The sequence below is a fragment of the Artemia sp. Qi Xiang Cuo genome, chromosome 18 (genome assembly GCF_049724085.1).
Source record: "Artemia sp. Qi Xiang Cuo chromosome 18, ASM4972408v1, whole genome shotgun sequence".
Classification (NCBI taxonomy): Eukaryota; Metazoa; Arthropoda; class Branchiopoda; order Anostraca; family Artemiidae; genus Artemia; species Artemia sp. Qi Xiang Cuo.
In genome coordinates this window covers 29,404,996-29,473,393 of record NC_142811.1, presented here as the reverse complement: position 1 = coordinate 29,473,393, position 68,398 = coordinate 29,404,996, and the positions used below count along the sequence as shown (strand labels likewise).

At 34.0% G+C, this 68,398-nt stretch overlaps 2 protein-coding genes and 1 pseudogene across 2 annotated transcripts; 2 read left to right on the top strand and 1 right to left on the bottom strand.

Annotated features, from left to right (window-relative positions):
• Positions 1–15,340: 15,340 nt before the first annotated feature.
• LOC148941398 (zinc finger and BTB domain-containing protein 41-like) lies at positions 15,341–15,727 on the top strand. The gene has a single exon (XM_089104162.1). It carries the CDS (start codon positions 15,341–15,343, stop codon positions 15,725–15,727), a length of 387 nt encoding a protein of 128 aa, XP_088960288.1.
• Positions 15,728–21,480: 5,753 nt separating this feature from the next.
• On the bottom strand, positions 21,481–23,415 carry LOC148941397 (uncharacterized). Its single transcript, XM_089104161.1, has 2 exons — positions 23,360–23,415; positions 21,481–22,303 (listed from the first exon to the last, which is right to left on the bottom strand). Exons 1-2 carry the CDS (start codon positions 23,413–23,415, stop codon positions 21,481–21,483), a joined length of 879 nt encoding a protein of 292 aa, XP_088960287.1.
• A 656-nt stretch (positions 23,416–24,071) lies between these two features.
• Positions 24,072–24,860, top strand: LOC148941396 (uncharacterized; annotated as a pseudogene).
• Positions 24,861–68,398: the final 43,538 nt, after the last annotated feature.

Below are 68,398 nucleotides of genomic sequence, written 5' to 3'. Positions count from 1 at the left end.
CAAGCTAGAAAAATACCTTAAAATGTTAAAATTAGTTTTATTTTTTTACAATAAAGAACGATCTCTTGCCTATACCACATTTTATACGCCACTTGATCCGGGTTGCAGCGGTAGCTAACAACCTAGTAAGAGACGATCACGTCCAATGTTAAGAAATACAAAAACCCATAGTTCCTTAAAAAAGGAGTCAGATAAAAACAAAAAGTACACCATTAGAACCGCCTTGTCCGAAAACCCTGTATAGGAAACTTTCTGTCCCTTGGCTTGAAGGGCAAGGGAAATATATTGGCTTGAAAATCAAGAAAAGTGGCAGCTACTACAACATTCTGTCTAAACGGGATATTTTTTTCTTTCTTGTTTTCAAAAGATAGCTTGCACTGGAACATCGTAGAAAGTTGTTCAATGGGTTATTTTAAAGTAAATTAATTGGGTTAAAATCCGGGTTGCAGCGGTATCCGGGTTGCAGCGGTAGCTAGCAACCTAGTAAGAGACGATCACCTCCAATGTCAAGAAATATAAAACCCCCCAACTCCTAAAAAAAGAGTCAGATCAAAACAAAAAGTACACCATTAGAACCGCCTTTTCCGAATCCTCTATAAAGGAAACTTACCGCCCTTTGGCTTGAATAACAAAGAAAATATATTGGCTTGAAAATCAAGAAAATTGACTTTTACCACGTTATTCTCCACAAACGGGATATTTTTTTCTTTCCGCTTTTTCTTTCTGCTCAGCTAGCTGGGCACTGGAAAATCATAGAGAGCTGTATAATAGCTCATTTTAAAGGAAATTGCAACATCTAGTCACTTTTGTATTTAAAAATAAAATACTTTTTAAAGTAGAATCAATTTTGTCAAAAAAATTGCATTTTTGATGTATTTTCATACTGCAGTCTTTTCAAAGATATTTGAATTTTGAAGCAATAAAACAGTCCATGTAATGAACTCTATAGTAAAATAATAGCTACTTGTCTCAATAGTAACCGAAACTCCTGGAACCAAAATTTTCTTTTTTGGCTTAATCGCTAAAATTATTATGTAAACTGCAAAAATATTTATGATGCCTAATCAGTAATAGTAATTTTTTAATTTAAACAACAAAAATACATGAAAATTCTAAAATTAGTTTTGCTTTTTGTCTCCTGGAAGAAATTTTTTTTTCATCTCAGTTCAAATTTATTATTGTATCCTGTAACCCGTAAAGTACATATCTCCATATTATTGTCTCATAATTGCAATTATTTTAGTTTTCAGTCCAGAATCACTAAACTTATTATTTAAACTGCAAAAATATTTATGGTGTCTAACCAATAATACTAATTTTGTAATTCAAACAAGATAAATACCTGAAAATTTTAAAATTAGTTTTGTTTTATGCTAGGTTTTAGATACTCGACACGGGATTTTGTGTGCTTAATAATTTTAAATCTTGAAAAAATATGGTCTCACGCGAGTGGAAAAAAAGAAAGAATAACCAAAAACAATATCAAAATAGAACAATCCAAATTTCTACTAATAGAAAACTTTACTACACAAAAAATAAAGCTAACATCCTGAAATATAAGAAAAGTTTATTTAAAAGAGATAAAAATGCCACCAAACGCAATAAAGCTCGAGCACGCGTAAGGATTGCTACTAAGATGTCTTGTGATCCAGGATTTAAGAAAATGAAATATGACAGAGCAAAACAGAGGTATCTTACGGATCAGGGGTATTACATTAAAGAACGACCTCATGCCTATAATAAATTTTATACGCCACTGAATAATAGTATAGGTTAGTAATTCCACAGATAGCTTGGCACTAGAACATCATAGAACGTTGTTCAATGGCTCATTTTTATAATAAAGATCGAACTCTTCCCTATACTAACTTTTATACGCAACTTCACTATAGTTAAGATTACAGTATTTATATTTTTTTACATTAAAAGACGATCACTGAAATAACAAACCATTCCATACATTGGACTTAGTTAGCTACTTGATTGTTTGAGTTTCGTCTCTTACTATTTAAAAGAAGAAAAAGCCGTAGGCTTTTTCCTGTTTGTATTTATAGTTAAAAAACGAACTCAAGTCCAAAGAAACTGAACACTGTGGTTCATTAATATTATCTTCATTATTTTAGCTAGAATGTAAATAAACAAGTTTCTTTTTTAAATTTTAAATTGAAAAGATAGTGCTTTTAATTCAACATATTAAAAGTTCTCCCCGACGGGGAATCGAACCCCCTTCTCCCAGATAACAAGTAGACATACTTACCATTAGACTATCAAAGACTTATGAAATAAAAGTTACATATAAGATATGATAATAATTTTTTAATCCGGGTTACATAAAGGCTCGATCATCGAATTTTTACATTAAAGAACGAACTTTAGTCCATAGTTTATATTAAAGGACGATCATTAGAAAAGCACACCATTGCATATATTGGACTGAGTTAGTTTTTATAATAAAGATCGAACTCTTCCCTATACTAACTTGCATAGGCAACTTCACTATAGTGAAGATTACAGTATTTATATTATTGATCATTATAAATTATAAAAAGTTCGAATGTTCGTCACAGTAAAGAACGACTTTCCTTTGGCTTGAACAGCAAGGAAAATATATTGGCTTGAAAATCAAGAAAAGTGGCAGCTACTACAGCATTCTGCCTAACGGCATCTTTTTTTCTTTTTTTTTCTTTTCTACAGACAGCTTGACACTGAAACATCGTAGAGAGTTGTTTAATGGCTCATTTTAAAGTAAAGTAATGGGGTTTAAAACCTTTTGTAACTTAAACAAATTATCTTTAAAACCATAATAAAGAACGACCTCTTGCCTATACTAAATTTATAGGCCACTTAATAATAGTATAGGTTAGTAAAGTTTTATTGTAAAGAACGAACTTTTGGCCAAATGTTTGCACTAAAAGTCGATCATTGGAATATCAAGCCATTAATTACATCCGGATTGCAGCGGTAGCTAGCAACCTAGTAAGAGACTTACATTCAAGAACGAACTGTAGTCCATAGTAACTGATCTGGGTTGTAGTAGTAGCTTGCAACCTAGTGGGAGATCCGGGTTGCAGCGGTAGCTAGCACCTAGTAAGAGATGATCCTGTCCCATATTAGTTAAAAACTAAAGTAAACCATAGCTCCTAAAAATAGAGTCAGATCAAAACAAAGAGTACAATATCCGGGTTGCAGCGGTAGCTAGCAACCTAGTAAGAGACGATCACGTCCAATGTTAAGAAATATAAAAACCCCTAACTCCTAAAGTCAGATCAAAACAAAAAGTACACCATTAGAACCGCCTTGTCCGAAACCCCTGTATAGTAAAATTTCTGTCCCTTGACTTGAACAGCAAGGGAAATATTTTGGCTTGAAAATCAAGAAAAGTGGCAGCTACTACAACATTCTGCCTAAACGGGATATTTTTTTCTCTTTTCTTTGTTTCCAGAGATAGCTTGGCACTGGAACATCGTAGAGGGTTGTTCAATAGCTCATTTTAAAGGAAATTAATTGGGTTAAAAACTTTTTGTAACTAAAATAAATTGTTTCTAAAAGAGAATAAATTTTTCCACCAAAAACTGCATTTTTGATGTCTTTTCACACTGCAGTCTTTCAAACATAATCGTATACCAGCGGTAAGATTTGAACCCACGCCTCCGAAGAGACTGGTGGCTAACACCAGTGCCTTGGACCACTCGGCCAGGTTGCCTCTCATAAATAACTATATATGTGAATCTGGGTTGCAGCAGTAGCTAGCAATCTAGTAAGAGACAATCAGTCCAATGCTAAGAAATATAACAAAACTCCTAAAAATAATTAAAATTTATAGTAAAGAACGACATCTAGCCCATGTTAACTGAAAAGTAAATAGGGATTATATAATTTTCATCAGTATCATGGCTGCAGAGATGATTGAAACCTACTAAAGAACAAACCATGGCAAACATTAGACTTAGTTACCTGCCTGACTCTTCGAAGTTCGTCTCTTATGATTCCAAATAAGAAAAAGCCATAGGATTTTTCCTGTTTGTGATTTTATTATAAAGAACGACACCTAGCCTATGTTATCTGAAACATAAATAGGGATTATGTAATTTCCATCAGTGTCATGGCTGTAGAGATGGCTGAATCCTAGTAAAGAACAATACATAAAATATCAATGTCAGTCAAGAGGATGTAAAGTAGTTTATAGTAAAGAACGACGGTATCAACTGACATAATCTATTGACAAGATGACTTGAAGCAAATTTCTTTTAAAAGTTGCTTCTCTACGGTATGGCATACATCCGGGTTGCAGCGGTAGCTAGCAACCTAGTAAGAGACGATCACGTCCAATGTTAAGAAATATAAAAACCCATAGTTCTTAAAAAAAGAGTCAGATCAAAACAAAAAGTACACCATTAGAACCGCCTTGTCCGAAACCCCTGCATAGTAAAATTTCTGTCCCTTGGCTTGAACAGCAAGGGAAATATATTGGCTTGAAAATCAAGAAAAGTGGCAGCTACTACAACATTCTGCCTAAACGGGATATTTTTTTCTTTTTTTCTTTTTTTTTCTTTTTTTGTATCCAGAGATAGCTTGGCACTGGAACATCGTAGAGGGTTGTTCAATAGCTCATTTTAAAGGAAATTAATTGGGTTAATAATCTATAGTAACTAAAATAAATTATTTCTGAAAGAGAATAAATTTTTCCACCAAAAACTGCATTTTGATGTCTTTTCACACTGCAGTCTATCAAATATAATCGTATACCAGCGGTAAGAATTGAACCCACGCCTCTGAAGAGACTGGTGGCTAACACCAGTGCCTTGGACCACTCGGCCAGGCTGCCTCTCATAAATAAATATATATGTGAATTTGGGTTGCAGCAGTAGCTAGCAACCTAGTAAGAGACGATCAGTCCAATGCTAAGAAATATAAAAACCCAAAACTCCTAAAAATAGAGTCAGATCAAAACAAAAGTACATCATTAGAAATACCTTGTCTGAAACCCTACTAGATAAATAATGAACGTCATCATAGTTTTATATTAGAGCTATGACGTGACTAGAGTGACGTCATAATTAGTAGATAAGGAAAGTCAAAACTGAAAATTCTCTCATTCTTGATTAGAATAATGGTTAGATCAAAGCAGGCTATACGCAAGTTGAAGAAAGAGTACTACACAAACAACAGAGATAGTAACTTGAAAAGAAAAAAGCAAAGGTATTCAACCGACCAGGTGTATCGAGAAGTAATAATTGAGAGAGCAAAACAAAGGTATTCAACCGACCAGGCGTATCGAGAAGTAATAATTGAGAGAGCAAAAGAAAACAGCAAGATGTGTTATCACAATGATGAAGATTATAGACATGCAAAAATTGAGACAGCCAAACAAAAGATCAAGGAACGGTATGGTAATGATGAACATTACAGAGAAGCAAGAATTGAGCAGGCTAAACAAAAGATCAAGGAGCGTTATCACAATGATAAACTTTATAGAGAAGCAACAATTGAGCAGGCTAGACAAAAGAGCAGGGAACGTTATCACAATGATGAAGATTATAGACATGCAAAAATTGAGACAGCCAAACAAAAGATCAAGGCACGGTATGGTAATGATGAACATTACAGAGAAGCAAGAATTGAGCAGGCTAGACAAAAGAGCAGGGAACGGTATGATAATGATGAAGATTACCGAAACAAACATAAGAAAAAAGTTGCTACCAGAATAATGGGTAGATACTGGGGTGACAAAAGCTATAATGAAAAAATTAAATTCTCTGCGAGGTTGTACCGAAGAACGCATAAGGACAAAGGGAAAAATTACATTCAGAAATACAAGAAGATGGCAAAAATGCAGGCTGATCTTCGTAAATTGAGAAACATTTTACGCATGTTTTACCAGGATCACGAAAAGTATTCAAAATTACAGATTAAAATTCTCTTTGAAAGAGCGGGTGCTGTTGAAAAGTCGGCTAGAAATTCCTTGGCAAAGCTTCATAGTAATATCCAAAAGAAATGTTGTCAGTTTAATGAAAAGCTTCCAAGGTATGGATTGGCAACTGCGGAACAGTTTACAGATGCAATGGAAAATGTTCGACAACACAGTGAATATACGGAGGCGTACTTCTTTGAAAATTCGTATATTAATTTTGGAAGGAGCAATTGCAGTTTATGTAGCAGCAATAAAAACATATATACAAGCATACCTATCAACAGCGAAGGAAAAGCAATGTTTTTCAATTATGGCGAAAACGAGCCTGTTAGGGTTATATAATAAAGAACGAATATTTTACCGATTATCTACTAATAACCATATATGACGTAATAAGTGACATGACGTAATATCTTAAACCTATTGTGTACTAATAACCATATATGACTTAATGAGCGACGTGACGTAAAAATTGGAAAAATTAATTTTTATTTTATTTTCGTTTTTAGTTCAGAATCGCTAAAGTTATAAACTGTAAAAGTATTTATGGTGTCTGAATAACAGTTTTAATCTTTTAATTTAGACTAGAAAAATAACTGAAAATTTAAAATTCAGTTTAATTTTTTGTTAGGTTCTTGATACTTGATACGGGACATAAAAATTTTACAGTAAAGAAAGATCTCTTACCCATAGTAACTGATATATGATGGTTCAAAGGGTAGTTACATAGAGGACCAATATAGCTCATCATAAATGGTGTTTGTAAATTATTACATTAAAAGAGGATAATTGGAATAAAAAATTATTACATTCATTAGACCTAGGTAGCTACTTGATCGTTTGAGGTTTTCCGGGTTGCAGCGGTAGCTAGCAACCTAGTAAGAGACGATCACGTCCAATGTTAAGAAATATAAAAACCCCTAACTCCTAACAAAGGAGTCAGATCAAAACAAAAAGTACACCATTAGAACCGCCTTGTCCGAAACCCCTGTGTAGTAAAATTTCTGTCCCTTGACTTGAACAGCAAGGGAAATATATTGGCTTGAAAATCAAGAAAAGTGGCAGCTATTACAACATTCTGCCTAAACAGGATATTTTTTTTTCTTTTTTCTTTGTTTCCAGAGATAGCTTGGCACTGGAACATCATAGAGAGTTGTTCAATGGCTCATTTTAAAGGAAATTAACTGGAAAAAACTGCATTTTTGATGTCTTTTCACACTGCAGTGTTTCAAACATAATCGTATACCAGCGGTCCGGGTTGCAGCGGTAGCTAGCAACCTAGTAAGAGACGATCACGTCCAATGTTAAGAAATATAAAAACCCATAGGTCTTAAAAAAAGAGTCAGATCAAAACAAAAAGTACACCATTAGAACCGCCTTGTCCGAAACCCCTGCATAGTAAAATTTCTGTCCCTTGGCTTGAACAGCACGGGAAATATATTGGCTTGAAAATCAAGAAAAGTGGCAGCTACTACAACATTCTGCCTAAACGGGATATTTTTTTCTTTTTTTCTTTTTTTTTTTCTTTTGTATCCAGAGATAGCTTGGCACTGGAACATCGTAGAGGGTTGTTCAATAGCTCATTTTAAAGGAAATTAATTGGGTTAAAAATCTATAGTAACTAAAATAAATTATTTCTAAAAGAGAATAAATTTTTCCACCAAAAACTGCATTTTGATGTCTTTTCACACTGCAGTCTTTCAAACATAATCGTATACCAGCGGTAAGAATTGAACCCACGCCTCTGAAGAGACTGGTGGCTAACACCAGTGCCTTGGACCACTCGGCCAGGCTGCCTCTCATAAATAAATATATATGTGAATTTGGGTTGCAGCAGTAGCTAGCAACCTAGTAAGAGACGATCAGTCCAATGCTAAGAAATATAAAAACCCAAAACTCCTAAAAATAGAGTCAGATCAAAACAAAAGTACATCATTTTAAATACCTTGTCTGAAACCCTACTAGATAAATAATGAACGTCATCATAGTTTTATATTAGAGTTATGACGTGAATAGAGTGACGTCATAATTAGTATATAAGGGAAGTCAAAACTGAAAATTCTCTCATTCTTGATTAGAATAATGGTTAGATCAAAGCAGGCTATACGCAAGTTGAAGAAAGAGTACTACACAAACAACAGAGATAGTAACTTGAAAAGAAAAAAGCAAAGGTATTCAACCGACCAGGCGTATCGAGAAGTAATAATTGAGAGAGCAAAAGAAAACAGCAAGATGTGTTATCACAATGATGAAGATTATAGACATGCAAAAATTGAGACAGCCAAACAAAAGATCAAGGAACGGTATGGTAATGATGAACATTACAGAGAAGCAAGAATTGAGCAGGCTAAACAAAAGATCAAGGAGCGTTATCACAATGATAAACTTTATAGAGAAGCAACAATTGAGCAGGCTAGACAAAAGAGCAGGGAACGTTATCACAATGATGAAGATTATAGACATGCAAAAATTGAGACAGCCAAACAAAAGATCAAGGAACGGTATGGTAATGATGAACATTACAGAGAAGCAAGAATTGAGCAGGCTAGACAAAAGAGCAGGGAACGGTATGATAATGATGAAGATTACCGAAACAAACATAAGAAAAAAGTTGCTACCAGAATAATGGGTAGATACTGGGGTGACAAAAGCTATAATGAAAAAATTAAATTCTCTGCGAGGTTGTACCGAAGAACGCATAAGGACAAAGGGAAAAATTACATTCAGAAATACAAGAATTTGGCAAAAATGCAGGCTGATCTTCGTAAATTGAGAAACATTTTACGCATGTTTTACCAGGATCACGAAAAGTATTCAAAATTACAGATTAAAATTCTCTTTGAAAGAGCGGATGCTGTTGAATTATAATAAATACGCAACTTCACTATACTTAAGATTACAGTATTTATATTATACATCATTATAAATTATAAAAGGTTCAAATGTTCGAAGATACATGAAAATTCTAAAATTAGTTTTGCTTTTTGTCTCCTGGAAGAAAATTTTTTTCATCTCAGTTCAAATTTATTATTGTATCCTGGAACCAAACTTTTTTTGGTTTGTAACCCGTAAAGTACATATCTCCATATTATTGTCTCATAAATGCAATTATTTTAGTTTTCAGTCCAGAATCGCTAAACTTATTATGTAAACTGCAAAAATATTTATGGTGTCTAACCAATAATACTAATTTTGTAATTCAAACAAGATAAATACCTGAAAATTTTAAAATTAGTTTTGTTTTATGCTAGGGCCGGGTTGCAGCGGTAGCTAGCAACCTAGTAAGAGACGATCACGTCCAATGTTAAGAAATATAATAACCCATAGTTCTTAAAAAAAGAGTCAGATCAAAACAAAAAGTACACCATTAGAACCGCCTTGTCCGAAACCCCTGCATAGTGAAATTTCTGTCCCTTGGCTTGAACAGCAAGGGAAATATATTGGCTTGAAAATCAAGAAAAGTGGCAGCTACTACAACATTCTGCCTAAACGGGATATTTTTTTCGTTTTTTCTTTTTTTTTTTTTTTGTATCCAGAGATAGCTTGGCACTGGAACATCTTAGAGGGTTGTTAAATAGCTAATTTTAATGGAAATTAATTGGGTTAAAAATCTATATTAACTAAAATAAATTATTTCTAAAAGAGAATAAATTTTTCCACCAAAAACTGCATTTTGATGTCTTTTCACACTGCAGTCTTTCAAACATAATCGTATACCAGCGGTAAGAATTGAACCCACGCCTCTGAAGAGACTGGTGGCTAACACCAGTGCCTTGGACCACTCGGCCAGGCTGCCTCTCATAAATAAATATATATGTGAATTTGGGTTGCAGCAGTAGCTAGCAACCTAGTAAGAGACGATCAGTCCAATGCTAAATCATTAGAAATACCTTGTCTGAAACCCTACTAGATAAATAATGAACGTCATCATAGTTTTATATTAGAGTTATGACGTGAATAGAGTGACGTCATAATTAGTATATAAGGAAAGTCAAAACTGAAAATTCTCTCATTCTTGATTAGAATAATGGTTAGATCAAAGCAGGCTATACGCAAGTTGAAGAAAGAGTACTACACAAACAACAGAGATAGTAACTTGAAAAGAAAAAAACAAAGGTATTCAACCGACCAGGCGTATCGAGAAGTAATAATTGAGAGAGCAAAAGAAAACAGCAAGATGTGTTATCACAATGATGAAGATTATAGATATGCAAAAATTGAGACAGCCAAACAAAAGATCAAGGAACGGTATGGTAATGATTAACATTACAGAGAAGAAAGAATTGAGCAGGCTAAACAAAAGATCAAGGAGCGTTATCACAATGATAAACTTTATAGAGAAGCAACAATTGAGCAGGCTAGACAAAAGAGCAGGGAACGTTATCACAATGATGAAGATTATAGACATGCAAAAATTGAGACAGCCAAACAAAAGATCAAGGAACGGTATGGTAATGATGAACATTACAGAGAAGCAAGAATTGAGCAGGCTAGACAAAAGAGCAGGGAACGGTATGATAATGATGAAGATTACCGAAACAAACATAAGAAAAAAGTTGCTACCAGAATAATGGGTAGATACTGGGGTGACAAAAGCTATAATGAAAAAATTAAATTCTCTGCGAGGTTGTACCGAAGAACGCATAAGGACAAAGGGAAAAATTACATTCAGAAATACAAGAAGATGGCAAAAATGCAGGCTGATCTTCGTAAATTGAGAAACATTTTACGCATGTTTTACCAGGATCACGAAAAGTATTCAAAATTACAGATTAAAATTCTCTTTGAAAGAGCGGATGCTGTTGAAAAGTCGGCTAGAAATTCCTTGGCAAAGCTTCATAGTAATATCCAAAAGAAATGTTGTCAGTTTAATGAAAAGCTTCCAAGGTATGGATTGGCAACTGCGGAACAGTTTACAGATGCAATGGAAAATGTTCGACAACACAGTGAATATACGGAGGCGTACTTCTTTGAAAATTCGTATATTAATTTTGGAAGGAGCAATTGCAGTTTATGTAGCAGCAATAAAAACATATACACAAGCATACCTATCAACAGCGAAGGAAAAGTAATGTTTTTCAATTATGGCGAAAACGAGCCTGTTAGGGTTATTAGTAAATGTGTTTGTAAGACTAATGATTTAGAACAAATTCCTGGAGCACCGACTCAAGAAAAAAGCATTTCTAACTGTGTTTTAAACAGTTCTTTTAGTTCTACTGAATATTTGGCAAAAAATTCTCTGTGTAGTAGAACAAACTGTCCTGAAAAGTACGAGACAACTATTGAAGAATGCTCTGAATCTAGATCTGACAAGGAAATTATGATGGCTGAAGTCACCTATAACAATCTGAGTAAACATTCAAAACCAAAAATTGGGCAGCAGGTTACTTGGCAATGTCACCCTGATATCTGCAAGCTCTATCCGACGGATATTGAATTATGTCAAATTCTTTTTGATATCCTTGAAAATAATATAGCATTAAAATTTTCAACTGACAAAGTGGTTAATTTCTACCTTGGCGGCTTGGATTATTGTGAAATCAATTACAGGGACACAAGAAAGCATGGGCATTCGTTATACTGTAGCCCAAATGAGGGATGTCAGAGCTATTTGCGTTCTCTAAGGGCACTAGCTCCACATTTTCCTGTCTTGAACTGTTTCATTAATAGCGTATATAAGGCAGTATCAAAATGTAAGATTATACAACATATTAATCTACTAAAAGTCGAGGGCTCGTACAAGGAACTAAGTCATTACATAGAAGAAGTGTCAAGTAGATACAGTAAAGAACGAACTCTTGCGTATACTAACTTGCATAGGCAACCTGGTTGCAGTGGTAACTAGCAACCTAAGAAGAGACGATCACGTCTAATGTTAAGAAATATAAAATTACATTAAAGAATGAATTTTACCCCATAGTAACCAAAGGATTAAAATAATAGTTAGTATTATAAGGAACAAACCGTTGCCTATACTAACTTGTATATGCCACTTAACATTACATTAAAAGACGATCATTGGAATAAAAAAATTATTGCATAAAATTGACTTAGTTAGCTACTTGATCGTTTGAGGTTCGTCTCTTGCTATTTAAAAGAAGAAAAAGCCATAGGCTTTTTCCTGTATGTAATACGGGTTGCAGCGGTAGCTAGCAATATAGTAAGAGACGATCACGTCCAATGTTAAGAAATATAAAAACCCATAACTCCTAAAAAAATTACATTAAAGGACGAACTATCACCCATAGTAACTGGAATCCGGGTTGCGACGGTATTATAAATAAAGCGGATCAACTTGGTTGAATCCACTGCTGCCACTGTTGTGGCGTTACTTCTTTTACAACTGGAAAGCCTAAAATATAGTTACTCGTTCTTTTAAATCAATTAGGTTTTCAGAATTTGATTAATTACAAATTCATCTTCTTCGGCGTGAAGTCGTAGTTTTGTGCCCTAAAATAGCAAGAAAACAAGATTTTTCTCTTGTCCAATCTGTATGGTCGCTTAAAAAAGAGCTTTAAATTCACGTTTGAATGATCTCCCTCCCAATTATTTTGGACCTTCAGTTTGATTATCCGGGTTGCAGCGGTAGCTAGCAACCTAGTAAGAGACGATCACGTCCAATGTTAAGAAATATAAAAACCCATAGCTCCTAAAAAAGGAGTCAGATCAAAACAAAAAGTACACCATTAGAACCGCCTTGTCCGAAACCCCTGTATAGGAAACTTTCTGTCCCTTGGCTTGAACAGCAATGGAAATATATTGGCTTTAAAATCAAGAAAATTGACTTTAACCACGTTATTCTCGTCACAAGGGATATTTTTTTCTTTTTTTTTTGTATCCAGAGATAGCTTGGCACTGGAACATCGTAGAGGGTTGTTCAGTAGCTCATTTTAAAGGAAATTAATTGGGTTAAAAATCTATAGTAACTAAAATAAATTATTTCTAAAAGAGAATAAATTTTTCCAATAAAAACTGTATTTTTGATGCAGTGACGTCATAATTACTATATAAGATCATCATAGTTTTATATTAGAGCTATGACGTGAATAGAGTGACGTCATAATTAGTATATAAGGAAAGTCAAAACTGAAAATTCTCTCATTCTTGATTAGAATAATGGTTAGATCAAAGCAGGCTATACGCAAGTTGAAGAAAGAGTACTACACAAACAACAGAGATAGTAACTTGAAAAGAAAAAAGCAAAGGTATTCAACCGACCAGGTGTATCGAGAAGTAATAATTGAGAGAGCAAAAAAAGGTATTCAACCGACCAGGCGTATCGAGAAGTAATAATTGAGAGAGCAAAAGAACGGTATGGTAATGATGAACATTACAGAGAATATAATAAAGAACGACCTCTTACCTATACTAAATTTTATACGCCACTTAATTATAGTATAGGTTAGTAATTCAACAGATAGCATGGCACTGGAACATTGTAGAGAGTTGTTCAATGGCTCATTATCCGGGTTGCAGCGGTAGCTAGCAACCTAGTAAGAGACGATTATAATAAAGAACGAATATTGTGTACTAATAACCATATATGACTTAATTAGCGACGTGACGTAAAAATTGAAAAAATTAATTTTTATTTTATTTTCGTTTTTAGTTCAGAATCGCTAAAGTTATAAACTGAAAAAATATTTATGGTGTCTGAACAATAGTTTTAATCTTTTAATTTAGACTAGAAAAATACCTGAAATTACAATAAGGAACGAACTTTAACCCATAGTAACTTAAGTATTAAATCAAACGGTTCGTTGTCATAGTAAAGAGCTGTGTAATGGCTCATTTTAAAGGAAACTGCTGTATATAGAAACCTTTTGTAATTAACAAAATTAATTATTATTATAAAACAAATTATTACGATGTGGTAAAGAACTAACTCTAGGCGATAGCAACTAATTTAATTTTGAAAACAAGAATTACAGCAGAAACCTAAATGATAGTATAAGTAAGCTACATTTAATAACGACCGTCCACCAGGATTTGAACTCGAATCGCAGGATTCAAAGTCTTAAGTGCTAACCACTACACCAAGAAATGTTCATATAACAAAGAATTTTAACAGTATATGATAACTTAAAGACCAAACTCTATCCATCAGTATTGTCTATCAGATCGTTTTAACGAACTTTATAGCAATTTTATACATTAAAAGACGATCATTGGAATAAGAAATTATTGCATACATTGGACTTAGTTAGCTACTTGATCGTTTGAGGTTCGTCTCTTATTATAATAAAGAACGACCTCTTGCCTATACTAAATTTTACACGCCACTTAATTGTAGTATAGGTTAGTAATTCAACAGATAGCATGGTACTGGAACATCGTGGAGAGTTGTTCAATGGCTCATTTTAAAGGAAATTAATGGGGTTAAAAATCTTTTGTAATTAAGATTAATCAAATTATTTTTATTATATTAAGAAATTTTAATTATGTTCCTTAAGAAATCATCATAAGTAAAAATTTTATAATAAAGAACGAACTCTCGCTAATAGTAACTCAAATCTTTAATATATTCCGGGTTGCAATGGTAGTTACATTAAAAGACAATCGTTGGAATACCAAACCATTGCATACATTGGACTTAGTTAGCTGCCTGATTCTTTGAGAGTTGTCTCTTACTGCTCCAGAGAAGAAAAAGCCGTAGGCATTTTCCTGTTTGTAATCAGCGTTTACATAATCTGATCTGTCAATCCGGGTTGCAGCGGTAGCTAGCAACCTAGTAAGATTGCATTAAAGAACGAACTTTAGTCCATAGTTACAGCAAGGAACGAGCTTCAGCCCATAGTAACTAAGATTATAATTTAAGACTCAAACAATTTATTTGTTTGCTTTGGTCACAGTAAAGAACGATCTCTCGCCCATAGTAACTGATATATGTTTACAGTATAGAACGATCTCTCGCCCATAGTAACTGATATACGGTGGTTCCAGGGTTAGCTACAAGCTATCCAGAATCTAGCAGTATCCGGGTTGCAGCAGCAGCTGTCACCCAGAATCTCTTTGCTTAACAACAAAGAAATCATGTCGGCTTGTTATTAAACCAGAACCTAACAAAAAATAAAACTAACAAGTGACAATCTTTTCTTACTTGGCAGTTGTTTTTTTAATTATTCTTCAATTTTTAGTTACTAAGGACCGGGGCATGTCCTTTTCTAAGCAGAAAGTACGGCTGCGACCACGGTTTCTATTTCAGTTTGTTATATCCGCATAGTCTTAGTTTTTAGAAATCTAGTTTCCGAGTGTTTAAAAAAAGAGCAAAAATATTCATTTGATTATATCAGAGTTATGGAAAGAGATTTAACCTGTAATATTTTTAAGAAATTCGTCAAGGTTAAGTTAAAAGTACGGATCATTTTATTCTAATTGCAGCTCTGTCTTGTTAACTAGATAATATTACCTATTGAATAATATTTTACTATGTACGAATGCTCTGTTTGTAAGAAAATGCTAACAAGGCCAGGGGGTCTTGTTGATCACTTTAGACTTCATACTAACGAAAAACCGTTTAAGTGTGTACATTGTTCTGTCTATTTTCGAACAAAGCATGCAAGACGTCGGCATGAACTTTCCCATTTAAAAGATGAGGATAGGTACCGACTTTGTGAATTATGCGGAAAAACATTCAGCAGAGAATACCTGAGTACACATATAAAGGATCACACTGGTCACAATTGCACTATATGTGGATGTCACTTTAGTAGTATAGGCATGCTGAAAAAACATCGAAAAGAGCACTTAAAATCAAAAGAGAATGCAAAAACCGATGTTACGGTGCCTTCTCAGAAATCCGGGTTGCAGCGGTAGCTAGCAACCTAGTAAGAGACGATCACGTCCAATGTTAAGAAATATAAAAAACCATAGCTCCTAAAAAAGGAGTCAGATCAAAACAAAAAGTACACCATTAGAACCGCCTTGTCCGAAACCCCTGTATAGTTACAATAAAGAACGAACTCTTGCCTATACTAGCTTACATAGGCAACTTAACTATATTATAGGCTGGTAAAGTTTTATTTAACGTTAACAAGTGGAGTGATTGTAGTATCATGGTTGCAGCTCTAGCTGTAATCTAATTTATAAATCTAATCCGGGTTGCATTTGTAGCTAGCAACCTAGTAAGAAACGATCAGTCCAATGTTAAGAAATATAAAAACCCATAACTCCTAAGAAAAGAGTAAAATCAAAACAAAAAGTACACCATTAGAACCGCTTTGTTCAAAATACCTGTATAGGAAACTTTCTGCCCCTTGGCTTAAACATCAAGGGAAATATATTGCCTTGAAAATCAAGAAAAGTGGCAGCTACTACAGCATTCTGTCTAAACGGCATCTTTTTTTTCTTTTTTTTTCTTTTCCACAGATAACTTGGCACTGGAACATAGTTGAGAGTTGTTCAATGGCTCATTTTAAAGGAAATAATGGGGTTAAAAACCTTTTGTAACTTAAACAAATTATTTTTAAAACAATCCGGGTTGCAGCGGTAGCTAGCAACCTAGTAAGAGACGATCACCTCCAATGTTTACAGTAAAGAATGATCTCTCTCCCATACTAACTGATATATGGTGGTTACAGGTGTAGTTATCCGGGTTGCAGCGGTAGCTAGCAACCTAGTAAGAGACGATCACGTCTAATGTTAAGAAATATAAAAACCCATAGTTCCTAACAAAGGAGTCACATCAAAACAAAAAGTACACCATTAGAACCGCCTTGTCCGAAACCCCTGTATAGGAAACTTTGTGTCCCTTGGCTTGAACAGCAAGGGAAATATATTGGCTTGAAAATCAAGAAAATTGACTTCAACCACGTTATTCTCCCCAAACGGGATATTTTTTTCTCTTTTCTTTTTTTTTGTATCCAGAGATAGCTTGGCACTGGAACATCGTAGAGGGTTGTTCAATAGCTCAATTTAAAGGAAATTAATTGGGTTAAATTACATTAAGGAATGAACAGTAGCCCATAGTACCTTATACAATATTCAGGAACAACTAAGCCAATAGCTCTAGCTACAATAAGGCAAACAGTTGACGACAAACGCTACAAGCAACTAATCCAACCGCTGAAGATACAATATAGCAAGCAGCTGTAGACAATTAGCCCAACAGTTAAAGGAATAACAAAACCAACAGGTGCAAGTGCAATAAAGCCAACAGCTACAGACAACTAAGACAACAGCTTCAGTTGCAGTAGAGCATTACATTAAAAAGCGATCGTTGGAATAACAAACCATTGCATACATTGAAATTAGTTTTCTACTTGATTCTTTGAGGTTCGTCTCTTACTATTTCAATGAAGAAAAAGCGGTAGGTTTTTTCCTGTTTGTAATCATATATCATATAAAAAACTCCTGCTGCAACTGACGTCAATGCATAAAAGCTTGATTGAGTTCATTAAAACGTGGGATTATATAAGTACCATCAATGTCATGGTTGTAGAGATTGCTGAAACCTAGGGAAGAACAAACCTGAGCATAGTAACTAAAAACTTTACAAAGGGCTGTGGTTATATAAAGGACCGATATAGTTCATCATAAATGGTTTTTGTCAATTATTCCAGGTTTTAGAGTAAAGAACGAACTCTAGCCCAAAGTAACTAAAACATAAAAATAAATCATCACAAGCATGATGTTGCAACACACTTATCTTTTGACAGGATAATGCAACACACGTATCGTGAAAAGTTGCTTCTCTTGGGTATGGTGCCAGATTCACAATTAATAATAACTGATATATATATATATATATATATATATATATATATATATATATATATATATATATATATATATATATATATATATTATATATATATATATATATATATATATGCAAAAACCCTGCTCCTGATATATATATATATATATATATATATATATATATATATATATATATATATATATATATATATGCATAAAACCCTGCTCCTGATTACCAGGTTTTCTCGTTTTACAACTTAATTATTACCTATTTAAGGCCTTTCTATCTATTGTACCCGGCGGAGTGTAGCTCAAATGGGCGCCTTCGACCGCCACTGATGTCAAAAATTACATTAACGAACAAACTGCAGCCCATAGTAACTGAAGTAATAAAAGGGATCATTATATAGATGATTATTTTAACTATATTCGTTAAGAATTTACAGTAATATCAGAAAGGCCCAATGCATGTCCCACGCTATTTTGCTCTCAGCTTGGAGAGGATCGTCAGGGGTAATATATAAATTCTAGAAACGCGGATTCAGGTATGTGGCTATTTTAACGAGTGTGATCTCAGCAAAGCCTATAAGCCTAGGAGGTATTTTATCTAGCCAAGCTTTTGGAGGTTTTCACCAACATTTGAGAGCCAAACCTCACTGAACGTTATTTCAGAAAGGGCTATCCTTTCTGTGGATATAGCTATGCATGATGTGTATCTTCATGTACGAGTCAGTATATTGAATAGATTGTTTTTCTTCCCTACCATTTGCAAAACAATTTTCTATATTGGATCTCTTCTGCTGGATGTTCACCGGTAGATACCAGAAAAGGCCGAAATAATATAGTTTTCGGTATCAATATTTATGTTTCGATGTTCGATATCGATATTTGGTGCAATATATCGATATCCAATGTCACCCAACACTAATGACGATTCAAATGGTGCAGGTTCCCTTCAATCTGACACATTTTTTTGGACTATCAGGCTAGTTTTCAAAAAATTTGCAAATTTGTTTTGGCAAGAAGCTGCTGCTATAAAGTTAAACAAAATAATAGTTACCATTCCTAAATCCCCTTCAAATGGCAGTTTAGACTCAATTTTTTCAAGTATGTTATTAGACTATCGGTTACTATGGGCCAGAGTATGTTCTTTACTTTGTTGAAACTAGCGCTGCAACCACTTTAACAAATTATTTGCAGCATAAAAGACATTTGTTTAGAATATCATGCTTGCTTCAAATTTAAAGGTCAATCTGTCAATACACAATTTAATTTTTTTGTGTCAATAATCGTTTATTGCAATAATTACATAATTTACATTAATCTTATACTAAAGAACGAACTTTGAATTTTGTCTTCGAGGATGAAACCCCTCTCCCCCAAATCCCTCAGGGCAAGGGTCATAAGTATGCCCTAGGGGCAATAAATGTTTTTACATAAAGAGCTATCTTACAAACTTCGGAGGAGTCACTTTGATTGGTAATCAGAAGTTTCAATGTACTTTTTAATAATCAGAATTTCTATTGTTCTTTTTAAGAGTCAAAGTGATCGAACGGCAGCTATCCCCCCTCCCCCCCCCCCCACACACACACATTGTGTTTTCCAAAAATGAGTCCAATAGAAATTTTGAGATAACGAATTTATTCAAAATAGTCCAGGGACCATATATCAATGCTCATGGGGTTAATACAAGCCACAAGGGACTGGGGGTAACGGTTCCCTTTTAAGAGTTAAAATTCAAGGAGGGCAACTAGCCCCCCCCCCCCCCTCCAACTACTCTTCTTTTAACCACACACATTTTACTGAAATTCTGAAATAGCCATTTGGTTCAAAATAGTCCAAAGAACACATGACAATGCCTACAGGGTCGAAACAGCCCCCAGAGCCCAAGGGCAAAGGTTATAAGTTATGTCCTGGGGGCGTATAATGTTTCTATGGAATGTCTGGTCATATAAAATTCAGATTAGGCTCATTTGATTTGAAATGGGAAATTATAGTGCCCTTTTTAAGAGTCAAAAGTGATTTGAGAGCAGCCAGCCCTCCCCGCTCATCATTTCCCCAAGAATATCCAATCAAAATTTTGAGATAGTAACCTTTTCAACATAGTTGAAAGGTCTGCAAATTATGCCTTTGAGCAAGACACCCCCCCCCCCCCCCCCGCAGCCCTCGGGGCAGGGGTTGTAAGTTCTGCACTGGGGGCTCATAAGGTTCTTATAGAAAGGGTGGTCGAATATACTTCGGAGGGGGCTCATTAGATTCGTAATCAGAATTTTTACTGTTCTTTTTAAGAGTCAAAGTGATCGAACGGCAGCTAACCCCCTCCCCCCCCACACACACACACACACACACACACACACACACACACACACACACACACACACACACACACACACACACACACACACACACACACACACACACACACACACACACACATGCGTTGTGTTTTCCCAAAATGTGTCCAATAGAAATTTGGAGATAATGATTTTAGTCAAATTAAACTCAGAGACGAAATAAAATAACAAAACGAAAAATAAAATCAAAAAAGGTGAAAAAACTAGAATTTTTCCAGCCAGTGGAAAACCATGAAGAAGAAGAAATAAGCAAATATTTGGACAAGGACCTCCGCCAAGTCGTCCACAGTGCCCACCAAAAAAAAAAAAAAAAAAAACGAAAATCTAACCTTTCGAAGTTTACCTGACAAACACAAAACAGACACACACACGTGAGTGTCTGTTCTGTCTTTGTCAGGTAAACTTCGAAAGGTTAGATTTTCATTTTTTTTCTTTTTTTTTTGGCACTGTGGACGACTTGGCGGAAGTCCTTGTCGACATATTTGATTATTTCTTCTTCTTTATTGCTTTCCACAGGCTGACAAAATGCTGGTTTTCCACCTTTTTTGATTTTATTTTCATTTTGTTATTTTATTTCCTCTCTGAGTTTCATTTGTCATGTATAGCCAGTGTGGTCTAAGAATGTATTTGGTTTTATTCAAAATGGTCCAGAGATCATATATGAATGCTTATGGGTTTAATACAAGCCACCAGATCCTGGGGGCGACAGTTTCCTTTTAAGAGTTAAAAGTGAATGAGGGCAACTAGCCCCCCCCCCCACTAATCTTCTTTTTACCACATTTATTTTGTTGAAATTATCAAATAGCCATTTGGTTCAAAATAGTTCAAAGAACACATGAAATGCATACAGGGTTGAAACAACCCCCAGAGCCCTGGGGTAAGGGCTGTAGGTAAAAACCTTATATGCCCTGGAGACATATAAGGTTTTTATGGAATAGGAGGTCGCATTACTTTAGATGGGGCTTATTTGATTTGAAATAGAAGGTTATAGTGCCCTGTTTAAGAGTCGAAAGGGATTTGAGAGCAACAATCCCCCCCACCCATCATTTCCCGAGATGAACATTCAAAAAAAGCTTTGGCACAATTTTTTCAGCATTGTTGAAAGGTCAATAATTATACGTGTGGGGATTTCAACCCCCCTCCCCCCAGGTTTCCAGGTAGGGGCCGTAAGTTAGGCAATTGGTTCATTGTTTACATATAGTATATGTTATTCAGAAAAGATATGCATGTTCGACTCCTACTTTCCCAAGATACGACGGGCATTAAGTGGAGTCTTTTGGGGAGCGTGGAAGGGAGTGTTAAACTAAACCAAACCACGTCATTTGGTGCATATGGGTTGTCAAAGGAGCGTGGCGAAGGAATGAATGAGTTCCTACCAGGGTAATAAAGAGTGATTCGAGCGATTGGGTCTAATTGAGCCCCTCGTTTGGAAGGGCCCCACATGTAGTTGAATCTTTCTCGTGAAAAAATTTTAACGAAAATGATTTTGTTGCTTACATCCCATGTTCTCAAGGATCAAATAACAATTCTAGCCATTTCGCCGAATGTCTTATTGTAGCTATTAATATTTAATTCATTAAAAATAGGAATATCTTTATAAAATGTATCCAAATAGTTTCTATGATTAATCAATAAATGGATACAGTCTTGTTCTTTCCAGTCTTTCCAGTAAATAGTATATAGTTCATGAGCCAAATTGTGAACACCAAATTTTAGCTTCACTCTGTTCACTAGCCCAGGGTTTTTGTATAGTACTTTGACAGTAGGGCGTTCACCACCATTATAATACCACAGACCAGGTTTATACGTCTTATATGTCTCCAGGTAAAGTTTTAAAAATTGAGCTTTTGCATGGGCAATTTGCACTTGATTTCCCAGGAATTGCCCTTCATCCCATCCCAGAGTCATTTCATATTTTAGATATTTATTTAATGACTTCACCACAAACACATCATTGTCCAAATATATACCTCCGTATTTCTGAAGTATTTGATTTCGAGCAACGTCAGAGCCATAATAAAGTCTCCATGGTACACTCAATTTCTGGCCATAAATTTCACTAGATATTTCTAAATATTTAATAGCGACTTTTCTTTCAAATTTCTCATCTTTTAGTAGCTTTTCCCAATATTCGCCATTGAAGTTCATTTGATTTGCATGAAAATAAATAAAATCAGGATTATGATTTAAGTAAGCACTACGAATACATACATAGTCAACAAAAGTAAAAGTGGTTTTGTTAAACCTTATAAAATGTATAATATTGGGAACTATATCACTGTTACCCTGTGTAGTATTGTTAATTGAAGTGGATCTGAGACTTACACCTTCTGGTTTACTTGAAAAATATAATAGCACTGTAGTGACCAAGAGGCCGCAAAATATTATTATAAGAAAAAAAAAATTCTTATGTAAAATTTATTTTTGTTGACAGACATTTCGTAACTAGAGAGGAATGACTTGGATTAAATACTAAACAAAAACCGTATTCATTGTGAAAAAAGTGAACCTTACATAATTCAATTCAGTTGGCAGAGATGGCTTGCTTTGTCTTAGCATCCAAACAAATTAGGAAATTCTTTTGCAATTTTGTGTTTTTCTTTATTCAGAAGATTTGAATAAAAATTAAGACATTATTTTTAATAACCGATACATTAGCTTTCATGACCAATTGGGAATTGTTCCCTCTGCAGCTGGCGGGGCGCTGAGCCTTCATAGAGAGCCGTTTAGGAGCTCATTTTAAAGTAGTGGCTATATCTACTCGCTTTTGTAATTAATTTAACACAATATTTAAAAATAAATCACTTTTTTGACAAAAAAAAACGGTATTTTCGTAAACACTATTACGAACGACGTCACAAGTAAATAGCGAACTTTAGACTTTATTAACTGAAATATTAATTTAAAATAAAGGTTTTTACAGAATCTAAACCATCATAAGCATGATTTTGCAACACATATGAATTTGACAAGATATTGTAACACTGGTATCTTTTGGAAAGTTCCTTCTCTAGGGTAAGGTGTCATATTATTTTGTAAACCGTTAATAAAAATATTAGTTACTATAGCTGAGGTGGAGATAACAAAATTCTATAATGTGGCCATATAATAATTCAACAGATGGCAATCATCTGAGGATCTCCGCTTAAATTCAGAGTCGCTTAGTAAAATACAGACAAAAGATTTTTTTAACCACCCATTCTGATGTTAGAATTCAAATAACACATGTCTTGCTTGAGGCCTCTGGTCAGGACAAATTACATATAGGAAAGAGGCTTGGGCTTTTTCTTGGGCTGTGGCTATGGCTTTCTCCTGTATTGAATAAAATAAATAAACATGAAAAGACGAACCACTAGCAATCTGGCAGTGAAGCCAATCAAATATGACACCTTACCCTAGAGAAGGAACTTTCCAAAAGATACCAGTGTTACAATATCTTGTCAAATTCATATGTGTTGCAAAATCATGCTTATGATGGTTTAGATTCTGTAAAAACCTTTATTTTAAATTAATATTTCAGTTACTAAAGTCTAAAGTTCGCTCTTTACTTGTGACGTCGTTCGTCATAGTGTTTACGAAAATACCGTTTTTTTTTTGTCAAAAAAGTGATTTCTTTTTAAATATTGTGTTAAATTAATTACAAAAGCGAGTAGATATAGCCACTACTTTAAAATAAGCTCCTAAACGGCTCTCTATGAAGGCTCAGCGCCCCGCCAGCTGCAGAGGGAACAATTCCCAATTGGTCATGAAAGCTAATGTATCGGTTATTAAAAATAATGTCTTAATTTTTATTCAAATCTTCTGAATAAAGAAAAACACAAAATTGCAAAAGAATTTCCTAATTTGTTTGGATGCTAAGACAAAGCAAGCCATCTCTGCCAACTGAATTGAATTATGTAAGGTTCACTTTTTTCACAATGAATACGGTTTTTGTTTAGTATTTAATCCAAGTCATTCCTCTCTAGTTACGAAATGTCTGTCAACAAAAATAAATTTTACATAAGAATTTTTTTTTTCTTATAATCATATGTTGCGGCCTCTTGGTCACTACAGTGCTATTATATTTTTCAAGTAAACCAGAAGGTGTAAGTCTCAGATCCACTTCAATGAACAATACTACACAGGGTAACAGTGATATAGTTCCCAATATTATACATTTTATAAGGTTTAACAAAACCACTTTTACTTTTGTTGACTATGTATGTATTCGTAGTGCTTACTTAAATCATAATCCTGAATTTATTTATTTTCATGCAAATCAAATCAACTTCAATGGCGAATATTAGGAAAAGCTGCTAAAAGATGAGAAATTTGAAAGGAAAGTCGCTATTAAATATTTAGAAATACCTAGTGAAATTTATGGCCAGAAATTGAGTGTACCATGGAGACTTTACCATGGCTCTGACGTTGCTCGAAATCAAATACTTCAGAAATACGGAGGTATATATTTGGACAATGATGTGTTTGTAGTGAAGTCTTTAAATAAATATATAAAATACGAAATGACTCTGGGATGGGATGAAGGGCAATTCCTGGGAAATCAAGTGCAAATTGCCCATGCAAAAGCTCAATTTTTAAAACTTTACCTGGAGACATATAAGACGTATAAACCTGGTCTGTGGTATTATAATGGTGGTGAACGCCCTACTGTCGAAGTACTATACAAAAACCCTGGGCTAGTGAACAGAGTGAAGTTAAAATTTGGCGTTCACAATTTGGCTCATGAACTATATACTATTTACTGGAAAGATTGGAAAGAACAAGACTGTATCCATTTATTGATTAATCATAGAAACTATTTGGATACATTTTATAAAGATATTCCTATTTTTAATGAATTAAATATTAATAGCTACAATAAGACATTCGGCGAAATGGCTAGAATTGTTATTTGATCCTTGAGAACATGGGATGTAAGCAACAAAATCATTTTCGTTACAATTTTTTCACGAGAAAGATTCAACTACATGTGGGGCCCTTCCAAACAAGGGGCTCAATTAGACCCAATCGCTCGAATCACTCTTTATTACCCTGGTAGGAACTCATTCATTCCTTCGCCACGCTCCTTTGACAACCCATATGCACCAAATGACGTGGTTTGGTTTAGTTTAACACTCCCTTCCACGCTCCCCGAAAGACTTCACTTAATGCCCGTCGTATCTTGGGAAAGTAGGAGTCGAACATGTATATCTTTTCTGAATAACATATACTATATGTAAACAATGAACCAATTGCCTAACTTACGGCCCCTACCTGGAAACCTCGGGGGAGGGGGGTTGACATCCCCACACGTATAATTATTGACCTTTCAACAATGCTGAAAAAATTGTGCCAAAGCTTTTTTTGAATGTTCATCTCGGGAAATGATGGGTGGGGGGGATTGTTGCTCTCAAATCCCTTTCGACTCTTAAACAGGGCACTATAACCTTCTATTTCAAATCAAATAAGCCCCATCTAAAGTAATGCGACCTCCTATTCCATAAAAACCTTATATGTCTCCAGGGCATATAAGGTTTTTACCTACAGCCCTTACCCCAGGGCTCTGGGGGTTGTTTCAACCCTGTATGCATTTCATGTGTTCTTTGAACTATTTTGAACCAAATGGCTATTTGATAATTTCAACAAAATAAATGTGGTAAAAAGAAGATTAGTTGGGGGGGGGGCTAGTTGCCCTCATTCACTTTTAACTCTTAAAAGGAAACTGTCGCCCCCAGGATCTGGTGGCTTGTATTAAACCCATAAGCATTTATATATGATCTCTGGACCATTTTGAATAAAACCAAATACATTCTTAGACCACACTGGCTATACATGACAAATGAAACTCAGAGAGGAAATAAAATAACAAAATGAAAATAAAATCAAAAAAGGTGGAAAACGAGCATTTTTTCAGCCTGTGGAAAGCCATAAAGAAGAAGAAATAATCAAATATGTCGACACGGACTTCCGCCCAGTTGTCCTCAGTGCCAAACAAAAAAGAAAAAAAATGAAAATCTAACCTTTCGAAGTTTACCTGACAAAGACAGAACAGACACTCAAGTGTGTGTGTCTGTTTTGTCTTTGTCAGGTAAACTTCGAAAGGTTAGATTTTCGTTTTTTTTTTCTTTTTCTTTTGGTGGGCCCTGAGGACGACGTGGCGGAGGTCCTTGTCCAAATATTTGCTTATTTGTTCTTCTTTATGGTTTTCCACTGGCTGGAAAAATTCTAGTTTTTTCACCTTTTTTGATTTTATTTTTCGTTTTGTTATTTTATTTTGTCTCTGAGTTTAATTTGACTAAAATCATTATCTCCAAATTTCTATTGGACACATTTTGGGAAATCACAACGCATGTGTGTGTGTGTGTGTGTGTGTGTGTGTGTGTGTGTGTGTGTGTGTGTGTGTGTGTGTGTGTGTGTGTGTGTGCGTGTGTGTGTGTGGGGGGGAGGGGGTTAGCTGCCGTTCGGTCACTTTGACTCTTAAAAAGAACAGTAAAAATTCTGATTACGAATCTAATGAGCCCCCTCCGAAGTATATTCGACCACCCTTTCTATAAGAACCTTATGAGCCCCCAGTGCAGAACTTACAACCCCTGCCCCGAGGGCTGCGGGGGGGGGGGGGGGGTGTCTTGCTCAAAGGCATAATTTGCAGACCTTTCAACTATGTTGAAAAGGTTACTATCTCAAAATTTTGATTGGATATTCTTGGGGAAATGATGAGCGGGGAGGGCTGGCTGCTGTCGAATCACTTTTGACTCTTAAAAAGGGCACTATAATTTCCCATTTCAAATCAAATGAGCCTAATCTGAATTTTATATGACCAGACATTCCATAGAAACATTATACGCCCCCAGGACATAACTTATAACCTTTGCCCTTGGGCTCTGGGGGCTGTTTCGACCCTGTAGGCATTGTCATGTGTTCTTTGGACTATTTTGAACCAAATGGCTATTTCAGAATTTCAGTAAAATGTGTGTGGTTAAAAGAAGAGTAGTTGGAGGGGGGGGGTGGCTAGTTGCCCTCCTTGAATTTTAACTCTTAAAAGGGAACCGTTACCCCCAGTCCCACAGCCCAAGAAAAAGCCCAAGCCTCTTTCCTATATGTAATTTGTCCTGACCAGAGGCCTCAAGCAAGACATGTGTTATTTGAATTCTAACATCAGAATGGGTGGTTAAAAAAATCTTTTGTTTGTATTTTACTAAGCGACTTTGAATTGAAGCGGAGATCATCAGATGATTGCCATCTGTTGAATTATTATATGGCCACATTATAGAATTTTGTTATCTCCACCTCACCTATAGTAACTAATATTTTTATTAACGGTTTACAAAATAATTTTGTAAATAAATATTTATTTGTTGATATTTTTTTGTATATTGATAATCTGAATAACAAATACAATGGTATAAGAAACAAATGTTACAGTTAATGAAAATGGGTTACCACGTTAAATTACTGTTGTGAAAAGGTGAGGAGGCTTCGCGGTCTGTGCACTATGGCTCAAAGTCTCTTTTTTGTCTTTACATTACATTAACCGAAAATGTGAAGCTTTATAGAAAATTCAACTAAGTGAATTTTCTATAGTGGTATATCTTCCATTAACGAATTCCAGTTTAACGAAAAGCTTCCAAGGTATGGATTGGCAACTGCGGAACAGTTTATAGATGCAATGGAAAATGTTCGACAACACAGTGAATATACCGAGGCGTACCTCTTAGAAAATTCGTATATTAATTTTGGAAGGAGCAATTGCAGTTTATGTAGTAGCAATAAAAATATATATACAAGCATACCTATCAACAGCGAAGGAAAAGCAATATTTTTCAATTATGGCGAAAACGAGCCTGTTAGGGTTATTACTAAATGTGTTTGTAAGACTAATGATTTAGAACAAATTCCTGGAACACCGACTCAAGAAAAAAGCATTTCCAACTGTGTTTTAAACAGTTCTTTTAGCTCTACTGAATATTTGGCAAAAAATTCTCTGTGCAGTAGAACAAACTGTCCTGAAAAGTACGAGACAACTATTGAAAAATGCTCTAAAACTAGATCTGACAAGGAAATTATGATGGCTGAAGTCACCTATAACAATTTGATTGGCTTCACTGCCAGATTGCTAGTGGTTCGTCTTTTCATGTTTATTTATTTTATTCAATACAGGAGAAAGCCATAGCCACAGCCCAAGAAAAAGCCCAAGCCTCTTTCCTATATGTAATTTGTCCTGACCAGAGGCCTCAAGCAAGACATGTGTTATTTGAATTCTAACATCAGAATGGGTGGTTAAAAAAACCTTTTGTTTGTATTTTACTAAGCGACTCTGAATTGAAGCGGAGATCATCAGATGATTGCCATCTGTTGAATTATTATATGGCCACATTATAGAATTTTGTTATCTCCACCTCAGCTATAGTAACTAATATTTTTATTAACGGTTTACAAAATAATTTTGTAAATAAATATTTATTTGTTGATATTTTTTTTGTATATTGATAATCTGAATAACAAATACAATGGTATAAGAAACAAATGTTACAGTTAATGAAAATGGGTTACCACGTTAAATTACTGTTGTGAAAAGGTGAGGAGGCTTCACGGTCTGTGCACTATGGCTCAAAGTCTCTTTTTGTCTTTACATTACATTAACCGAAAATGTGAAGCTTTATAGAAAATTCAACTGAGTGAATTTTCTATAGTGGTATATCTTCCATTAGTTCTTATGTTCTGAGTTATCATAGGCAGCGCAATAGTAGTGCCTAAGATAAGAGCGATGTTGGCACAATGTATAATTATTTAATTTTTTTTTGTTTAGACCAGGGCACTTCGTATCAAAGGAGTTGTCGTAGAAACTTCGCAAAGGTCTCATTCGATTGGAAATTAAAGGGGCTAGTGTCCTTTTTAATAGTTGGAAGTGATAGGGGGGCAACTAACCCCCCTTCCCCAACCACTAGCCCACCACTTCCACAAACACATCCAATAGAAATTATGAGATTTTGTTCAGCGTAGTTGAATTACATTAAAAGACGATCATTAGAACAACAAACCATTACATACATTTGACTTAACTAGTTTCCTGATTCTTTGAGGTTCGTCTATTACTATTTCAAAGAAGAAAAGCCGTAGGCTTTTTCCTATTTGTAATCAGGGTTGCAGTAATAGCTAGCAACCTAATAAGAGACGATTACGTCCCACATTAAAAACAAAATAACCCATAACTCCTAAAACTGTAGTCAGATAAAAAAAAAAACAGTACACTATTAGAACCGTCTTGTACATACCCCTATATAGAAACTAACTGTCCCTTGAATTGAATAACAAGGAAAATGTATTGGTTTGAAAATCAGGAAAAGTGGCTGTAACCATGAGATCCTGCATCGACGGTATCTTTTTCTTCCCGCATATAGCTTGGCACTGGTACATCGTAGAGAGCTGTTTAACAGCTCATTTTAGAGGAAATGGCTACATCTACCAATATTTTCTACCTAGAATCCTTTCCTATCTACATCTAGCATCCTTTTGTAATTTAAAAGAAAATAGTCACATGATTGAATAAATCTTTTTCGAAAAAACTATATTTTTCTATAGTGCTGTAGTACCAAATGTTATTAACATCATATCACATACGAGAATCAAAATAGTGTTTATATCATTATAAAAAGTATGTATATATAGTTATGTAAAATTCAGCAATTCCTTAAGGTCTTAACAAAAAATATGATTTATGAGTTGAAACTAGAGTAATTCCTGAAAATTTTTTAAATTATAATAAAGAACGCCTTCTTCCCTATGATAAATTTTATACGCAACTTAATTATTACATTAAAAGACAATTATTGGAATAACGAACAATTGTATACATTGGAATTAGTTAGTCTATAATAAAGATCGAACTCTTCCCTATACTAACTTGCATACGCAACTTCACTATAGTTAAGATTACAGTATTTATATTATACATCATTATAGATTATAAAAGGTTCAAATGTTCGAAGATTATAGAGTTAAAAATTTTCCCACACCGGGATTACATTAAAAGACGATCACTGAAATAACAAACCATTCCATACATTGTACTTAGTTAGCTACTTGATTGTTTGAGTTTTGCCTCTTACTATTTAAAAGAAGAAAAAGCCGTAGGCTTTTTCCTTTTTTGTTAAATTGAAAAGATAGTGCTTTTAATTCAACATATTAAAAGTTCTCCCCGACGGGGAATCGAACCCCCTTCTTCCAGGTAACTAATGGGCATACTTACCATTAGACTATCGAAGACTCATAAAATAAAAGTTACATATAAGATATGATAATAATTTTTTAATCCGGGTTACATAAAGGCTCGATCATCGAACTTTCCAGGTTGCAGCCGTAGCTAGCAATCCGGGTTGCAGCGGTAGCTAGCAACCTAGTAAGAGACGATCACGTCCAATGTTAAGAAATATAAAAACTCCTAACTCCTGATAAAAGAGTCAGATCAAAACAAAAATTACACCATTAGAACCACCTTGTCCAAAACCCCCATTAAAGAAACTTATCACTCTTTGGCTTGATCCGGGTTGCAGCGGTAGCTAGCAACCTAGTAAGAGACGATCACGTCTAATGTTAAGAAATATAAAAACCCATAGTTCCTAACAGAGGAGTCAGATCAAAACCAAAAAGTACACCATTAGAACCAAATTGCCGAAACCTCTATAAAGGAAACTTACCGCCCTTTGGCTTGAATAACAAAGAAAATATATTGGCTTGAAAATCAAGCAAATTGACTTTTACCACGTTATTCTCCACAAACGGGATATTTTTTTCTCTTTTCTTTGTATCCAGAGATAGCTTGGCACTGGAACATCGTAGAGGGTTGTTTAATAGCTAATTTTAAAAGAAATTAATTGGGTTAAATCCGGGTTGCAGCGGTAGCTAGCAACCTAGTAAGAGACGATCACGTCCAATGTTAAGAAATATAAGAACCCATAGTTCCTAACAAAGGAGTCAGATCAAAACAAAAAGTACACCATTAGAACCGCCTTCTCCGAAACCCCTGTATAGGAAACTTTCTGTCCCTTGGCTTGAACAGCAAGGGAAATATATTGGCTTGAAAATCAAGAAATTTGACTTTAACCACGTTATTCTCCCCAAATGGGATATTTTTTCTTTTTTCTTTTTTTTTCTTTTCCACAGATAGCTTGGCACTGGAACATAGTAGAGGGTTGTTCAATGGCTCATTTTAAAGGAAATTAATTGGGTTAAAAATCTATAGTAACTAAAATAAATTATTTCTAAGAGAGAATAAATTTTTCCACCAAAAACTGCATTTTTGATGTCTTTTCACACTGCAGTCTTTCAAACATCCGGGTTGCAGCGGTAGCTAGCAACCTAGTAAGAGACGATCACGTCCAATGTTAAGAAATATAAAAACTCATAGTTCCTAACAAAGGAGTCAGATCAAAACAACAAGTACACCATTGGAACCGCCTTGTCCGAAACCCCTGTATAGGAAACTTTCTGTCCCTTGGCTTGAACAGCAAGGGAAATATATTGGCTTGAAAATCAAGAAAATTGACCTTAACCACGTTATTCGCCCCAACCGGGATATTTTTTTCTTTTTTCTTTTTTTTTTTTTCTTTTCCACAGATAGCGTGGCACTGGAACATAGTAGAGGGTTGTTCAATAGCTAATTTTAAAGGAAATTAATTGGGTTAAAAATATATAGTAAATAAAATAAATTATTTATAAAATAGAATAAATTTTTCCACCAAAAACTGCATTTTTGATGTCTTTTCACACTGCAGTCTTTCAAACATAATATACAATAAAGAACGACACCTTGCCCATGTTAACTAAAATTATAATAAAGAACGACCTCTTGCCTATACTAAATTTTATACGCCACTTAATTATAGTATAGGTTAGTAATTCCACAAATAGCTTGGCACTGGGACATTGTAGAGAGTTGTTCAATGGCTCATTTTAAAGGAAATTAATGGGGTTAAAAACCTTTTGTAATTAAAACAAATTATTTTTTAAATAGAATCAGTTTTGTACGAAAAACTGCATATTTCATATTAAAGATTGATCAATGACGTCACAATCGTATACCAGCGGTAGGATTTGAACCTGCACCTCCGAAGAGACTGGTGACTAACACCAGCAGCTTTGAACACTCGGCCAAGCTTCCTCTCATAACTATATATCTGAATCCGAGTTGCAGCAGTACAACCTAGTAGGAGACGATCAGGCCCAATGCTAAGAAATATAAAAACCCAGAACTCCTAGAAATAGAGTCAAATCAAAACAAAATTACATCATTAGAACCACCTTGTTTGAAACCCTACTAGATAAATAATGAATGTCGTCATAGTCCAGGCTGCAGCGGTAGCTAACTACCTAGAAAGAGACGATCACGTCCAATGTTCAGAATTATAAAAACTCATAAAAAAAAAGTCAGATCAAAACAAATAGTACATCATTAGAACCGCCTTGTCCGAAACCCCTGTATAGGAAACTTTCTGTCCCTTGGCTTGAACAGCAAGGGAAATATATTGGCTTGAAAATCAAGAAAAGTGGCAGCTACTACAACATTCTGCCTAAACGGGATATTTTTTTCTTTTTTTCTTTTTTTTTTCTTTTGTATCCAGATAAAGATTGGCACTGGAACATCGTAGAGGGTTGTTCAATAGCTCATTTTAAAGGAAATTAATTGGGTTAAAAATCTATAGTAACTAAAATAAATTATTTCTAAAAGAGAATAAATTTTTCCACCAACAACTGTATTTTTAATGTCTTTTCACACTGCAGTCTTTCAAACATAATCGTATACCAGCGGTAAAATTTGAACCCACGCCTCCGAAGAGACTGGTGGCTAACACCAGTGCCTTGGACCACTCGGCCAGGCTGCCTCTTATAATTTGGGTTGCAGCAGTATCCTGGTTGCAGCGGTAGCTAGCAACCTAGTAAGAGACGATCACGTCCAATGTTAAGAAATATAAAAACCCATAGTTCCTAAAAAAAGGAGTCAGATCAAAACAAAAAGTACACCATTAGAACCGCCTTGTCCGAAACCCAGGTATAGGAAACTTTCTGTCCCTTGGCTTGAACAGCAACGGAAATATATTGGCTTGAAAATCAAGAAAAGTGGCAGCTATTACAACATTATGCCTAAACGGGATATTTTTTTCTCTTTTCTTTTGTATCCAGAGATAGCTTGGCACTGAAACATCGTAGAGGGTTGTTCAATAGCTCATTTTAAAGGACATTAATTGGGTTAAAAATCTATAGTAACTAAAATCAATTATTTCTAAAAGAGAATAAATTTTTCCACCAAAAACTGCATTTTCGATGTCTTTTCACGCTGCAGTCTTTCAAACACAATCGCATATCAGCGATAAGATTTGAACCCACGCCTCCGAAGAGACTGGTGGCTAACACCAGTGCCTTGGACCCCTCGGCCAGGCTGCCTCTCATAAATAAATATATATGTGAATTTGGGTTGTAGCAGTAGCTAGCAACCTAGTGAGAGACGATCAGTCCAATGCTAAGAAATATAAAAACCCAAAACTCCTAAAAATAGAGTCAGATCAAAGCAAAAGTATATCATTAGAACTACCTTGTCTGAAACGCTACTAGATAAATAATGAATGTCATCATAGTTTTATATTAGAGCTATGACGTGAATAGAAAAACACGAAAATATATTGTTGTTTCTGAAGACGTCATGAAATAATATCATTGCGCCATGACGTCAATAAAATCATTACGCCGTGACGTCATAATTACTACTTAAGAACGACAATGATGTAAATTCTCGCATTCTTGATTAGATAATGGTTAGATCGAAGCAAGCTATACGCAAGTTGAAAAAATCCGGGTTGCAGCGGTATACAGTAAAGAACGATCTCTCATCCATAGTAATCATTACGCCGTGACGTCATAATTACTATATAAGAAACGTCAAAACTGTAAATGGTCTCATTCATGAATACATAATGGCTAGATCAAAGCAAGCTACACGCAAGTTAAAAAAACAGTACTAAAAAAAAAAACCGGGATATTATCTCGAAAAGAAAAAAGTAAAGGTATTCAAACGACCGGGCGTATCGAGAAGTAATAATTGAGATTGCAAAACAAAACAGCAAGATGTGTTACCACAATGATGAAGATTATAGACATGCGAAAATTGAGACAGCCAAACAAAACATCAAGGAGCGTTATCAAAATGATAAACTTTATAGAGAAGCAACAATTGAGCAGGATAGACAAAAGATCAAGGAGCGTTATCACAATGATGAAGATTACATAAAGGACTGATATTGTTCATTATTGTTAAGAACGAATTCTAGGCCATAGTGACTAATTTGGTTTGAAAATTACATTAAAAGACGATCATTGGAATAATTTTACATTAAAAGACGAGCATTGGAATGACAAACCATTGCATACATTGGACTTAGTTCGGCTATTGTAGGTTCGTCTCTTTCTATTTCAAAGAAGAAAAAGCCGTAGGGTTTTTCCTGTTTGTTTTATAATAAAGAACGACCTCTTACCTTTACTAAATTTTATACGCAACTTAATTGTAGAATAGGTTAGTAATTCAACAGATAGCATAGCACTGCAACATTGTAGAGAGTTGTTCAATGGCTCATTTTGAAGGAAATTAATGGGGTTAAAAACCTTTTGTAATTAAAACAAATTATTTTTATTGCATTAAGAAATTTTATATGTTCCTTAGGAAATCATAATAAGTAAAAATGTCTCATACAGAAATTGAACTCAAGCCTACTGGGTGAGAGCTATCCCAACCTCTAGACCATATAGGATATATTAAAATATCCGATTAATGAATTTTATGTTAAAGAACAAATTATAAATCTAGTTAGCTGCCTGATTATTTGAGGATCGTCTATTCCAAAGAAAGAAACTATTCCAAAGAAGAAAAAGCCGTAGGCTTTTTCCTGTTTGTAATTTATTTTATAATAAAGAATGAACTTCAGGCTTTACTAACTGAATTACATTAATCATTACAATAAGGAATGAACTGAACCCATAGTAACTTAAGTGTTAAATCAAACAGTTCGTGGTCATAATAAAGAGTTGTGTAATGATTATTTTAAAGGAAACTGCGGTATATAAAAACATTTTGTAATTAACAAAATTAATTATTATTATATAACAAATTGTTACGATATGGTAAAAAACTAATTAAAATAAAGAACGACATTATAATAAAGAACGAATATTTTACCCATTATCTACTAATAATCCGGGTTGCAGCGGTAGCTAGCAACCTAGTAAGAGGCGATCACCTCCAATGTTAAGAAATATAAAACCCCCCAACTCCTAAAAAAAGAGTCAGATCAAAACAAAAAGTACACCATTACAACCGCCTTATCCGAATCCTCTATAAAGAAAACTTACCGCCCTTTGGCTTGAATAACAAAGAAAATATATTGGCTTGAAAATCAAGAAAATTGACTTTTACCACGTTATTCTCCACAAACGGGATATTTTTTTCTTTCCGCTTGATTTTTCTCCTCAGCTAGCTAGGCACTGGAAAATCATAGAGAGCTGTATAATAGCTCATTTTAAAGGAAATTGCAACATCTAGTGCCATTTGTAATTAAAAATAAAATACTTTTTAAAGTAAAATCAATTTTGTCAAAAAAATTGCATTTGTGATGTATTTTCATACTGCAGTCTTTTCAAAGATATTTGAATTTTGAAGCAATCAAACAGTTTATGGTAATGCAATCTATAGTAATAATAGCTACTTGTCTCAATAGTATCCGGGTTGCAGCGGTAGCTAGCAACCTAGTAAGAGACGATCACGTCCAATGTTAAGAAATATAAAAATTATAATAAAGAACGAATATTTTACCGATTATCTACTAATAACCATATATGACGTAATAAGTGACATGACGTAATATCTAAAACCTATTGTGTACTAATAATAGTACACAATAGGTTTATGACTTAATGAGTGACGTGACGTAAAAATTGAAAAAATTAATTTTTATTTTATTTTCGTTTTTAGTTCAGAATCACTAAAGTTATAAACTGCAAAAATATTTATGGTGTCTGAACAATAGTTTTAATCTTTTAATTTAGACTAGAAAAATACCTGAAAATTTAAAAATTAGTTTAATTTTTTTTTAGGTTCTTGATACTTGATACGGGATATAAAAATTCAAGTAATGGTTACATAATGGTTTCAATCAAGCAAGCTACGCGCAAGTTAAAAAAAGAGTACTACCAAAAAAACAGAGATAGCATCTTGAAAAGAGAAACGCAAAGGTATTCAACCTACCAGGCGTATCGAGATGCGAAAATTGATAGTGACAAACAGCGTTATTATAATTTTGTAGTTTATAGACATGCGAAAATTGAGACAGCCAAACAAAAGAGCAAGGAACGGTATGATAACGATATAGATTACCGAAACAAACATAAGAAAAGAGTTGCTACCAGAAAAATGGGTAGATACTGGGGTGACAAAAGCTATAATGAAAAAATTAAATTCTCTGCGAGGTTGTACCGAATAACGCATAAGGACAAAGGGAAAAATTACATTCAGAAATACAAGAAGATGGCAAAAATGCAGGCTGATCTTTGTAAATTGAGAAACATTTTACGCATGTTTTATCAGGATCACGAAAAGTATTCAAAATTACAGATTAAAATTCTCTTTGAAAGAGCGGATGCTGTTTAAAAGTCGGCTAGAAATGCTTTGGCAAAGCTTCATAGTAATATCCAAAAGAAATGTTGTCAGTTTAACGAAAAGCTTCCAAGGTATGGATTGGCAACTGCGGAACAGTTTATAGATGCAATGGAAAATGTTCGACAACACAGTGAATATACGGAGGCGTACTTCTTAGAAAATTCGTATATTAATTTTGGAAGGAGCAATTGCAGTTTATGTAGTAGCAATAAAAATATATATACAAGCATACCTATCAACAGCGAAGGAAAAGCAATATTTTTCAATTATGGCGAAAACGAGCCTGTTAGGGTTATTACTAAATGTGTTTGTAAGACTAATGATTTAGAACAAATTCCTGGAACACCGACTCAAGAAAAAAGCATTTCCAACTGTGTTTTAAACAGTTCTTTTAGTTCTACTGAATATTTGGCAAAAAATTCTCTGTGCAGTAGAACAAACTGTCCTGAAAAGTACGAGACAACTATTGAAAAATGCTCTAAAACTAGATCTGACAAGGAAATCATGATGGCTGAAGTCACCTATAACAATTTGAGTAGACATTCAAAACCAAAAATTGGGCAGCAGGTTACTTGGCAATGTCATCCTGATATCTGCAAGCTCTATCTGACGGATATTCAATTATGTCAAATTCTTTTTGATATCCTTGAAAATAATATAGCATTAAAATTTTCAACTGACAGAGTGGTTAATTTCTACCTTGGCGGCTTGGATTATTGTGAAATCAATTACAGGGACACAAGAGAGCATGGGCATTCGTTATACTGTAGCCCAAATGAGGGATGTCAGAGCTATTTGCGTTCTCTAAGGGCACTAGCTCCACATTTTCCTGTCTTGAACTGTTTCATTAATAGCGTATATAAGGCAGTATCAAAATGTAAGATTATACAACATATTAATCTACTAAAAGTCGAGGGCTCGTACAAGGAACTAAGTCATTATATAGAAGAAGTGTCAAGTAGACTCTGTCGTAATAATAGTCAAGACTTCATTTACGGTGATAGCAATATTAGAGTTTCTGTGGATGAAAATACAATAATAAAATTATTTGGTGAGAGCCTTGATAAGGTAGCTAACATCAGGGATGTATACCCCACAATGCATTGTGACAGTTGTGAGCAGATAAAGACAAAATACCAATTGAAGAGTCTAAGATCCCTTTCAAATAAGATCCGGGTTGCAGCGGTAGCTAGCAACCTAGTAAGAGACGATCACGTCCAATGTTAAGAAATATAAAAACCCATAGTTCCTAACAAAGGAGTCAGATCAAAACAAAAAGTACACCATTAGAATCGCCTTGTCCGAAACCCCTGTATAGGAAACTTTCTGTCCCTTGGCTTGAACAGCAAGGGAAATATATTGGCTTGAAAATCAAGCAAATTGACTTTTACCACGTTATTCTCCCCAAACGGGATATTTTTTTCTTTTTTCTTTCTTTTCCAGAGATAGCTTGGCACTGGAACATCGTAGAGGGTTGTTCAATAGCTCATTTTAAAGGAAATTAATTGGGTTAAAAACCTTTTGTAACTAAAATAAATTATTTCTAAAAGAGAATAAATTTTTCCAATAAAAACTATATTTTTGATGCAGTGACGTCATAATTACTATATAAGAAACGTCAAAACTGTAAATGGTCTCATTCATGAATATCACAATAAGAGACGATCACGTCCAATGCTAACATAACAATAAAGAACGAACTCTAATTAAATTTTGTTATTATTATAATAAAGATCGAACTCTTCCCTATACTAACTTGCATACGCAACTTCACTATAGTTAAGATTACAGTATTTATATTATACATCATTATAGATTATAAAAGGTTCAAATGTTCGAAGATTATAGAGTTAAAAATTTTCCCACACCGGGAATCGAACCCGAGCCTGTTAAGTGAAAGTTAACTATCCTAGCCACTAGACCATATGGAACCATAAAGAATTACAAAAAGACGATCATTAGGATATCATACATAAGGCATTATAGTATGGTAAAGATCGACCTCTAGCCTATTTAAATTTTTACTATAGAGTTCATTACCATGAACTGTTTGATTGGTTCAAAATTCAAATATCTTTGAAAAGACTGCAGCATGAAAATACATCAAAAATGCAGTTTTTTGACAAAATTGATTCTACTTTAAAAACTATTTTATTTTTAAATATAAAAGACACTAGATGTAGCAATTTCCTTTAAAATGAGCTATTATACAGCTCTCTATGATTTTCCAGTGCCCAGCTAGCTGAGGAGAAAAAAAGCGGAAAAAAAGATGCCGTTTGTGGAGAATATCGTGGTTAAAATCAATTTTCTTGATTTTCAAGCCAATATATTTTCTTTGTTATTCATTATAATAAAGAACGAACTCTTGCCTATAATAGATTAGATACTCAACTTAATTATAGTTAATGATATAGTAATGATAGGGTTTTATTGATAGCTGAACTACAAATTAAAAGAAAAAGACACCAGCTGGATTTGTTACATTTATAATAAAGAACGACCTCTTGCCTATACTAAATTATATAGTTATAATAAAGAGTATGTTAGTAAATCACTGAAATAACAAACCATTCCAAACATTGGACTTAGTTAGCTACTTGATTGTTTGAGTTTCGTCTCTTACTATTTAAAAGAAGAAAAAGCCGTAGGCTTTTTCCTGTTTGTATTTATAGTTAAAAAACGAACTCAAGTCAAAAGAAACTGAACCCTGTGGTTCATTTATATTATCTTCATTATTTTAGCTAGAAGGTAAATAAGCAAGTTTCTTTTTTAAATTTTAGATTGAAAAGATAGTGTTTTTAATTCAACATATTAAAACTTGTCCCCTACGGGGAATCGAACCCCCTTCTCCCAGGTAACAAGTAGGTATGCTTACCATTGGACTATCGAAGACTTATAAAATGAAAGTTTCATACAAGATATGATAATAATTTTTTAATCCGGGTTTAATATTGTTATTATTGTATATAATAAAGAACGACCTCTTGCCTATACTAAATTATATAGTTATAATAAAGAGTATGTTAGTAAATCACTGAAATAACAAACCATTCCATACATTGGACTTAGTTAGCTACTTGATTGTTTGAGTTTCGTCTCTTACTATTTAAAAGAAGAAAAAGCCGTAGGCTTTTTCCTGTTTGTATTTATAGTTAAAAAACGAACTCAAGTCAAAAGAAACTGAACCCTGTGGTTCATTCATATTATCTTCATTATTTTAGCTAGAATATAATAAAGAACGACCTCTTGCCTATACTAAATTATATAGTTATAATAAAGAGTATGTTAGTAAATCATTACATTAAAAGACGATCATTGGATTAAAAAGTTATTACATGCATTGGACTTAGTTAGCTACTTGATCGTTTGAGGTTCGTCTCTTACTATTTCAAAGAAGAAAAAGCCGTAGGCTTTTTCCTGTTTGTAATAATTTCCTGTTTGTTATCAGGGTTACAGCGGTATTTGGGTTGCAGCGGTAGCTAGTTACGTAAAGGATCGATACTATATTACAGTAATCCGGGTTGCAGCGGTAGCTAGCAACCTAGTAAGAGACAATCACGTCCAATGTTAAGAAATATTAAAACCCCTAACTCCTAAAAAAAGTCTGATCAAAACAAAAAGTACACCATTAGAACCGCCTTGCCCGAAACCCCTACAAAGGAAAATTACCTCCCTTTGGCTTGAATAACAAAGAAAATATATTGGCTTGAAAATCAAGATTATAATAAAGAATGAATATAAAGTTATTATAATCTCATTGAAAAGGGTACTGTTTACAATATGTTCAAACGATACAAATGGATTGATTTTTCTCGTAGAACCACATAAAACGTAATAAGTGAATGCAATATTTATACACGTTTATCTTTCGACAAGAAATTTTCATTTTATTTTTGTTCTCAGTGCAGGATCACTAAAGCTATTAAATAATCCGGGTTGCAGCGGTAGCTAGCAACCTAGTAAGAGACGATCACGTCCGATGTTGAGAAATATAAAAACCCATAACTCCTAAGAAAAGAGTGAGATAAAAACAAAAGTACACCATTAGAACCGCCTTGTCCGAAATACCTGTTTAGGAAACTTTCTGTCCCTTGGGTTGAACAGCAAGGGATATATATTGGCTTGAAAATCAAGAAAAGTGGCAGCTACTACAGCATTCTGGCTAAACGGTATCTTTTTACTATAGTAAAGAACGAACTCATGACATTAAGGAACGAACTGTAGCCCGTAGTAACTGAAGTATATTGATGATGATGCAACACATACTAATCCTTAGAAACGATAGTATGACACAAGTTTATTTTAATTTTTGTAATTACCAGTTTTTTGTTCTTTGGGCAGTTTAGATAATTCCGGAGACTCCACTGCCTTTCTATGACAATAAATAAAAGTTCAAATAGGGATAAAATCCTTTTGATAGACAGTGTTTCACAAACAGTGAAAGAAATTAACCAAAAATACCAAATATTTCGGTCACATATGAAGTTACCGTCATCAGTAGTAAAACTGTAAAAACATCATAAGTAGTTTTACTATTGATGGCGGTCACTGCATATGTGACCGAAATATCTGGTATTTTTCTGTGAATTTATATCACTGTTTGTGAAACACTGTCTATTAAAAGGATTTTATCCCAATTTGAACTTTTATTTATCATTAGACAATTTAATGTATTTTAATGCAGAATCTATTCAAAAATATTTGATCATAAAAGCAAGTCCGTTTTCTAAGACCGATTTCTACTAAGCTTCAAACTCTTGGTTTTCTATTTTGGGATTTTGAAATTGTTTTATTCCCATGTCAAAATATATACTAATGTTTTTGCAATTACCAGTTTTTTCCTCTTTCAGCAATTTAATGTCTCCCTACCTGAAAATCTTCAATTTTTCGTCATAAGTGTGACAAATGTGACAACGGCATTTCAGTAGTAGGTCATAAGGCTTCAATAATTTACTACTATCAAACAGTTCGTAGTAACTGTAAGTAAGGAGCGACTCGACTCAATAGTAACCGAAACTCTAAAAAACTGAATTTTGATGTCAATAGATACATTCAAAGAATCAGCTTATTATGCTGATTCCAAGTATATAAGATTCATCAGTTTAGTGATACCCATGAAAAGTTACGAATCTTAGAAAATTTACCTAATTTTTTAAATATTATGTAAAGTCTGGTTTGCATAAGTGCTATTTTCAATTAGAACTGTTTTCTATTAAGAATTCAGACGTGGAAAAGCTATTTTATGGTTAGTATAATCTATCGTAAGTTAATTGGATTCAACTATAGTTTAAAATTTCATAGAAATAGATGCTTGTCTATTAAAATGATCTGTGTACAGAAATGTCATAATTATTTATATAATTATTTTGCATGCATGCATGTCTCAACTTTCCAAAATTTGATACCAACTTTGAGAAATACCTTTAATTGAAACATCTAGGTCAGCATAATATATTTTGGAATAAGTTACTGAGGTGCTACAACAGTTTAAAATTCTGTATAGATATATGTTTATCTAACAAATTAATCTAAATACAAAAGTTTCAAGCTTGAATTTGTAGAATTATTCTGCATGCACATCTCAACTTTCAAAGTTTGATCAGTAACAAACTAGCTTATTGACGAATTCTCCTTTTGTATTCATGTAATAAAGAACGACCTCTTGCCTATACTAAATTATATAGGCCTCTTAACTATAGTATAGTCCGGGTTGCAGCGGTAGCTAGCAACCTAGTAAGAGACGATCACGTCCAATGTTAAGAAATATAAAAACCCATAGTTCCTAACAAAGGAGTCAGATCAAAACAAGTGAAAAGCTAGCAACCTAGTAAGAGACGATCACGTCCGATGTTGAGAAATATAAAAACCCATAACTCCTAAGAAAAGGGTGAGATAAAAACAAAAGTACACCATTAGAACCGCCTTGTCCGAAACCCCTGTATAGTAAACTTTCTGTCCCTTGGCTTGAACAGCAAGGGAAATATTTTGGCTTGAAAATCAAGAAAAGTGGCAGCTACTACAACATTCTGCCTAAACGGGATATTTTTTTTTCTTTTTTTCTTTCTTTTCCACAGATAGCTTGGCACTGGAACACCGTAGAGAGTTGTTCAATGGCTCATTTTAAATGAAATTAATTGGGTTAAAAATCTATAGTAACCAAAATAAATTATTTCTAAAAGAGAATAAATTTTTCCACCAAAATCTGGATTTTTGATGTCTTTTCACACTGCAGTCTTTCAAACATAATCGTATAACAGCGGTAACATTTGATCCGGGTCGCAGCGGTAGCTAGCAACCTAGTAAGAGACGATCACGTCCAATGTTAAGAAATATAAAAACCCATAGTTCCTAACAAAGGAGTCAGATCAAAACAAAAAGTACACCATTAGAACCGCCTTGTCCGAAACCCCTGTATAGGAAACTTTCTGTCCCTTGGCTTGAACAGCAAGGGAAATATATTGGCTTGAAAATCAAGAAAAGTGGCAGCTACTACAATATTCTGCCTAAACGGGATATTTTTTCTTTTTTTTTTCTTTTTTTCTTTTCCACAGATAGCTTGGCACTGGAACATCGTAGAGGGTTGTTCAATAGCTCATTTTAAAGGAAATTAATTGGGTTAAAAATCTATAGTTATAATAAAGATCGAACTCTTCCCTATACTAACTTTTATACGCAACTTCACTATAGCTAAGATTACAGTATTTATATTTTTTTAGATTAAAAGTTTACAGTAAAGACCAATCTGTAGCCCGTAGTAACTGAAGATCCGGGTTGCACCGTATTATAATAGAAAAGAGGAACTCTCCCTTATATCCGAGTTGCAGCGGTAGTTAGCAACCTAGTGAGATTACATTAAAGAAAGAACTTTAGTCCATAGTTATATTAAAAGACGAGCATTGGAAGATCCTGGTTGCAGCGGTAGCTAGCAACCTAGTAAGAGACGATCAGGCCCCATAGTAAAAACTAAAGTAGCCCATAACTCCTGAAAAAAGATTTAGATCAAAGCAAGAAGTACATAATTAGAACCGCCTTGTCCAAAACCTCTAAATAGCAAACTTACTGTCCCTTGGCTTGAATAACAAGAAAAATATATTGTCTTTAAAATCAAAATAAATTGACTTTAACCACGATATTCTCCACATGCGGCATCTTTTTTTTTCCGTTTTTTTGTCTTCTCAGCTAGCTGGGCATTTAGACTAAGAAACGAAATTTAACCCATATTAACGGAAGTAATAAAAGTTACACTAAAAGACGATCATTGGAATTTAAACCATTGAAAACATTGAACTTAGTTAGCTACTTGATGCTTTGAGGTTCGTCTCTTACTATTTCAAAGAAGAAAAAGCCGTAGGCTTTTTCCTGTTTGTAATCATGCATATCCGGGTTGCAGCGGTAGTCTTACATAATTATAATAAAGAACGAATATAAAGTTATTATAATTACTGTTTATCCGGGTTGCAGCTGTAGCTAGCAACCTAGTAAGAGACGATCACGTCCAATGTTAAGAAATATAAAAACCCCTAAATCCTAAAAAAAGAGTCAGGTCAAAACAAAAACTACACCATTACAACTGCCTTGTCTGAAAACGCTACATAAGAAACTTTCTGTCCCTTGGCTTGAACAGCAAGGGAAATATATTGGCTTGAAAATCAAGAAAAGTGGCGGCTACTAAAACACTCTGCCTAAGCGGCATATTTTTTTTTCTTCTTTTCCACAGATAGCTTGGCTATCTTCTTTTCCACAGATCTTAAGAAATGTAAAAACCCATAGTTCCTAAAAAGGAGTCAGATCAAAACAAAAAGTACACCATTAGAACTGGCTTCTCCGAAACCCCTGTATAGGAAACTTTCTGTCATTTGGCTTGAACAGCAAGGGAAATATATTGGCTTGAAAATCAAGAAAAGTGGTAGCTACTACAACATTCTGCCTAAGCGGGATATTTTTTTCATTCTTGTTATCGAGAGATAGCTTTGCACTGGAACATTACAGTAAAGAACAAACTTCCAGCCCATAGTAACTAAAATCAGATTATAATTTCATATTATCCGGGTTGCAGCGGTAGCTAGCAATCCGGGTTGCAGCGGTAGCTAGCAACCTAGTAAGAGACGATCACGTCCAATGTTAAGAAATATAAAAACCCATAGTTCCTAAAAAAAGAGTCAGATCAAATTCAAAAGTACACCATTAGAACCGCCTTGTCCGAAACCCCTGTATAGGCAACTTTCTGTCCCTTGGCTTGAACAATAAAGGAAATATATTGGCTGGAAAATCAAGAAAAGTGGCAGCTACTACGATATTCTGCATAAATGGGAGATTTTTTTTTTTCTTTTTTTCTTTTCCATAGAAAGCTTGGCACTGGAACATCGTAGAGAGTTGTTCAATGGCTTATTTTAAAGGAAATTAATTGAGTTAAAAATGTATAGTAACTAAAATAAATTATTTCTAAAAGAGAATAGATTTTTCCACCAAAAACTGCATTTTCCATGTCTTTTCACACTGCAGTCTTTCAAAGATATTTGATTTTTGTACATAAACCATAATCGTATTCCAGCGGTAAGATTTGAACCCACGCCTCCGAAGAGACTGATGGCTAACACCAGCGCCTTGGACCACTCGGCCAATCTGCCTCTCATAACTATATATGTGTGAATTTGGGTTGCAGCATTAGCTAGCAACCTAGTAAGAGACGGTCAGTCCAATGCTAAGAAATATAAAAACCCAAAACTCCTAAAAATAGAGTTAGATCAAAACAAAAGTACATCATTAGAACTGCCTTGTCTGAAACCCTACTAGATAAATAATAAATGTCATCATAGTTTTATAATAGAGCTATGACGTGAACAGAAAAATATAATAAAGATCAAACTCTTCCCTGTACTAACTTGCATACGCAACCTCACTATAGTTAAGATTACAGTATTTATATTTTTACATTAAAAGACGATCACTGAAATAACAAACCATTCCATACATTGGACTTAGTTAGCTACTTTATTGTTTGAGTTTCGTTTCTTTCTTATGTAGATTCATTTAGTAAGAAGATAGAATTTACAATCTCAGTGCTGTTAAAATCGTGCCAAAACTGAAAAAAACGTGCCAAAGCTATTCAACTTTTTGTATTGATCCGGTTTTGAATTTAAAGTATCTAAGTTTGTTATGTAAACTGCAAAAATATTTATAATTTCTTTGTAACAATTCTACTCTTTGAATTGAAGCTAGAAAAATACCAGAAAATTAAAAAAAAGTTATATTTTATTTGAGCACTTAAGTTACTCATTACGCTACTGTTACTCATTGCTGCTACTGGTGCCTCCTAAAATAAGAGCTGGTGCTGAAATGTCCAAATTCTCAAGACTATTTTTAAAAATAACATTCATGTTATTTAGCTTTACTCTGATTGTGATAGTATTTTTGGTTTCCCACGCTTTTTATCAACATAGTGGTGCCGATAAATTATATCAGGTGGTTTTGGTTAAGAATGCTGCTCCTGAAACACTAGTACTTCAGCCATCAAGTTTATATAACGAGGTTAGAGACAAACCAGACAATGCAGAAAGCGTAAATGTAAAAAGTTTATTGTCATCAAATATTACATGTGGTGGTAGTAGAGACAGTAATAATGTTATATCATTCTCCCTTTTTGGTGACTGGAAGGATTCATATTGGAAATCTAGATATTTTGGACCTATGATGAAAAACTCTTTGTTTTGAGAGAGCAAAACAAAACAGCAAGATGTGTTATCACAATGATGAAGATTATAGACATGCAAAAATTGAGACAGCCAAACAAAAGTTCAAGGAACGGTATGGTAATGATGAAGATTACAGAGAAGCAACAATTGAGCAGGCTAGACAAAAGAGCAAGGAACGGTATGATAATGATAAAGATTACCGAAACAAACATAAGAAAAAAGTTGCTACCAGAATAATGGGTAGATACTGGGGTGACAAAAGCTATAATGAAAAAATTAAATTCTCTGCGAGGTTGTACCGAAGAACGCATAAGGACAAAGGGACAAATTACATTCAGAAATACAAGAAGATGGCAAAAATGCAGGCTGATCTTTGTAAATTGAGAAACATTTTAAGCATGTTTTATCGGGATCACGAAAAGTATTCAAAATTACAGATTAAAATTCTCTTTGAAAGATCGGATGCTGTTGAAAAGTCGGCAAGAAAGTCTTTGGCAAAGCTTCATAGTAATATCCAAAAGAAATGTTGTCAGTTTAACGAAAAGCTTCCAAGGTATGGATTGGCAACTGCGGAACAGTTTATAGATGTTATAATAAAGAACGAAGTCTTGTCTATACTAACTTGCAGGGACAACTTAACTAGAGTTAAGATTTCAGTATTTAAGTTATGACAAAGCAAAATGTACGAGAAAAAAACTGCAAAACTTTGTAAACTGCAAAAATATTTAGGATGTCTTAGTAACAATTTCACTCTATGAAAAGTAACTAGATACTTTCCTACAAATGCTTAAATAAGCTTTATTTAATTACAATAAAGAACGACCTCTTGCCTATACTAAATTTTATACGCCACTTAATTATAGTATAGGTTAGTAATTCAATAAATAGCTTGGCACTGGAATCACATTAAGAGACGATCATTGGAATAACAAACAATTGTATACATTGGAATTAGTTAGCTACTTGATTGTTTGAGGTTCTTCTCTTACTATTTCAAAGAAGAAAAAGCCTTAGGCTTATTCCTGTTTGTAATACTTATAAGAAAATAAATTTGGCAATGATGTTTTTCTAACGACGATTTCTACTAAGCTTCAAAAATTATAGTAAAGAACGAACTCTTGCACTTAGTAGCCTTTGTCTTGTCAAATTAGCTATTAAATGTCATCTGATTTTGTTTTAAATCCGGGTTTCAGAGGTATTACATAAGGGATCGATAACGTTCATGATAAAGGAAGCCTATGCTACTTTCAGTAGATATAGCTGAATTATATTCAGGATTCAATTTTTACTGTAGAGCGACTCGAACTTCTATCTTCATTGCTAGAAATATTCATGAATGAGACCGTTAACAGTTTTGATGTTTCTTATATAATAATTATGACGTCACTGCATCAAAAGTACAGTTTTTAGTGGAAAAATTTGTTCTCTTTTAGAAATAATTTATTTTAGTTAAAAAAGATTTTTAACCCAATTAATTTCCTTTAAGATGAGCCATTGAACAACCCTCTACGATGTTCCAGTGCCAAGCTATCTCTGGAAACAAAAGAAAGAAAGAAATATCCCGTTTGGGGAGAATAACGCGGTTAAAGTCAATTTTCTTGATTTTAAAGCCAATATATTTCCCTTGCTGTTCAAGCCAAGGGACAGAAAGTTTCCTATACAGGGGTTTCGGACAAGGCGGTTCTAATGGTGTATTTTTTGTTTTGATCTGACTCCTTTTTTAGGAATTATGGTTTTTTTTATTTCTTAACATTGGACGTGATCGTCTCTTACTAGGTTGCTAGCTACCGCTGCAACCCGGATTAATGTGATCACTTAATACGTCACATATGGTTATCTTTTAATGTATTATTACAATCAAGAAAAAGCCTACGGCTTTTTCTTCTTTGGAATAGTAAGAGACGAACCTCAAAGAATCAGGCAGCTAACTAAGTCCAATATATGCAATGGTTTGTTCTTCTAACGATCGTCTTTTAATTTGGCGTTTCTTAGTAGGTTGCTAGCTACCACTTAAACCCGGATTATGTAATAGGTTGCTAGCTACCGCTGCAACCTAGATATTCTTATTTCTGCTACTATGGGCTAAGGTTCGTTCTTTCATGTAAAACTAGCAAAACATTTTTTAAGCCTGATGAAGATTTTACTAATGTGTCAAAAGTAAGGTTGCATGTCGACTATATTGTTTTGGCCTTATTATAATTGGTATGGTGAAATAATAATATGCATATGGCTCTTAAATCATACTTCTTTATGGTTCCATATGGTCTAGTGGCTAGGATAGTTAACTTTCGCTTAACAGGCTCGGGTTCGATTCCCGGTGTGGGAAAATTTTAAACTCTATAATCTTCGAACATTTGAACCTTTTATAATTTATAATGATGTATAATATAAATACTCTAATCTTAACTATAGTGAAGTTGCGTATGCAAGCTAGTATATGGAAGATTTCGATCTTTATTATAATATTCAATCCCACATTGGGTAGTTAGAACCTAACCAAAAATAAAACTAATTTTAACATTTTAAGGTATTTTTCCAGCTTGTATTGAAATATTCAAAATATTGCTCGGATACCATTGATATTTTTGCAGTTTACACAAGCTGCAAAGAACGCACAGGCTGATCTTTGTAAACTGAGAAAAATTTTACGAATGTTTTACCGGGATTACGAAAAAATATTCAAAATTAACGATTAAAATTATCTCTGAAAGAATAGAATCTGTTGAAAAGTCAGCTAGAGAAGCTGCCGCAAAACTTCATAGTAATATCCAAAAGAAATGTTACTTGTTTAGTGAACAGCTTCTAAAGTATGGACCGGCAACTTTGGAACAGATTACAGATGTAATGGGAAATATTATACATCACTGTGAACATATGGAGGCATAATTGTCCTTTACTTAGTGTCAGCTTAAATTCGATGATCAAGCCCTTATGTACTACATCCAATGACTATGACGTCATTGATCAATATTGTATATACAAAATTAAGTTTTTCGTGACAAATAATTAATAAAAAAAATTTAAGTGCAAAAGGCGCTAGATCTAGAGATTTCCTTTAAAATGAGCCATTGAACAACTCTCTACGATGTTCCAGTGCCAAGCTATCTCTGGAAACAAAAGAAAGAAAAAAATATCCCGTTTGTGCAGAATAACGTGGTTAAAGTCAATTTTCTTGATTTTCAAGCCAATATATTTTCTTTGTTATTCAAGCCAAAGGGTGGTAAGTTTCCTTTATAGGGGTTTCGGACAAGGCGGTTCTAATGGTGTACTTTTTGTTTTGATCTGACTATTTTTCTAGGATTTAGGGGTTTTTATATTTCTTAACATTGGACGTGATCGTCTCTTACTAGGTTGCTAGCTACCGCTTCAACCCGGATTGCTAGCTACCGCTGCAACCCGGATAAATCTTACCGCTGGTATACGATTATGATTTATGTACAAAAATAAAATATCTTTGAAAAGACTGCAGTATGAAAAGACATAAAAAATGCAGTTTTTAGTAAAAAAATTTATTTTCTCTTATAAATGATTTGTGTAAATTACAAAAGATTTGTAACCCAATTGATTTCCTTTAAAATGAGGTATTGAACAACTCTCTACGATGTTCCAGTGCCAAGCTATTTGTGGAAAAGAAAAAAAGAAAAAAAATATCCCGTTTAGGCAGAATGTTGTTGTAGCTGCCACTTTTCTTGATTTTCAAGCCAAAATATTTCCCTTGCTGTTTAAGCCAAGGGACAGAAAGTTTCCTATATAGGGGTTTCGGACAAGGCGGTTCTAATGTTGTACTTTTTGTTTTGATCGAACTCCTTTTTTAGGAGCTATGGCCTTTTATATTTCTTAACATTGGACGTGATCGTCTCTTACTGGGTTGCTAGCTACCACTGCAAACCGGATGATTTCTCAAGCAATTTAATTAAAATAATCATACATATATCGATTACTTTTATTACTTCAGTTACTATGGGCTACAGTTCGTTCCTTAATGTAACACCCGTATCTTTCGAAGTGTGGGTTTAAATCCCAACGCTGCCAGTATTTCATACCAAAGCAAACAAAGTACTTGTTTTAGTCTTAAATTTATAATCTTACTTTAGTTACTATGGGCTGAAGTTCGTTCTTTACTGTAATTGATCTGACTATTTTTATAGGAGTTAGGGGTTTTTATATTTCTTAACATTGGACGTGATCGTCTCTTACTAGGTTGCTAGCTACCGCTGCAACCCAGAAAAAAAAAAAGAAAAAAATATCCCGGTTGGGGAGAATAACGTGGTTAAAGTCAATTTTCTTGATTTTCAAGCCAATATATTTCCCTTGCTTTTCAAGCCAAGGGACAGAAAGTTTCCTATACAGGGGTTTCGGACAAGGCGGTTCTATTGGTGTACTTTTTGTTTTGATCTGACTCCTTTTTTAGGAACTATGGGTTTTTATATTTCTTAACATTGGACGTGATCGTCTCTTACTAGGTTGCTAGCTACCGCTGCAACCCGGATGCCAAGCTATCTGTGGAAAAGAAAGAAAAAAGAAAAAAAGATGCCGTTTAGGCAGAATGCTGTATTAGTTGCCACTTTTCTTTACTTTCAAGTCAATATATTACCCTTGCTGTTCAAGCCAAATGACAGAAAGTTTCCTATACAGGGGTTTCAGACATGGTGGTTCTAATAGTGTACTTTTGTTTTGATCTGACTTTTTTTTAGGAGTTATGGGTTTTTATATTTCTTAACATTGGACGTGATCGTCTCTGACTAGGTTGCTAGCTACCACCGCAATCCGGATCATTCCAATGATCGTCTTTTAATGTAACTTTATGTAAGCTTTCCTTACCTATACTATATAAGTGGCCTATAAAATTTAGTATAGGCAAGAGGTCGTTCTTTATTATACTAACCAAAAATAAAACTAATTTTAACATTTTAAGGTATTTTTCCAGCTTGTATTGAAATATTCAAACTATTGCTCGGATACCATGGATATTTTTGCAGTTTACACAAGCTGCAAGGAACGCACAGGCTGATCTTTGTAAACTGAGAAAAATTTTACGAATGTTTTACCGGGATTACCAAAAATATTCAAAATTAAAGATTAAAATTATCTCTGAAAGAATAGATTTTGTTGAAAAGTCAGCTAGAGATGCTTTCGCAAAACTTCATAGTAATATACAAAAGAAATGTTGCATGTTTAGTGAAAAGCTTCCAAGGTATGGACCGGCAACTGTGGAACAGTTTACAGATGTAATAGGAAATCTTATACATCACTGTGAATATATGGAGGCATAATTGTCCTTTACTTAGTTTCAGCTTAAATTCGATGATCGAGCCTTTATGTAAACTACATCCAACGACTATGACGTCATTGATCAATATTGTATATACAAAATTGAGTTTTCATGAAAAATAATTAATAAAAAAAATTAAGTGCAAAAGGCGCTAGATCTAGAGATTTCCTTTAAAATGAGCCATTGAACAACTCTCTACGATGTTCCAGTGCCAAGCTATCTCTGGAAACAAAAGAAAGAAAAAATATCCCGTTTGTGCAGAATAACGTGGTTAAAGTCGATTTTCTTGATTTTCAAGCCAATATATTTTCTTTGTTATTCAAGCCAAAGGGTGGTAAGTTTCCTTTATAGGGGTTTCGGACAAGGCGGTTCTAATGGTGTACTTTTTGTTTTGATCTGACTATTTTTCTAGGAGTTAGGGGTTTTTATATTTCTTAACATTGGACGTGATCGTCTCTTACTAGGTTGCTAGCTACCGCTGCAACCCGGATCTTCAATGAAGTCTTTTGGAACCGCTGAATTGAGAGGCTGGACAGAAAAATGTTCAACCAATGTAGATTTTGCGCTTTCTGTCAGTTTCTGAAGGATTGCAGCTTCCGGTATTTTAGGTAAATTATCAACACCAACCGCTTTTTCAGCAAGACGTGCTTCAAGTATTTAATTTAAATCATCTAGGGTGTATGCATGTATTGTTTTATAGAGACTGTTGTTCTCTCTTAACCACAACAGTGCTTCAAGGACTTTTCTCAGATCTATTAGTGCAGTCCAAACATTCTTGTTGTAAGTAGGCTGACCATTGACAATGACTACAAAATATAGATATACTTTTGTTTTGATCTTACTCTATTTTTAGGAGTTTTGGGTTTTTATATTTCTTAGCATGGGACTGATCGTCTCTTACTAGGTTGCTAGCTACTGCTGCAATCCAAATTATAAGAGGCAGCCTGGCCGAGTGGTCCAAGACACTGGTGTTAGCCACCAGTCTCTTCAGAGGCGTGGGTTCAAATCTTACCGCTGGTATACGATTATGTTTGAAAGACTGCAGTGTGAAAAGACATCAAAAATGCAGTTTTTGGTGGAAAAATTTATTCTCTTTTAGAAATAATTTATTTTAGTTACTATAGATTTTTAACCCAATTAATTTCCTTTAAAATGAGCTATGGAACAATCCTCTACGATGTTCCAGTGCCAAGCTATCTGTGTAAAAGAAAAAAGAAAAAAAGAAAGAAAAAAATATCCAGTTTAGGCAGAATTTTGTAGTAGCTGCCACTCTTCTTTATTTTCGAGCCAATATATTTCCCTTGCTGTTCATGCCAAGGGACAAAAAGTCTTTTATACAGAGGTTTCGGACAAGGTGGTTCTAATGGTGTACTTTTTGTTTTGATCTGACTCCTTTGTTAGGAACTATGGGTTTTTATATTTCTTAACATTGGACGTGATCGTCTCTTACTAGGTTGCTAGCTAACATTGAGTAAAGTTCATAAATTTCAGCCCTCCCCCTGGGGACTTTGGGGGATCAAGTCATCCTAAAAGACATTTTTATCATATTTTCGACCATGCTGAACAAAATGGCTATCTCAAAATTTTGATAAGGTGACTTTGGGAAAAACATGAGCGTGGGAGGGGGCCTAGATGCCTTCCATTTTTTTTGGTCACTTAAAAAGAGCACTAGAAATTTTGATTTCTATTCCAATTAGTCCTCCAACGATATTCTAGAACCACTGGGTCGATATGATCACCCCTGGGGAAAAAAAAAACAAAAAAAACAAAAAAACAAACAAACAAATAAACACGCATCCGTGATCTTTCTTCTGGCAAAAAATGCAAAATTCCACATTTTTGTAGATAGGAGCTGGAAACCTCTACAGTAGGGTTCTCTGATACGCTGAATATGATGGTGTGATTTTCATCAAGGTTCTATAACTTTTAGGGGATCTTTCCCCCTTTTTTTGAAAATCAGCCAAATTTTCTCAGGCGCGTAACTTTTGATGGGTAGCACTAAACTTGATGAAAGTTATATATTTGAAATCAGCATTGAAATCTGATTCTTTTGATGTATCTATTGGTATCAAAAACGCTTTCTAGAGTTTCGGTTACCATTGAGCCGGGTCGCTCCTTACTTAAAGTTCGCTATCACGAACTGTTTGATCTTACTAGGTTGCTAGCTACCGCTGGAACCCGGATTGACAGATCAGATTATGTGAAAACCTGATTACGAACAGGAAAAAGCCTACGGCTTTTTCTTCTCTGGAGTAGTAAGAGACGACTCTCAAAGAATCAGGCAGCTACCTAAGTCCAATGTATGCAATGGTTTGTTATTCCAACGATTGTCTTTTAATGTAACTACCATTGCAACCCAGAATATATTAAATATTTGAGTTAGTATTAGCGAGAGTTCGTTCTTTATTATAAATCTTTACTGTAAACTAGCTACCGCTGCAACCCGGATAAAATTTTTATCATATCTTATATGTAACTTTCACTATATAAGTCTTCGATAGTTTAATGGTAAGTACTGCGAACTTGTTGCATGGGAGAGTGGGGCTCGATTCCCCGTTGGGGAGAACTTTTAATATGTTGAATTAAAATCACTATCCTTTAAATTTAAAATTTGAAAAAGAAACTTGTTTATTTACATCCTAGCTAAAATAATGGAGATAATATGAAGGACCCACAGGGTTCAGTTTCTTTGGGCTTGAGTTCATTTTTTAACTGTAAATACAAACAGGAAAAAGCCTACGGCTCTTTCTTCCTTTAAATAGTAAGATACGAAACTCAAACAATCAAGAAGCTAAATTCAATGTATGGAATGGTTTGCTATTTCATTGATCGTCTTTTAATGTAATTTCAGCTATATCCGATGAACTTTATGCTATAAGAGATCATAAAACAATTAATTACCTTTTAAATATATCTCATATGGTCTAGTGGTTTAGGATAGTTGGTTTTCAATTAATTGGTTTGGGTTCAAATCCCAGTACGGGAATTATTTTTAAACGAAATTAGATGAAATTAATTAGCAGATTTGACAAGACATAGTAGGTAACTAAGGGCAAGAGTTCGTTCTTTACTATAAAATTACTATAACAACCAGGATGACGTCAGTTACAACTTGGAATTCGTTTTATGCTATATCATTACAAACAGGAAAAAGCCTATGGCTTTTTCTTCTTTGAAATAGTAAGAGACGAACCACAAGTAACTACCCCTGGAACCACCATATATCAGTTACTATGCTTGAGCGATCATTCTTTACTGTAAATTATTTTAGTTACAAAAGGTTTTTAACCCAATTAATTTCCTTTAAAATGAGCTATTGAACAACCCTCTACGATGTTCCAAAGCCAAGCTATCTCTGGATACAAAGAAAAAAGAAAAAAATATCCCGTTTGGGGAGAATAACGTGGTTAAAGTCAATTTTCTTGATTTTCAACCCAGTATATTTCCCTTGCTGTTCAAGCCAAGGGACAGAAAGTTTCCTATAAAGGGGTTTCGGACAAGGCGGTTCTAATGGTGTACTTTTTGTTTTGATCTGACTCCTTTTTAGGAACTATGGGTTTTTATATTTCTTAACATTGGACGTGATCGTCTCTTACTAGGTTGCTAGCTACCGCTGCAACCCGTACTATGGACTAAAGTTCGTTCTTTAATGTAAATTTTACTAATCTATACTACAGTTAAGTGGCCTCTAAAGTTTAATATAGGCAAGAGGTCGTTCTATATTATACTAGCTACCGCTGCAACCCAGATGATGGTGCTAGCTACCGCTGCAACCTGGACTTTACTAACCTATACTACAGTTAAGTGGCCTATAAAGTTTAATATAGGCAAGAGGTCGTTCTATATTATAAATTTACTGTAAAATTGCAGCTACCCCTAGAACCACCATATCTCAGTTAATATGGGTGAGAGATCGGTCTTTAATGTAAAAAAATATTCCGTTTAGGCAGAATATTGTAGTAGCTGCCACTTTACTTGATTTTCAATCCAATATATTTCCCTTGTTGTTCAAGCCAAGGGACTGAAAGTTTCACATACAGGGGTTTCGGACAAGGCGGTTCTAATAGTGTACTTTTTGTTTTGCTAGGTTGCTAGCTACCGCTGCAACCCGGATAAGAAATTAAGTTTTCCGTAAAAAATAATTAATTAAAAAAAAATTAAGTATAAATGGCACTAGATCTAGAGATTTCCTTTAAAATGAGCCATTGAACAACTCTCTACAATGTCCCAGTGCCAAGCTATCTGTGGAAAAGAAGAAGAAGAAGAAAGAAAAAAATATCCCGTTTGTGGGATATTTTTGTTGGCCGAGTGGTCCAAGGCGCTGGTGTTAGTCACCAGTCTCTTCAGAGGTGTGGGTTCAAATCCTACCACTGGTATACGATTATGACGTCATTGATCAATCTTTAATATGAAATATGTAATTTTTCGTAAAAAACTGATTCAATTTTAAAAATACATTGTTTTAAGTACAAAAAGTTTTTAACGCCATTAATTTCCTTTAAAATGAGCCATTGAACAACTCTCTACGATGTTCCAGTGCCAAGCTATCTGTGGAAAAGAAAGAAAAAAAGAAAAAAAGAAAAAAATATCCCCTTTGTGGAGAATAACGTGGTAAAAGTCAATTTTCTTGATTTTCAAGCCAAGATATTTTCTTTGTTATTCAAGCCAAAGGGTGGTAAGTTTCCCTTATAGGAATTTCGGACAAGGCGATTCTAATGGTGTACTTTTTGTTTTGATCTGACTCTTTTCTTAGGAGTTATGGGTTTTTATATTTCTTAACATTGGACGTGATCGTCTCTTACTAGGTTGCTAGCTACCGCTGCAACCCGGATTGCTAGCTACCGCTGCAACCCGGATCATCTAATTAACACTTCTTATGACTCGTATCGAGTATCCATAACCTAACAAAAAGTAAAACTAATTTTTAAATTTTAAGGTATTTTGTTAGTTTGAATGAAAAGATTAAAATTATTGCTCAGATATCATAAATATTTTTGCAGTTTACATAATAACTTTAGCGATTCTAAACTGAAAAACTAAATCAGTCCAATATATGCAAGGGTGTGCTTTTCTAATGATCGTCCTTTAATATAAACTATGGACTAAAGTTCGTTCTTTAATGTATACTTCTCGATGCGCCTGGTCGGTTGAATATTTTTGCTTTTCTCTTTTCAAGATACTATCTCTGTTGTTTGTGTAGTACTGTTTTTTCAAATTGCGTATAGCTCGCTACGATCTAACCATTATCTGGGTTGCAGCGGTAGCTAGCAACCTAGTAAGAGACGATCACGTCCAATGTTAAGAAATATAAAAACCCATAGTTCTTAAAAAAAGAGTCAGATCAAAACAAAAAGTACACCATTAGAACCGCCTTGTCCGAAACCCCTGCATAGTAAAATTTCTGTCCCTTGGCTTGAACAGCAAGGGAAATATATTGGCTTGAAAATCAAGAAAAGTGGCAGCTACTACAACATTCTGCCTAAACGGGATATTTTTTTCTTTTTTTTTCTTTTTTTTTCTTTTTTTGTATCCAGAGATAGCTTGGCACTGGAACATCGTAGAGGGTTGTTCAATAGCTCATTTTAAAGGAAATTAATTGGGTTAAAAATCTATAGTAACTAAAATAAATTATTTCTAAAAGAGAATAAATTTTTCCACCAAAAACTGCATTTTGATGTCTTTTCACACTGCAGTCTTTCAAACATAATCGTATACCAGCGGTAAGAATTGAACCCACGCCTCTGAAGAGACTGGTGGCTAACACCAGTGCCTTGGACCACTCGGCCAGGCTGCCTCTCATAAATAAATATATATGTGAATTTGGGTTGCAGCAGTAGCTAGCAACCTAGTAAGAGACGATCAGTCCAATGCTAAGAAATATAAAAACCCAAAACTCCTAAAAATAGAGTCAGATCAAAACAAAAGTACATCATTAGAAATACCTTGTCTGAAACCCTACTAGATAAATAATGAACGTCATCATAGTTTTATATTAGAGCTATGACGTGAATAGAGTGACGTCATAATTAGTATATAATTTTCCGGGTTGCAGCGGTAGCTAGCAACCTAGTAAGAGATTATAATAAAGAACGAACTCTTCCCTATACTAACTTGCATACGCAACTTCACTATACTTAAGATTACAGTATTTATATTATACATCATTATAAATTATAAAAGGTTAAAATGTTCGAAGATACATGAAAATTCTAAAATTAGTTTTGCTTTTTGTCTCCTGGAAGAAAATTTTTTTCATCTCAGTTCAAATTTATTATTGTATCCTGGAACCAAACTTTTTTTGGTTTGTAACCCGTAAAGTACATATCTCCATATTATTGTCTCATAAATGCAATTATTTTAGTTTTCAGTCCAGAATCGCTAAACTTATTATGTAAACTGCAAAAATATTTATGGTGTCTAACCAATAATACTAATTTTGTAATTCAAACAAGATAAATACCTGAAAATTTTAAAATTTTACAGTAAAGAACGATCCCTCACCAATAGTAACTGATGTATGGTGGTTCCAGGGGTATCTGTTATCCGGGTTGCAGCGGTAGCTAGCAACCTAGTAAGAGACGATCACGTCCAATGTTAAGAAATATAAAAACCCATAGTTCTTAAAAAAAGAGTCAGATCAAAACAAAAAGTACACCATTAGAACCGCCTTGTCCGAAACCCCTGCATAGTAAAATTTCTGTCCCTTGGCTTGAACAGCAAGGGAAATATATTGGCTTGAAAATCAAGAAAAGTGGCAGCTACTACAACATTCTGCCTAAACGGGATATTTTTTTCTTTTTTTCTTTTTTTTTTCTTTTGTATCCAGAGATAGCTTGGCACTGGAACATCGTAGAGGATTGTTCAATAGCTCATTTTAAAGGAAATTAATAGGGTTAAAAATCTATAGTAACTAAAATAAATTATTTCTAAAAGAGAATAAATTTTTCCACCAAAAACTGCATTTTGATGTCTTGTTACAATAAGGAACGAACTCTTCCCTCTATTATCTTACGTAGACAGCTTAACTACAGCATAGGCTTGTACATTTGTATTTAAAGTCAAGACATTTTCATTGAAATCCAAGCTGCAGCGGTAGCTAGCAACCTAGTAAGATAGAGTAAAGAACGACCTCTTGCCTATACTAAATTTTCATAGGCCACTTACGTACAGTATAGTCTAGTACAGTTATATTTAAGGTCATTATATTAAAATTTTCCATTAAAAGACGATCATTGGAATAAAAACCAATTACATGCATTGGATTTAGTTCGCTACTTGATTATATATTAGGATCGAAGTTCTATTGTGTTGAAATTTCCAACAGTTTACAATAAAAGACGATCATTTAAGTAACAAACAATTGCATACATTGGAATTATCTAGCTACTTGATTGTTAGAGACTTGTCTCTTACTATTTCAAAGAAGTAAAAGCCGTAGGCTTTTTCCTTTGTGTAATCAGTTTATTATCATAGGCAGTGCGCTAGCACTGCCTGAGTAGTTCGGGTTGCAGCGGTAGCTAGCAACCTAGTAAGAGACGATCACGTCCAATGTTAAGAAATATAAAAACCCATAGTTCTTAACAAAGGTTACAATAAAGAACGACACCTAGCCCATGTAGACTAAAATACAAATAGGGATTATGTGATTTCCATCAGTATCATGGCTGTAGTAACTAGTAAGAAACGATCACACACCATAGTAAGAAGTTAAATACTCCATAACTCATAAAACTAGAATCAGATTAAAAAGGATCAGTTTAGTTATTCATTATTATGTGAACTGCAGAAGTATTTCAGTTGTCTTAGAAACAATTATGTAATAGCCTTTAAAACTGGAAATGTTTTGAAGTTTTTATTGTCTTTGGCTTACAAGTTATTTGGTTTGGAGAAACGGAATTGCAGCGGTAGCTAGCAACCTAGTAAGAGACAATCACGTCCACCAATGTTAAGATACATAAAAACCCTTAACTCCTAAAAAAAGTCAGATCAAAACAAAAAGTACACCATTAGAACCGCCATGTTTGTAACCCCTGTAAAGGAAACTTTCGGTCATTTGGCTTGATAAGCGAGGGAAATATATTGGCTTGAAAATCAAGAAAATTGACTTTAACCACATTATTCTCCACAAACGGCATCGTTTTTTCTTTCTTTTTCTTTTCCACAGATAGCTTGGCACTGGAATATCGTAGAGAGTTGTTCAATGGCTCATTTTTAAGGAAATCTCTAGATCTAGTGCCATTTGTACTTATTTTTTTTTAAATAAAATAATTTTTTTACGAAAAACAATTTTTTATCTACAATATTGATCAGTGACGTCATAGTCGTTGGATGTAGTTAGTACATAAAGGCTCAATCATCGAGTAAAGCGGAAACTAAGTAAAGGACAATTATGCCTCCATATATCCACAGTGATGTCTAAAAATACCTTAAAATTTTAATTACATTAATAGACGATTATTCGAAGAACTCACCATTGCATATATTGGACTTAGTTAGCAGTTCGATTACTTGAAAACAATCTTATTTGTCAACTGAAACTAGAATAATTCCTTAAAGTTTTAAATGAAATAATCTCATTTAACTGCAAAGTGCAAAAATATTTATGGTGTCTGATCAATAATTTACATTTTTAATCCGGGTTGCAGCGGTAGCTAGCAACCTAGTAAGAGACGATCACGTCCAATGTTAAGAAATATAAAAACCCATAGTTCTTAAAAAAAGAGTCAGATCAAAACAAAAAGTACACCATTAGAACCGCCTTGTCCGAAACCCCTGCATAGTAAAATTTCTGTCCCTTGGCTTGAACAGCAAGGGAAATATATTGGCTTGAAAATCAAGAAAAGTGGCAGCTACTACAACATTCTGCCTAAACGGGATATTTTTTTCTTTTTTTTCTTTTTTCTTTTTTTGTATCCAGAGATAGCTTGGCACTGGAACATCGTGGAGGGTTGTTCAATAGCTAATTTTAAATGAAATTAATTGGGTTAAAAATCTATAGTAACTAAAATAAATTATTTCTAAAAGAAAATAAATTTTTCCACCAAAAACTGCATTTTGATGTCTTTTCACACTGCAGTCGTTCAAACATAATCGTATACCAGCGGTAAGAATTGAACCCACGCCTCTGAAGAGACTGGTGGCTAACACCAGTGCCTTGGACCACTCGGCCAGGCTGCCTCTCATAAATAAATATATATGTTATAATAAAGAACGAATATTTTACCGATTATCTACTAATAACCATATATGACGTAATAAGTGACATGACGTAATATCTAAAACCTATTGTGTACTAATAACCATACATGACTTAATTAGCGACGTGACGTAAAATCTTTGAAAAGACTGCAGTATGAAAATACATCAAAAATGCAATTTTTTTGAGAAAATTGATTCTACTTTAAAAAGTATTATAATTATACTAACTTGCATAGGCAACTTCACTACAGTGAAGATTACTGTATTTATATTATACATCATTATAAATTCTAAAAGGTTCGAATGTTCGAACATTATAGAGTTAAAAATTTTCCCACGCCGGGAATCGAACCCGGGCCTCTTAAGTGAAAGTTAACTATCCAAGCCACTAGACCGAATGGAACCATAAAGAAGTATGATTTAAGAACCATATGCATATTATTATGTCACCATACCAATTATAATAAGGCCAAAACAAAATCGTCGACTTGCAACCTTACTTTTGACACATCAGTTAAATCTTCATCAGACTTAAAAACTGTTTTGCTAGTTTTATTATATTAAAAGACGGTCACTGAAATAACAAACCATTCCATACATTGGACTTAGTTAGCTACTTGACTTTTTGAATTTCATCTCTTACTGTTTCAAAGAAGAAAAGCCGTAGGCTTTTTCCTGTTTGTATTTATTGTTTAGTTACATTAAAGAACGATCTGTAGTCCATAGTAATTGATTATAATAAGAGACTAACCTCAAAGAATCAGGCAGCTTACAAAGTCCAATATATGGAAGGGTTTGTTCTTCTTGTTGTATAGTAAAGAGCGAACTCAAGCCCAGTTCTTCCAGAAGAGGAATCGAACCCTAATCTCCCGCGTAAAAAATGGATATGCATACAATTGTACCGTCAGAGACTCATTAAATAGAAGTTACATATATGACATGATAATAAATTTTTTAATACAAAAAAATATAATAGAGAACGACCTCTTGCCTATGCTAAATTTTGTAGGCCACTTAACTATAGTATAGGCTAGTACAGTTTTATTTAAATTCAATATATCAAAAATTATAATAAATATCCGGGTTGCAGCAGCAGCTAGCAACCTAGTAAGAGACGATCACGTCCAGTGTTAAGAAACATAAAAACCCAAAACTCCTAAGAAAAGACAGTTCAAAACAAAAAGTACACCATTAGATTACATTGAAAGACGATCATTGGAATAACTAACAATTTTATAATAAAGATCGAACTCTTCCCTATACTAACTTGCATACGCAACTTCACTATAGTTAATATAGTTAAGATTACAGTATTTATATTATACATCATTATAAATTATAAAAGGTTCAAATATTCGAAGATTATAGATTTAAAAATTTTCCCTACACCGTGAATCGAACCCGAGCCTGTTTTATAGTAAAGAACGAACTTTTGCCCTTAGTTACCTATGTCTTGTCAAATTAGCTAATTAATTTCACCTGATTTTGTTTTTAAAATAATTCCCACACCGGGATTCGAACCCAAGCCAATTGGTTGAAAGCCAACTATCCTAAACCACTAGACCATATGAGATATGTGTAAAAAGCTAATTAATTGTTTTATGATATCCGGGTTGCAGCGGTAGCTAGCAACCTAGTAAGAGACGATCACGTCCAATGTTAAGAAATATAAAAACCCATAGTTCTTAAAAAAAGAGTCAGATCAAAAGAAAAAGTACACCATTAGAACCACCTTGTCCGAAACTTCTGCATAGAAAACTTTCTGTCCCATGGTTTGAACAGCAAGGTAAATATATTGGCTTGAAAATCAAGATTATAATAAAAAACGACCTCTTGCCTATACTAAATTGTATCCGCCACTTAATTATAATATAGGTTAGTAATTCCACAGATATCTGGCACTGGAACATCGTAGAGAGTTGTTCAATGGCTCATTTTAAAGAAAATTAACGGGGTTAAAAACCTTTTGTAATTATAACAAATTATTATTAAAATAAAATCAGTTTTTTTGCAAAAATTTACAGTAAAGAACGATCTCTCTCCCATACTAACTGATATATGGTGGTTCCAGGTGTATCCGGGTTGCAGCGGTAGCTAGCAACCTAGTAAGAGACGATCACGTCCAATGTTAAGTTATAATAAAGAACGAATATTTTACCGATTATCTACTAATAACCATATATGACGTAATACGTGACATGACGTAATATCTAAAACCTATTTTGTACTAATAACCATATATGACTTAATGAGCGACGTGACGTAAAAATTGAAAAAATTAATTTTTATTTTATTTTCGTTTTTAGTTCAGAATCAATAAAGTTATAAACTGCAAAAATATTTATGGTATCTGAACAATAGTTTTAATCTTTTAATTTAGACTAGAAAAATATCTGAAAATTTTACATAAAGGACGAATATAGCTCATCATAAATGGTGTTTGTCAATCCGGGTTGCAGCGGTAGCTAGCAACCTAGTCTGGGTTGCAGCGGTAGCTAGCAACGTAGTAAGAGAAGATCACGTCAAATGTTACGAAATATAAAAACTCATAGTTCCTAAAAAAGGAGTAAGATCAAAACAAAAAGTACACTTTGAGAACCGCCTTGTACGAAACCCCTGTATAGGAAACTTTAAGTCCCTTGGCTTGAACAGCAAGGGAAATATATTGGCTCGAAAATATAGAAAATTACATTAAAATACGATCAATGGAATAACATACCACTGCATACATTGGACTTAGATAGCTACTTGATTGCTTTAGGATCGTCTCTTACTATTTCAAAGAAGAAAAAGCCGTAGGCTTTTTCCTGTTTGTAATGATATAGCATAAAAAGAAACCCAAATTGTAACTGACGTCATTCTGGTTGTTATAGTAAAGAATTATAATAAAGATTCATTAAAAGACGATTATTGGAGTAATCCGGATTGCAGCGGTAGCTAGCAACCTAGTATCCGGATTCCAGCGGTAGCTAGCAACCTAGTAAAAGACGATCACGTGAAATGTTAAGAAATATAAAAACCCCTAACTCCTAAAAAAAAAGAGTCAGATAAAAACAAAATGTACACCATTAGAACCGCCTTGTCCGAAACTCCTATAAAGGAAACTTACCACCCTTTGTTATAGCAAAGAACGAACTTAATCCCATGGTAATTATTAATAATAAATAGGGATCATGAAAATTTCATCAGTATCATGGTTGTAGAGATGGCTGAAACCTAGAAAAGAACAAACCCCGTACATATTGGACTAAGTTAGCTTCCTGATTCTCTGAAGTTCGTCTCTAATTATACCAAACACGATAAACCCATAGGATTTTCCCTTTTTAATAATATTTTTAAGAGATCGGTATAATTTTTCCGGGTTGCAGCGGTAGCTAGCAACCTAGTAAGAGACGATCACGTCCAATGTTAAGAAATATAAAAACCCATAGTTCCTAACAGAGGAGTCAGATCAAAACAAAAAGAACACCATTAGAACTGCCTTGTCCGAAACCTCTATAAAGGAAACTTACCGTCCTTTGGCTTGAATAACAAAGAAAATATATTGGCTTGAAAATCAAGCAAATTGACTTTTACCACGTTATTCTCTACAAATCGGATATTATTTTCTCTTTTCTTTTGTATCTGGAGATAGCTTGGCACTGGAACATCGTAGAGAGTTGTTCAATAGCTCATTTTAAAGGAAATTAATTGGGTTAAAAACCTTTTGTAACTAAAATAAATTATTTCTAAAAGAGAATAAATTTTTCCACCAAAAACTGCATTTTCGATGTCTTTTCACACTGCAGTCTTTCAAACATAATCGTATACCAGCGGTAAGATTTGAACCCACGCCTCCGAAGAGACTGGTGGCTAACACCAGTGCCTTGGACCACTCGGTCAGGTTGCCTCTCATAAAGAAATATATATGTGAATCTGGGTTGTGGCAGTAGCTAGCAATCTAGTAAGAGACGATCAGTCCAATGCTAAGAAATATAACAAAACTCCTAAAAATAGAGTCAAATCAAAACAAAAGTACATCATTAGAATTACCTTGTCTGAAACCCTACTAGATAAATATTGAATGTCGTCATAGTTTTATATTAGAGCTATGACGTGAATAGAAAAACACGAAAATATATTGTTGTTTCTGAAGACGTCATGAAATAATATCATTGCGCTATGACGTCAATAAAATCACTACGCCGAGACGTCATAATTACTATATAAGAAGCATCAGAGCTGTAAATGTTCTCATTCATAATTACATAATGGTTTCGATCAAGCAAGCTATACGCAAGTTGAAAAAATAGTACTACACAAACAACAGAGATAGTAACTTGAAAAGAAAAAAGCAAAGGTATTCAACCGACCAGGCGTATCGAGTTTATATTAAGGAACGAAATGTACTACATAGTAAAAGAAGTATTCCGCAGATGATAATGCAAAACATACTTTTCTTTGAAATTAAAAAAAAATTATAATAAAGATCGAACTCTTTCCTATACTAACTTGCATACGCAACTTCACTATAGTTAAGATTACAGTATTTATATTATGCATCATCATAAATTATAAAAGGTTCAAATGTTCGAAGATTATAGAGTTAAAAATTTTCCCACACCGGGAATCGAACCCGAGCCTGTTAAGTGAAAGTTAACTATCCTAGCCACTAGACCATATTGAACCATAAAGAAGTATGATTTAAGAGCCATATGCGTATTATTATTTCACCATACCAATTATAATAAGGCCAAAACAAAATCGTCGACTTGCAACCTTACTTTTGACACATTAGTTAAATCTTCATCAGGCTTAAAAAATGTTTTGCTAGTTTTACATGAAAGAACGAACCTTAGTCCATAGTAGCAGAAATAAGAATATCTAGGTTGCAGCGGTAGCTAGCAACCTATTACATAATCCGGGTTTAAGTGATAGCTAACAACCTAGTAAGAAACGCCAAATTCAAAGATGATCATTAGAAGAACAAACAATTGCTTATATTGGACTTAGTTAGCTGCCTGATTCTTTAAGGTTCGTCTCTTACTATTCCAAAGAATAGTTTGTAATAATACATTAAAAGATAACCATATGTGACCTAATAAGTGAATGCACTATTTATACACGTTCATCTTTCGACAAGTATTGCATTAAACAACGAGCTATATTTATAATAAAGAACGAACTCTTTCCTATACTAAATAAGCCACTATTTTATTAAGGTTATATGACTTTTAGGGGTTGTTTCCCCCTTTTTTCAGTGATGGTATAATAAAGAACGACCTCTTGCCTACACTAAATTTATAGACCACTGAACTATAGTATAGGTTAGTAAGGTTTACATAAAGGACTGATCCGGGTTGCAGCCGTAGCTAGCGACCTAGTAAGAGATATAAAAACCCATAACTCCTAAAAAAGGAGTCAGATCAAAACAAAATGTACACCATTAGAACTGCCTTGTCCGAAATCCCTACAAAGAAAACTTACCGCCCTTTGGCTTGAAAACAAAGAAAATTTATTGGCTTGAAAATCAAGTTATAATAAAGAATGGACTCTTGTGTACGTATAATAAAGATCGAACTCTTCCCTATACTAACTTGCATACGCAACTTCACTATAGTTAAGATTACAGTATTTATATTTTTACATTAAAAGACGATCACTGAAATAACAAACCATTCCATACATTGGACTTAGTTAGCTACTTGATTGTTTGAGTTTCTTCTCTTACTATTTAAAAGAAGAAAAAGCCGTAGGCTTTTTCCTGTTTGTATTTATAGTTAAAAAACGATTATTTACATTAAGTAATAATAAAGAACGACCTCTCCCCTATACTAAATTTTATACGCCACTTAATTATAGTATAGGTTAGTAATTTTATTATCCGGGTTGCAGCGGTAGCTAGCAACCTAGTAAGAGACGATCACCTCCAATGTTAAGAAATATAAAACCCCCCAACTTATAAAAAAAACCAACAGAAAATTGACAAAATATAAGTATCAGAGTGAATAAATGACTCATCTTATTTCAAGAAACGAATTTGAAATAAAATTTATAATAAAGAACGAATATTTTACCGATTATCTACTAATAACCATATATGACGTAATAAGTGACATGACGTAATATCTAAAACCTATTGTGTACTAATAACCATATATGACTTAATGAGTGACGTGACGTAAAAATTGAAAAAATTAATTTTTATTTTATTTTCGTTTTTAGTTCAGAATCGCTAAAGTTATAAACTGCAAAAATATTTATGGTGTCTGAACAATAATTTTAATCTTTTAGTTTAGACTAGAAAAATACCTGAAAATTTAAAAATTAGTTTAATTTTTTGTTAGGTTCTTGATACTTGATACGTAACTTAGAAATTCAACTAATGGTTACATAATGGTTTCAATCAAGCAAGATACACGCAAGTTAAAAAAAAACAGTACTACCAAAAAAACAGAGACAGCATCTTGAAAAGAGAAAAGCAAAGGTATTCAACCGACCAGGCGTATCGAGATGAAAAAATTGATAGTGACAAACAGCGTTATTATAATGATGTAGGTTATATATAATAAAGAACGTACTCTACTCTACACTAACTGGAATATTGATCCGGCTCTCAGCGGTAACTAGCAACCTAGTAAGAGACGATCACGTCACATAGTAAAAAACAAAATAACCCATAACTTATAAAACAAGAGTCAAATCAAAAATCTGCTGAATAGTAACCGTAACTATAAAAAACAGAATTTTGATACCAATAGATACATCAAAAGAATTGGATTCTTATGCTGATTTTAAATATATAAGTTTCGAAAAAATATACAAGTTTTTACAACAAAACTGAATTTTCTATATGTAAGTTCTAATAAAGACTGAGAAAATTTACATCTTTGTTGTTCTTAAGTAGTAATTATGACGTCACAGCGTAATGATTTTATTGACGTCATAGCGCAATGATATTATTTCATGACGTCTTCAGAAACAACAATATAATTTCGTGTTTTTCTATTCACGTCATAGCTCTAATCTAATATGAAGCTATGACGACATTCATTATTTATCTAGTAGGGTTTCAGACAAGGTAGTTTCAATGATGTACTTTTGTTTTGATCTTACTCTATTTTTTGGAGTTTTGTTATATTTCTTAGCATGGGACTGATTGTCTCTTACTAGGTTGCTAGCTACTGCTGCAACCCAAATTCATATATATATTTATTTATGAGAGGCAGCCTGGCCGAGTGGTCCAAGACACTGGTGTTAGCCACCAGTCTCTTCGGAGGTGTGGGTTCAAATCTTACCGCTGGTATACGATTATGTTTGAACGACTGCAGTGTGAAAAGACATCAAAAATGCAGTTTTTGGTGGAAAAATTTATTCTCTTTTAGAAATAATTTATTTTAGTTACTATAGATTTTTAACCCAATTAATTTCCTTTAGGATGAGCTATTGAACAACTCTCTACGATGTTCCAGTGCCAAGCTATCTGTGGAAAAGAAAAAAAAAAGAAAAAAGAAAAAAATATTCCGTTTGGGGAGAATAACGTGGTTAAAGTCAATTTTCTTGATTTTCAAGCCAATATATTTCCCTTGCTGTTCAAGCCAAGGGACAGAAAGTTTC

Bases quoted from the DNA above. Each gene is read 5' to 3' on its own strand.
- LOC148941398 (XM_089104162.1), top strand. From the start codon at position 15,341: ATGTACGAATGCTCTGTTTGTAAGAAAATGCTAACAAGGCCAGGGGGT.
- LOC148941397 (XM_089104161.1), bottom strand. From the start codon at position 23,415: ATGAATTTGACAAGATATTGTAACACTGGTATCTTTTGGAAAGTTCCT. The intron at 22,304-23,359 runs GTAAGGTGTCAT...ATATTTTTCAAG, and splicing joins TGGAAAGTTCCTTCTCTAGG to TAAACCAGAAGGTGTAAGTC.